Consider the following 72,089-nt stretch of genomic DNA (forward strand, 5'->3'; position numbering starts at 1 on the left):
GCCAATTCAATTTAGATCTCTGCCCTCCATCTATATCAGAATAACTTATCATAATGATTGTCTTTCATGTTCAAAACACTTCTATTTAGACCCAGTTATAAACTCCCTAGAGGTGCTTGGTTTCTAGTAATAGCAGGCTAGGTTATTCAGATAAACACTCTTGCTGAAAACAACAACAAAAAATACTGCTAAAATAAATTTAAATAAATACTACCTTAAAATAATCAAAGATCTGAACACAATAAAGACCTTCTGGGTGAATATCTATGTCAAAGTCTGCTACCCAAATGGTAAGAAGACTATTGGATAACCAAACCCCTAAGGACATCTGTAATACCGTAGGGACTACGAGGGTCCAAGTGAACATGTGGGGCCCACAGCAACTTAAAAGTCTGACAGGACACCTTCCCCAAATTAATACACATGCAGATAGATTAAGGATGTTTATGGAAATAAATGTGAACCTTGGAAATAACTATACAGAAACTATAAAAAGTTATCTACCATATCTGAAAAAGAACCAACTAAAAATTTTTAAATAGTAATTGAAATTAATAAGTCAATGATCATACTTGCAACATATTGACAACACATGGGAGAAATAACGAGCTGGTAGCCACCTACAAGATGACTTACACAGAATGTGGTACTGAGAGAAAAAAAAAACATTTTAATACACAAAAGCATGCAGGGTTTGTTGAAAAGACGGTGCAAAATTCTAACATTGACAAGCAGGGAAAAATAAAAAAGAGAATCGGATAAAGATTGAGAATTTTTCAGAATTGATGAAAGACACATCTTCACAGACTTAAGAGACCCAGTGGATTCCAAGTAGAATAAAATGAAACCCAGTCTAGACAATTCATAATGGAATTGCAGAGGAAATACAAAAGCAGCTAGAGAAAAAAAAGATTATCTTCAAAAGAATAGTGGTAATGAACTTTTAACAGTAAGTCAGAAAAGGGTAGACTGATATAACTTTAATTTGCTTAGAAAAATACATTACTGCTAACCTAGAATTCTATCTATAACAACAAAAAATACTATTCAAAAATGAATTGGTTCCTTTTCTAACTCTGTGGTCCCCTGTAAAATTCGAGGTTTGAAAAACCTCATGTTCATCGATTGCACGTTAAAGTGATAGGCTAGATAATAAGTTCATCAGACCCACATTTGAAAAGGTTATAGGACAAGGTCTTGTAAGTGGCACACAGAGTTGATGGAAAAGTCAGGGGTATGGCCCTGAGAGGTTGAAAGTGGCTGCCAAAGACCAATCGGGCCCACCGTATAATTTGCCCGCTAGGAATATAGTTTGTTGGGAAAAAAAAAAAATCTGCTTTTGGGCCTCCCCGGTGGCGCAGCGGTTGAGCGCTGGGTTGCGAAGCTGCCCGCAGCCTCTGCAGCGCCGGTTCGATCCCCGGCTGCTCCCGGCCACCCCAGGAGGGTCCCACATGGCGCGCAGACCTCTCCTGCCGCCCGCTGCTCCCCTCAGCAGTGTACTTCGGTCCTTCTGCCTGCTCTGCATCCTGCTCTGGCTCTGGTGAATTCTCTCGCCCTCCTGCGCTTCTGACTGTACCCAGTCCTTGTATAAATAAAAAACAAACAAACAAACAAATAAATAAATAAATCTTAAAAAAAAAAATCTGCTTTTACTCCTTGTCTACTGATGTGTCAAGAGCTATTTCCTTATCTTTACCTTACAGACAGGATTGATACTCAAAATATTTAACAATATTAAGGCACTGGCATGATCGATCAGGAAATTTCCAGTATCAGATCAGATGTTGGCTGTTACTCACCACCAGAATCTTGGGGGCACACTGGTGTAAATTGTCATCCCTTTAGAGGTTAGAATATGGAAAAGGCCAGGGGAGGGGCCCAATCTGTTAGTGAGATGGAGGCTTTCAAGGTAATGGCCAAGAACAAGTATTTTTTATTTTAATACATGTATTGGTAGTATTAATCAACCAGCGGAATAAGTGCCCTGCCACTAGGTTCCTTAGCAGCGCTCATCCTTCCTCTGTTCCCTGTTCATCTACCTCACCTTTCACCCTGGCAACTTTATTTTATTTTATTAAGAACTGGGGTACAGGCCAGAGGTGTGGGAGGATGAAAGGATTCACCAGAGACAGGATTCTCCCTGGCCGGCCAGGAATTGAACCCGCGCGGCAGAGGCTGCGGACATCTGGGACAGCTTCACAGTGCTGTGCTCAACCTGCTGGGCCACCTGGGAGGCCCCCACCCCTTGCAACTTTAAACCTTCCAACAAAACTGTATCCTTGTTTATATCCACCAGGAATATACATTTAACAAAAAATCCACAGGACAACTTTCTTTCTCAAAATCTGGTTGTTATTTCCCTGGAAACACTCAGACCAGGTTTGCATATTCTCTGTTGGCAAACTGTTCAGTACTTGATATAACGATTTCATTTTGTTGCACCTCGAATGGGATTTATAAAATGAAAATCTAGATTCGTGCAGAAAATGGTATTTCTTTGCTATATAGTCAAATTCAAAACAGTCTTCCCTCACATGACAAACTCCTGTGCTACATTTTATGTTTGCTTTAAAATTACTTATTTCATACTACATGTGTATAATAGGAAAATTAGACAATATAAATAAAATCATCTGTAACCTTCCTCTACCTCTTTCATTGATTTTCTCTCTGTATGTATGTGTGTCTGTTGTTATGTGTGTATATGTATATATGATCCAATTAATATTTATATAGAAACCTTTTCAGGACAAAGTTATATCTATATTCATTGACAAAGTCAGATGCACCAAAGTAAGGCTATATTTAGCAAAAACAATTTCCTCCTCTTAGAGACAATGTGTTTTGAATTTTAGTGAATGAATCAATCAGTATCAATGTGAAGTTGCTTTGACAACAAATGAAAATTCCTGTAGCAGCGAAACTCAATATGATTTGGGTTTTCATCTTCAAGCACATAACCACATCATGAGTTCAGAGCCCAAGACTTCATTTTTAAACCTGGGTACTTGAACTACATCTAAATTCAAATTCAGTAATGCCCTTAGATCAACTTGAGCCGACAAATTCTTTAGAAGAAAGTGGAATAAGGCAATTTGATGGAAATTATACTGTGCAGAGCCTTGTCACTCCAAATATTTCACTTTTACATTAAATTTTTTTTCAGTTAATTTAAAGGTAACTGCCATATGCCAGCTAACCAGGCTATTTGTCATTATTATTCATTTATTTATATGCAGTACTGTCATTACAAGGACATAATTCTTAAGGAAACATAATTGCTCTAAACCTATCAATTTGCTCATGTAAAAATTTGCAAAATCTTTTCTCTAGAAAGAAAGTTTAGTGTTGGTTGTTAGAGAATGTTTACCAGGGAAGTCTGCTTACCACACACACTTGCGTCTATGGTTCCCTCATGCCCACCAGGCTCCTTGCCCACAGTGTTAGGACCCTCAGGTTTGTGCAATGTTGTTCCAAGTACAGTGAAGCCTCAACAAAAATTTGCTGATTGAAGGTGGCTTCCAGAGAAAAAGAACAATTATGTCAAATATGCAGTGAGAGCCACTGCATCAGCGCATGGATTAAGTAAAAACAAATTTATCTATTAATACATCTTACAGTCACTCCCCTCACCCACTTCATTTGACAACTCTAGAAGCTCGAACAAGGGACTTTGGAATTCATTATGTCCAACTTTATTTTGTAGGTAATGAAACTGAGACCCAGAGAGGTCATTCCACGAGACAACTCTGGGACAAAGAAGTCTTCAGAACCCTGTTGGTCATGATTTGCCATGAGATGGTCTTATCACCCCATGGTGTGAAGAGCTGGATGTAAAACTCTCCGGTTTGTGGGACACTATATGGAGATCACTAGATGACAAACTCCTAATCTATACTAGTGTATTTACAAAGTCTAGTAATTCATCTCCTCTGTACAATCACCTTCATTTCTTTCACAGCTCACTCTACCTGTTCTAAAAATGTTTATTAAAGAGATATAAAGCTAATGCAGTTTTTTAAAGGAAAAATTATACATATAAAAACAAGAACAATCTTCATATTTATGCCTACAAGTAAACAAAAGTGAACATTCCCCTCCATCCCAAATTCCACATCAAACTCACATGAGCAAATTTAAAAAAATTGAAATCCTTAGATTATCCTATGAAGTGCACTGCACACTACAGTTGATCGATTCTTTCACAGTCAGTCAAACTTTGCCTCTAAGTGTTGGCAACTGCAAGCTTCATTCTTCTTGGAGGACAGCTCACTGGTTTTCCAACTTAATTTAGTCTGTGAATGGTTGGTCTGTGATTATGTGCTCTAAACGCTTTCATTCACTTCATGCAAAAATCTAGCTGATAACCTTAACATTTCCTTTAATAGGGAAAGTAACTGACATGCAATGATGAATCAGTAATAGAGCATGAAGATTACCCTACTTGACATTCTTCAATGATTCCCAAGAGCCTTCAAGATAAAGTCCAGATTTCTTAAACTAGCAATGATGAATCTTCAGATCTGAGCCTCATCTATCTTTTTAGTCCAATTCTCAATCCTCCCGCTTCTTACTCTCTGGCCCAAGCACCCTAAACTACTTTCAGTTCTCTGAAAAAAACGAACTCTCACTTCTCTTCACTTAGAATGTCCTACACATGCCCTCTTGTCATTTGTCTGCTTAGTTCCTACTCATACTGCAAAGATGCATACCTCTATTTGGGGTGTTACTGAGACCTTAAATAACGGAATAATATCCACTTTCAGAAAGACAGGCACATTTTCACTTTTTCATCATTAATCTTTTGGTAAAATAGTTTATACTGACCACATCCATTTCTTTATTATCCAATCATTTCATAATCCCTTACAAACCACTTCCCTTAGCATTATTCAACTGAAAATGCTTGTGTGAAAGCTACTAGCATCCTCATAATCACTTGATTATTGGCAATAATTTTTTTCTTCTATACCAAGCCTCCTCAAGTTCTCTACAGTCACTTAGACTACTAATCACCTTATTATTTTCTCCTTTTCTTTTCTTTCTGTGGCATAGTTTTTTTTTTAAGCTGTCTTACTCTAATTATTCCTTTCTGTGTGTCATTTACTGGCTCCAATTCTTCTAATTAAAGATATTCCTTTGAGGGCCTCCCCTGGTGGTGCAGTGGTTGAGCTCTGGGCTGCGAGGCTGCCCGCAGCCTCTGCAGTGCTGGTTCATTCCCCTGCCACCGGCGAGGGTCCCACAAAAAAAAATAAATAAATAAAAAAGATATTCCTTTGAGTTCATTAAATTCAAAACATTAGCATTAAGATGCCTCCCAATTCCTTAACTCATAAAAACTCAAATCATTTGTGTATCCTATTGATTACAATTTTTCAGGCTAAAAAGAAGTTACAGTCCAGTAAAAAAGAGCATTCTTTTTTGAGATAGCTTGGGTTCAGATCTCAAACCTCTCACTCATGGTTGAGCAGCACAACATGGAACATATTATTTAACACATTTGAACCTCATTTTGTCTTCTTTAAATTGGAGAAAATGATGACTATCTTTTAGCATTACTCCATGAACTGCAGTACCCAATGGGAATATACCAGTGCTGGGTACATAGTGGGCACATTCCATAAAAACTATTATTATTGCTATTTCCACACCCATTACCCTCAAGCTTGTACAGTATCTCATGGTCCCAATACATTTCCTCAAACACATCAACAGAAGGTAAATCAGTAGAGACTGAACATGTTTCTTTTCCAGCCCAATCATTCCCATTGTTTATTGACTCAAAGTCCCACTCCTCCCTATTTAAGAATCTTCAGATTCTAGCCCCATCTTTCCTCTCCAGCCTTCTCCCTCCTCACTGTTCTTCTAAATGTATGCCATCCTCCAAGCAAACTGGACTTTTTCTAGTTCTGAGATATACCACATACTCCTCATCTCAAGGTACAGTTCAAAGTCTGCCACTTTTATGAAACACGTTATCTCCCCAGTGGAATATTATATCCTCAGAGTATTTTATTGGTTCTCACTTTCAGGTACTCAGATTCTGTCTGGTAGTAAGTTATTTGTGCGTAACTGACCCTTCCTGCTTATTAGATTATAATGCCCTTGAAGAGAGAAACTAGGTTTCTATTTGTGCTTCTACTTACCACTTTGCTAAGTGATGAGGTATGTAAACATTTTAAAGACTAACTAGACTATTTTTTCTCAAGGAATTATTTCCACTTCCTCAATGTATTCTGCAGGTGTGGTGATAGAATGAGGAGGAAAACAGTATAAAAGTGTACTAATAGAGGCACTACTGCTACTTAGAATTCTCCCAACAGCAAGAAGTCAGGGTTAAAATAGTCATCCCAGAAAGTGACCAGGTAAGACTTTAATATCTGTGGATTAATCAACCTCTTGGGAAACTCTTTACCAATTTGCTAAGCTTGTCCATATTTCTTTTCATGTCCCCAGAGCTGTTTTCTTAGCCTTCCAGTCTCCTCTAATCTTAAGAGCAAACAAAAGATTTTAAGACTGCTATGGAAGCTACAAGAATGTATACATATATGTAATGTTATTTTATGTATTAACTCATACTTGAGAATCATTTTTTTTAAGATTTATTTATTTATTTATACAAGCACTGGGTATAGTCAGAAGCCCAGGAGGGTGAAAGAATTCACCAGAGCCAGAGCGGGGAACAGAACAGGCAGACTGACGAAATACACTGCTGAGGGGAGTAGCGGGCGTGACAGGAGAGGTCTGTCGCGCCATGTGGGACCCTTGCCTGTGGCTGGGGATCCAACCGGCGCTGCAGAGGCTGTGGGCAGCTTCGCAGCCCAGTGCTCAACCGCTGCGCCACCAGGGGAGGCCCGAAAATCTTTTTTTTTAAAGATTTATTTTATTTATTTCTGCATGCAAGAGCTGGTATGTAGGCCAGAGGTACAGGGGGTGAGAGGATTCACCAGGGACAGAGTGGGGAGCAGAACAGGCAGATCTACTGAAATAACACTGCTGAGGGGAGAAGCAGGAGAGACAGAAGAGGTCTGCTGCGCCCTAAGTAGGTTAGCTCTTCGTCCAGGGATCAAACTCATGTCATAGTGGCTAGTGATAACTTGATAGGGCTGAGATTTAACCCCTCCGCCACCCGGGAGGCCCCAAGAATCTTATTTCTTTAAAATGATATTTCTTTCAACCAAAATGCAAGACTAAATATTTATGGGTATAATTTTTAGGTAGCACCTAGTATAGGGCTTTAGATAGAGTACAAATTCAATATGCAGTAGCTGAAAGATGAATTTATAGTGTACAATTGCAGAGTTTACTGTTGGGTGAAAGTAGTGGGAAAAAAATGAAAAATGATACAAAGGGAGTGTGACACTGGGAGTTTAGTCCCTCATGAATAACAGCTAGGTAAATCCTTGGGTGCCTAGTGGTACCCAGGATTTAAGTATCACCAAGTGAGTTCCTTGAGAACAGACATCAAAGAAGGTACTGTGCCAAGTCTTAAGATACTTTCTCAAGTGCAATAGTGTCTAGTAATCAGAAATATGGGATTGCCATTATTCAAGCAAATTAAGTACAGTTCATGTTTGTAAACTTTTCAACAAACTCTTGTGACCCTCATAGTTCTATAGAGAAAAGAGAGTATGCAATTATTAGTTTTGATTTGTATATCATACAATCACACTGTTGGCACTAAAATCCAGTTCCAGACCCACCCTTTCTGCTGCTGAATATCACAGAAACACAGAGTAGCAGATATGGATCTTTAGAAATTCTTCAACCTAATTTTTTTGTAAAGTTGAGGCCCATGAAGAGGTCACATTAGCAGCAAAGTTCCTATTAAAACAAATTACCTGACCAAAATCCACATGTCCTCTTCTGAGCATCACATTAGACACACACATAATTAATTTTTTTGGCCTGTTTGAAAACCCACAGGTTTAAAACAACTCCAAGCCTTCTCTCAGGCATGTATAAATGTACAGAAGGCAAGTTTTGTTTGGCCCAGTGTTTTTTAAAAAATAAAAGTGGGAATGTAAGAGAGTGAAGGGTAGGTAAATGCTTTCGCACTTTAATTTGCAACCCTATGGCACAGGTTCTTATTTAGAGTTCAATTACCTTGACAGATATTTTGATGTAGTAGAAAAAGCACAGGATTTTTGAGGACATAGCATTTTGGAATCAAAATCTGACTGTCCCACTTAGTATACCGCCTTGACCGGGATACTTCTTTGAGAGTTTCCTCATTAATAAAATAGGGCTAATACAGATCTGATGTGAGGATTTGAGAAGAAAGTTTATCTGACACACAGCCGAAGATCGATAATTTTTTTTAAATGAGTGAACAGAAAGGTGATGGTGCACGTTTGGGTAGTCCCATGTCCCGTGGAGCTCCAGAATGAAGGCTCTTCGCCTCCCTGCGAGCAGAGACCTGAAACTCAGGCGGAGTCCGGCCTATATTTTCGTAGCCTTAACCGGTCTAGGGCCTGCAGAGAAAACCCTCGGCTAGATCCCTAGCCCATCGCTGTACCGTGGGCTTAGATTAGGGTCTTGCTTCTCCTCGATCGTCCTCCCGTTCCTCAGACACAATCAGAGGAAAACTGCTTCTCGGCCTCTGCCACACAGCTCCACTAACGGGGAGGCTTCCCTTGTCGTTAGTGTCCAGAGGGGATTAAGCATTTCGTTTTTAACCTCTTAACTTTCTGGTTCTCGTCCACCGTCAGCATCCTCTGCGAGGGGGGCGGCCTTCTGTCAGTCGGTTCCGGCCACTGTGGAATGCCCGTTGCCTAGGAAACTGGGGCGGGGCTTAGGAAACGCCAGCTCGGCGTGAGTTTTGCGCATGCGCCCGGAACGTGGCCTCCACTATCGCGAGAATCGCTTCCCGGAAGTTCCACGTCAGTCAGTCGGCCGGTCAGCGGGTCGGTGGGTGTCGGAGAACCTGCATCGCCCGCATCAAGTGAGGCGCCCCGGCTCGCGGCGACGCAGCCATGGTAGGTTTAGACTGTGCAGGAGGGAGCGGGGCCCCTTCGGCTGAGGCTAATTCTTGGGGTTCCTTGGCAGCGGAGCGGAGTCAGGAGCGGCTTGGGCCCCCGCTACGGCCGCCGCCTCTGGCCTTTCCGGGCCCAGGTCCGGTGTGAGTTCTGAGGGGGAGAGGGTGTGGGACCCAGGAGTCGGGGGTGGCTTGAGACAGCAACACCTGCAATGAGGAGTCCTTTACTCCTCCGGACTTAAGATATTTGCCAGAACTTCTAGGTCTAAGTCAGAATCCGTGGTACAGGAGGCCAAAAACATTGAACTGGGGAGAAGGCTTTGGTAAACCACCTCATTCTGCCCTTGAGCCTGATCTTGGGTCTGTTCTGGTATACTGTGTTCTGACTACAAACTGCAAGCTTACATAGAGAAGCCAATTACAAAGTGGAGTCAAATTTCCCAGCTTATGTTTCTAGAGGGAAAAGAAGGGTCGCGAGTTGTTTGTGAAACTGGTGTGCTTTCGTGCATTTGCAAATGTAGTGGTTGCTAGGAATGGCAGCTATGGCAGTGACTGCTAGGAATGGCAATATCTCCCACTCAAATCCCCAAAAATCTTTTGCACAAAGGTGTTATAATTATGAAGAAAAAAGTAATAGTGTTGAGAATATGCTTTCCATAAAAATGTAAGGAAGTTGGGTATTTTATATATTTAAACACTTCTCTGCCTTATTGTTATAAAGCACAGGTTCAAAGAGTTTGGAGCTTGAAGATCTTAGGGTTAGTAATTCCAACCCTTCAGACTGCAGTCCAAAAAAAAAAAAGCTAATTAACATTAAGTTTGTACAAGGCTAATTGCAGCAGAGTTAGAACTATGACAGAGGTTGGTTGGGGCCAACTCGTGAAAGTTTTGAATACTTTGAGAAGAATGCATAGAGAAATACATGGTGTTGCGTGATTTTAGTGGGTTCACTCAGACCAGCACTTCATCATCCATGAACTTCTTTGAGTTTGCAGGTTGAGATCCCTGGAACAGATCTCTAGTCTCTTAATTGCACCACCTCATATAACCAGCAACCTGCTCTTTGGGCTCTGCTGTGCTTTCAATAATGGACATTTTTGGAATGGACCCTTGGATCTGTCTGATTTAGTTTTCTTTTGCAATCCTTACATTCAAGAGTGCATTTTTATAATTAAATATTTCTTTTATTCTTTAACACGTTTCAATCTTTTGTGTAAGGTACAAAATGTGAATTTATTTATTCACTCATTTTATCATAGAGTGTTGACCATCTTTCATGTGCTTTGTAAAACATTTGGCTCCTAATCTCAAAAGAGATGAAAGAATGAGTTACTAATAATGTTGATGGGGTGGCTGTGATAAACCAGGCACTCTTCTAACTGCTTAACACTGAATTTAATTCTTATAATACTTGAGGTAAATAATAGTATTATCCCTCTTTTACATATATTAACCTCAGAAACATTAGGTAAACTTGCCCACTACTGCACATTTGAAATTTGAATCCCGTGATTCTCTAGACCTGAATTACCATCTGCCCTTAAAACAGCCCCCACCATATTCAAATATATAAGGTGCTATGGAGATAAAGACATGAATAAGCAATGGTCTTGCCCTAAATGAGCATTCACTCTAGAAGCAAGAAGAGACATGTACGCCAAGGTATCATGAATGGCTAAAATTAAATCTTAAGGGATCCCCTAGGAAAAGACACTTCTGGCTAGTGTAATCAGAAAGATCATTGGCAGTAGCATTTAAGCTGAATTCTAAATGTATCCAGCTTTTAGAAGATGGCAGAGACATTTAGAGTGGAGGGTACTATATAAGTGTATCTTATCCTTGTGTTCTAGAGTGCCTACTACAATGTGTCATTCAAAATAGTTACTGAACTGTTGTTAGAAACAGAGAGAGCTCTTGCCTGTGCTTCTTAAGCTGGGAATTGTGCATTGGGAGTGTGTAGAGGTGTTACTTGATTTCCTGGATCATAACTTATTTGGTAGTCAGTTGTTTATAACACTTTCGTGGTAAAATACATACAATTTGTAATTGTCCAATTTCCCCATGTACTGGAGGGAAAGTATGAGATATGCTGTCTTATGTGAACACCCCCATCATGGTTCTTGGCACATGATAAACACTTCATGTTTGTTGATTGTGAAGAGATAAGAGAAAGGAGTTCAAATCTGTGGTGATGCTGAGGCAAAATTCATAAGTGGATGAAGTGAAAGATTCCGCCTCTCCACAAAAGTAAGGAATGTGAAAATGATGGTTTGAAAGTAGAAATTTTGAGATGGAGAAGAAGTTGTAACAGTGAAATATGTTTGAGGTATTTATAGAGAAGAGCCAGATAACTGTGGTGATCTTTTAAAATAAAATAAGAGGTGTAGGTTATTGATGAAAATGAGGGAGGCAGGTATAGCTGTAAGAACAAGATTGGAAGTAGTCAGTGACACAAATTTGATAGAGATCCAAAAAGATGAATAAAATTCTTGTAAGCATTTGCTTTGTCACAGGAAATTATTTCTGCCAAAATTACCTATCTTTATTTTGTGTTGTAAAGTAACCTTAAATTTATATCCCATTCATGATCATCATTATAAAGTTTTGCCAGTAACTTAACTTGCCAAATAAACATTTAGACTGCATTTTTAAGCCCTGTTAAGAGTAAATATATTTTAAATCAGTATCCCTTGGTCTGCCAAGAGAGAATTAAACTACTGCCCTTATACATCATGTATATGATGAATTAGATTTTTGCCTAGAATATCTTTGGGAGAACTGAGTTATTCAAATTGTTTTCTTTTTGTTTTTTGATGAAAAATAGAGGTTGGAAGAGACTGTTTTAAACTACTACTATTTTCTGACTCTAGAGAGTATTTTAGTTTTGTTTAAAATTTGTCCCTCTAACTTAAATCCATTAAAATATACAAACATTCCTATATAACTCCAGAAACCTTTATGGACATGAATATAACCCATATTGATTATATATTACATTGTCTAATTTTTATTAGTATTATTGCCAGAATAAATTATTTCCTCCAAAGAATTCAATATTATTGTTTGGGGTTATTGAGACTTTATGGATAACACTTCTTCAGAATATTTTTTGATATAATACTGATAACATCAGCTCAAAATTGTGATTTAGTAGGTTTTTATATTGATTAACTAGGTAGTTTAATGTAAGTGTTCTCAAAGTGGTCCATGAACACTCCCATATTCTTAGGAGGTTCACAAATTAAAACGATTTTCCTAATAGCAAGATACTGTTGACATTTTCACTGTGTTGACATTTGTACTGATGGGAGAAAAGAAATGAAAGGTGATAATGTTTACACAGTGTCACCAAGTTGTAATGGTAATTCATTCTTTATTGTCACACAATATTTTGGAAAAGGCAATTTCACTTAAGAATGTCATTGATGAAGCAGTAAAAAATATTTTATTACCTCTTGACCCTTGAGTACACATCTTTTGAGTATTCTGTGTAATGAAATGAGAACTATGTAGTAGCACTTCTGCATTGTTTAAGTTGTGAGCTTTACTTGAAAAATGACAAACTGTAGTTATTCAGACTTACTTGGCAGACTTTTCTAAAAATTGAAAGAAGCTAGCTGTTTTCTGACAGTGTTTGTTGCTGCTAATAAAATAAAAACTTTGAAGTGAAAATTAGAATTTTAGAAAACTTATAACTGGATTGACAGATTTCTAATACTTCAGGACTTATCAATTGACCTAGTTAGTGATATTAATAAATGTGTTTTTTTAAACACTTTATAATAAAGTGTGTCAACATTTGGAAGATCCACATAGCTCAGTGAACCAACCCTTTGCAGATGACCAGTGCATGATGTTATAAAATGATGCATGGGTGAAGATACATTTAAAATACAGAATAGACCAGTGGATTTTAATAACAAAGTATAAAAAGTTCATTTATCTGGTTTCAGATTTCACATTGATTGCAGTTACCTTCAAGAAACTACTACTAGTCAATTTTTGGTGTTGTATCAAAGAAGTATAGTCCTAATTATTTGAAAAAATTGCTCAAATAGTCTCTTTTCAACTACATATCTTTGTTAGGTCAGTTATTTTTTCATATGCATCAACCAAAACAACATATCACAACATACTACATATTGAGGGCAAAACAAATATGAGAAACCCACTGTCTTTTATTAAATGATAATTTAAAGAGCTTTGCAGAAATGTAAAACGTTGCCACTCTTCTCATTGAATTTCTTTTGAAAATGTAGTTATTTTTCATTAAAAAAAGTATTATTTAAGTTAACATGTATTGGTTTATTTTTCTTATTTGAAAATGAATTAATAATTTTAAAGTTGTCTAAGGTTTAATTTTTAGCATAGTAAATATCAATAACCTACATAAACAAAATATCTCTAGGATCCTCAAAGTTTTTTAATAGTGAAATGGATCCGGAGACCAAAAGTTTGACATCTGCTCCTGTAAGTTTAAAAATGTTAAATACTTGTATTTTTCATAATATGTGAGTGAAAAAGTGAACTGTGTCTACAGCTTAGCAAAGTACAAACTGAATTGTTTCGTAGACCTATTAATATACTGTTTCTAGTTAACATTTTAAAGACGGTTTATTTGGTATAGCAGTTAAGTGTTTCTCGTTTTTTTAATCTTATTTCTCCTTAGCCTCTGCGACTTGATATCAAGAGAAAGCTAACTGCTCGATCTGATCGAGTGAAGAGTGTAGATTTGCATCCTACAGAGCCATGGATGTTGGCAAGTCTTTACAATGGCAGTGTGTGCGTTTGGAATCATGAGACACAGGTAAGAATTTTTAAAGACTTTATTAGAAATACTGTATTTGACTGTGTTTTAAATGAAAGAGAAAGGCTGTTTTCTCAAAACTCATATAAAGAATTTTCGGTAAAGTAGAACTAACATTTATGAGGTTACAGCTTGTGGGAAAAACTGTCCTGGTACCCTTAAATATAACATTTAAATGTTAAATTCTTATATAGGTTGTATTAGCTTTTTGAAATTAAGGAACCTGACACCAATATATAGGTCACTTGCTCTAGATAAGTATTTACTAACGTTTGACTTCCTGTTCCATGACTATTTTTAACAGTTTTTAATTTTACTTTTTTTTTCCCCCAAATGCTCAATATAATTAAATGCAGATAATTTTCAGTCGGCCATACAAAGTATAGGTTATATGAGAGAAATATTCCTCTCATAAGAAGATACATCTTACAATTTGATTTTAATGCTTATCTTATTCTCTTTCATCTGAGTAATTGTCTCATATTTTCCAGTCTTTCTTGACCATCCTTAATCTTTTTCTTTAAAAGTACAGAACATTCAGCTGATACTCTCCCATGTAGTAATGTTTCCACATATTTAGTGATTATCCACAACATCCAAGGATAAATTCTTAAAATCCAGAGTGAACTTATATTTGAGGCATTTAAGATGGCAAAAAATAGGGTGAAGAAACCAGAGTCAGAAGTAACCTAAAAGCATTCTTTGTCTTACATCACTATAATGAAACAGCAGTGACCACGAAGTAAGCTAGCACTATATCTGTGACATTTTGTACACATTAACACTTTGTTCTCTGCTGTATCCCAGTGCCTGTAACATTACCTTACACATAGTAAATGCTCAATAATTCTTTGTTGAACTATAATAAATAAGCATGCCATTTGGATTTCTGTCCTGTGCAATTGAAATTATTATCTTGTGATTTCCTTTTACATTGAGGCATATAATGTGCTTTTTTTTTTTTTTTTTTTTTTTCCTTTTCCTTCCAAATGTTTAAAACCTTAATTTTATGCTTAACAGATAGGTTGGTACCTCCCCTACCCCTCACTCATCACCCCCACCATGTTTTGTAATTGTTCCTGTGAATCCCCTCTATCAGCTCCATTTAACTGTCTCTCAACTCTGTCATATAATATATTTTAATGCCCAGGTATACACCCTTCTCTAGGCTTTACATTAACATAATACTGCTCTCTAAGGATCTTCTTACCTCATTTTCTCTTTTGTACCCTTCTGTGCTCTTCCACAGGGCAGGCTGTCTGCTTCCCCTTTCATAATTATCTCTCTAATTTCTTGTTTGATTTCCTTCTTTTCTTAAAGAATGAAGATTCTGTGAAGACAGGGATTATCTTATCTTGCTCCAGGTACACACATGATAGTCAGGCTCATTGTAGAGACCATAAATCTTTGAGTGTGGTTGGTCTATTGTGGTTCTCCCTGCTTTCCCCCCTCATTACCAATAGGAGATACTTTATATATGAGCAGAATACTTGAAGGAGCCCAGAAAGTTTTTGGAAGTAAATTTAAATGTACTTGAATTTCAAATAAGGAGCTACGATGTATAATCTTTGAGGTGCAGTATTTGAAAAATCAGTATGTTAGATTTGAAGTCAGCCTGTTAATGATTTGGACAAGTCTTATAACTATGTTGAGACTCAATTTGTATTTGTGATCTATCATGTAGCATACACGTGTTAGTCATTCTTTTCCTAAGATGTTACAGTGAAGGTAATGTTTCCCTTTGAGATTGTTTAGCTTATATAGTCTGAAGATTACCTCTCTTATCATTTGTATCAGCCACAGCACTTAGTGTGGACCCAAACCATAATTTTTTTCTGCAACTGCTGTATTTTGATTGCTCAGAGCCCCAGATTTATTGGCAATCTTACTGACTGCATATTCCGTCAGCTCTCATCTGTCTGTACCATTGTCAGCTGGCAGTACTTGTACAAGTTGGAGCTGATTCTCCATTTATTTAATCTTGTCTGAAGAGTCTTTGAAATATTCCTTGGGAAGCCAGAGTAGGCTCAACAGGTCTTATGAACCAGCCCCTGTTCTTTTTATTTAGTGCATATTTATTTCATTCACTCTTTAATCCATACAAGTGTGATACTTTCATTCCTTGGAAATAAAAAGAGAGACTGAAAATGATAGTGTGATTGTTAGAATTTTACAGAACATGGCATCAGAGTGGGAGGACAAAGAAATGCATTCACCCCTGCTCTTTTACTAGAAGAGTTTCCTAGTTTTCTACCTTTTTCCTGTGTATATAAATCACATTCTGAGCAACTTGAAGGGACATCTGAATTACTCTTCATTGTTCACTAAAAAAGAGAGAAAGAGCATTTGGATGACGGCATATTACTGCAAAAGGGTACAAGAAATAGTATCTTGTTTATGAGTTTATTTTATGAGTTGATGGGTTTAATTTTAAAAAGAAGAAACTAGAAGCTAATTTATTCAACAAATACTTTTTACACATTAATTGTTTACAATCACTGTTCAAGGCTCTAGGAATACAGTGGTGGATAAGATTCCTACACTCAGGGAGCTTAGCAGGAAAGAGTGACATAAAGCTAACAGCTGCAAAGGTGCTATGTTATGAATTGGGAGTATAAAGTTCTGCAGGTAGTTTTCAGGTAGAGGGAACAGGAACAAAGGTAATGCTGGGAGTAGCCAAAGAGAAGAGAAGTAGGGAATGACCAGAGCACAGAGGATATAGAATTTCCATCATACAGATATTTGCTTTCCTTTATCTTTTATAAATATTTTAATTTTGAGTCCATTAAAGATGATTTGTCTATTTTTTTCACTCATCTGTTAAGCTTTTGTATTTTAGCCTGCAAATATTTTAAATTAGCAGTGATCTAAATAATTGGATGTTTTAAATATGGCAAAATGGATTTTTCAGTTACTGTCTCATAACTCAACATGTATGTTCTTGTTAAATTTTAAAGACCCTGGTGAAAACATTTGAAGTTTGTGATCTTCCTGTTCGAGCTGCAAAGTTCGTCGCAAGAAAAAACTGGGTTGTGACAGGAGCGGTAAGCAATTATATGGTTTTCTAATTCTGTTGATATTTTCTGGATTGATCAGTGATTATGTAAATGAGTTGTAGAATTTTTACTTTTTATTTGTTAATTAATGCAGTATTTTGGTATGTACTTCATACCTTGTAAACTTTTTTTTGTGCTGTTTACTTCATAATGGTAGTGATGGTTATTGAATTTCCTTTTCTAGGATGACATGCAGATTAGAGTGTTCAATTACAATACCCTGGAGAGAGTTCATATGTTTGAAGCACACTCAGACTATATTCGCTGTATTGCTGTTCATCCAACTCAGCCTTTCATCCTAACTAGCAGTGGTGAGTGATGACCCCTTTTGGTTGTATATGCATCTCTTGAGTAACTCATTTTCATTCAGTGAGACATGTAATTCTTTTACAGCTGTTACAAGTTGAGTTCTAATTCCAAGCAGCCTTTAAAATATTTAAATCCATTAACTTGTATCTGTTGTTGCTGCTTGCTTTTTTAATTTTAAGGAAATATCAGCTTGACTTAGAATTTGTATAGCGGTTGCTCCAATTCCTGTCAGAGAACATCTGAAGGCCTAGATGCTTAAACATCTGTTGAACAGACTGCTACTTTACATGCTGATGAGCAAGGTTTTGGCAGATTGCCGTGTATCCTAGTCAAATCTTTATGTTCATAAGACTTGTTCTTTGGTATTTTGTATCAAATAGTGGACCTTTTGGAGGGCAGTTTTAACAAGTTGAATTGAATTGATAATAGCTCTTTGAAACATTTTTTAAGTTAAAAATTGAGAAGTAATTCAAAACTTTTTAAAACCAATCTTACATTATCAGAGCAAATGCTTAGTCCCTGAATAATCATTGCCATCATTATTCAGTCATACTTAGACTCTAATCAAATGTGTGTTTCTCTTTCATCATTCTGTAATGCCCACTGAGTCTTTTTTAAATTTTTTCATGAAATTTTTATATTTGCTAATAGTAATTTTGCTATTTTATCTCTATCCTATATTTAGTCTTAGCATAAATAAGGATATTTGAAAAACCTATTCAATTCTGTTTCCATTTCTGTAAATCATGGAATGTTGGTTTGTGTTAGATTTGCTGAATTAAAATGCACAAAGACTCTGCATCTTAGTTCTGAATGAAAGGAATAGAAATTGGAACTAACCTGAGACTTTCTTTTGGCCTAGATGACATGCTTATTAAGCTCTGGGACTGGGATAAAAAATGGTCTTGCTCACAAGTGTTTGAAGGACACACCCATTATGTCATGCAGATTGTGATCAACCCCAAAGATAACAATCAGTTTGCTAGTGCGTCTTTGGACAGGACGATCAAGGTAAGTGTCCACTGTATCAATTAAGATTATTGATGAAATATAGTTGTTTTAGATGTTTTACTATTGGCTGCCCTGAAAGTTATTCCTAACTTAGAAGTTTCTCTCAAAAACTCGTTTTAAATAAGTCAAAATAGGACTTCTCATTTTCATCAAGAAGTATATTTTAGAAAAATATTGTAGCAACCTGGTTTTCTTTCTTTTATTTTCTTTTATATATTTTTTACATCATTTTTCATTTTTGCACAATGTATGTATTTTCATCTTGGTTGTATTCCCCATACAATTCCCACCCCCCTTATTTTGACCCTAATCCCTCCTCCCCTCCCCCTCTTCCCCCCTGTAGTGTATCTCTGATTTATAGTTGCTTGTTGATTTTGATTATTACTTTAACCTGGTTTTCTTAATGAAGGAGTGTTTTCCATGTAGAAGAGCTATGTGATAATATTTTTGTATTTCTGCTAATGCAGAATAAGGGAAATGACAATATTTTCTCTAGGTTGCTATTTCCTTTCCTTTAATGATTCATTTTGACCTTTGCTGATTATTAATGTATTTTATATTTAAATTTCATATACCTCTTGTCAGTTCCCCACCTAAGGATAAGGTCCAGATACCTTTATATGGAATATACGAGTTTCTAAAACTAGCTTCAACAAACATTATGAGACATCTCATATAATCCTTACCATTTTCTAGAGATGCCACAAATATTCACGATTCTTACCTTATTCAAGCTATTTCCTCTGCCTGCAGTACTCTTTATTTTCCCCTGAAAAGTTACCCATCTTTCAAACACAATTACTTACTTAGAGATGTTCTCTTCAGACAGTCTTTACATCTCTAGACAGAGCCATCATCCCATTCCTTCCATTGGTTTTTGCCTGTATTATTAACCTTTCCATATTAAATAATAATTCATTTGTGTCCAGAAATCTTTAGCCCCTGAAATGTTGATGTTTGAGGCAGGAGTTTTGTCACCCCTTCCTCTAACAGATAGTAGCAAGTAGCGCAGTGCCTTGCCTATACATGTTGCAGCAAGTGCAGTCTTGTTCCTTTTGTCATCATAATATTTAAAAGATCTTTTTATGCATAGATTTAAAATTATATGTTACACTTATTTTTGCTTACACTTGTATGCTTACATCTATATTATGTTTTTATTTTCCTTTAACTTACATGAAATGTTATTTGTCTGATAATTTAATAATCATTAAATATTATATGTCTGAATATCTAAGAGCTGTCTTTGACTCTGCTAAGGTTTGTTGTCTACAGTTTACACATCTTTATGACTCTCCACATGGCTTCCTATGTAGTAGGTGCTCAGTAAATTTTTATTTATAAAAATAAAGCTCCATATCAGTGCTGTAGTAATGTTTGATTACTTTTCCATACTTTAAGTTTTTTAATTAAGTGGTAATTTTCTCCTTTTAATGCCATATCTACTTTCATAAGCATTATATTAAATCTCTTGTAAAAAATCACTCCCTGTCTTTAAAGAGGTATTTCTCAGAGTGTAGCCAGTATGTCATCTAGTGTGTCTGTTAGAAACTTAGATTCCGGGCTTCAGTGTAGAGCCACTGAATCATAATATCTATGGATAAAGCCTGGAAATTTACTTTTTCAGAAAAAGCCATAGTATTCTACCCCCTGGAAATTCAAGTAAACTGAGAAAGAATAAAAAGAAATTAGTGAAACAAGATGAATGTTCTCTTAGCGTCTCTGTCCTGGGCTATGGCATTTTATTTCATGTCAGAATTGCAGTGGAACTGTGTCCTAAAAGGCCAGGCCCCATATTGACTGCAGCTGCTCTCGCTCTCTGAAGGTGTGGCAACTGGGCTCTTCTTCACCAAACTTCACTCTGGAGGGACACGAGAAAGGTGTGAATTGCATTGATTACTACAGTGGTGGTGACAAACCATACCTCATTTCAGGCGCGGATGACCGTCTTGTTAAAATATGGGACTATCAGGTACAGTTTTCTCATAACCTTAATTGCCATATGTTAGACATGTTGCTCACTTTCTTACAGGACAGTGGAAACTTGGGTTTTTGAACTCTGTTCATAGCATAACCTGAGAACCTAAGTTTTCGCACTTAAAGTGTATTGTCAAAATTCTCCATAAAAATGGATACAAATGTCTATCAAGATTTTAATAATAAAGTGCCATGATGTTTATTTTTCATTTAATAGGAGAAATTAGAAGTTTTAGCATTTTGATGAGTTCTTATATACGCTAGTCTCCTTATTGGCAAATAACCATTTATATTTGAAAGCAAGCACTTCAGTGAGCGATGTCATGATATGGCCATAGTACAGTCATTTGGCCATGAAGACTTCTTGTACACCAACTTATGTATTTTGTTACTATGATTTTTGTCACCAAGATAAGAAATTTTTGTTAAATTATGTTAGATTTCAGTGTGTTTTTGTTTGTCACATCAAAATTTCCATACAGTTAAAATGAGGCCTAGAAAACTAGTATTACTTAGAAGCTTATTCAAATGGATGTTTAAATGCAGAATAAAATATTAAAGACATTATTCTAGGAGTTTGGGGGTAAAATATTTAGAGGAAAACCAGGTCTTCTTGGGCATGAGAAAGGGGTGTTAAACTTTCTGTAAGCGTGCTAGTTACATTTATATTTGCCTGTACTGTCAAAACTTAGAGATAATATGTACACAACAAGAAAGTTCTATTTCCGAAATTTCTGAATTACTATCTAGACTATCATAACAACTGTCATAACATCTGCATGGAAAAAGTAAGGATGGGTTTCTTCCTTTTCACTAATAAAAAGTGTTTTCTTCATCTTGATTACAGAACAAAACATGTGTACAGACTCTGGAGGGACATGCCCAGAATGTTTCTTGTGCCAGTTTTCACCCTGAGTTGCCAATCATCATCACAGGTTCAGAAGATGGTAAGTTAGAAATATTTACTCCTGTGCTTAAAATTAGTGAGTGGATAATTAAGCCACATAGTGCCCTGAATTGGAATTGTAGGTTCCCAAGGATTTTGATACTTAGAATGCATTTTGATGTGTGGAATACATAAGCTATAAAAGAGTAAAAGGACAATATCATCATCATCATCATCATCATTTCACAGTACTTTGGTATTAAAGTGAGAAGGCTTATTCTCACAGGATTAGATTAAAAGGATGAAAAGAACTCACATGTGCAGAGCAACTCGTACATGGTAAGAACTGTAACATAGGAAGTCCTGTCATTGTTTCACTCTTAAAATCACATTTCTTAATAGTAATTTTCTTATAGTTTCTATTTATGTTGCTATATAAAATCACAAACCTATAGGTAAAAAATTTATTTCGGTTTGAAATAAAGATTTCCGTGTGTCTGGTTCACCTGACATAGTTCATTTTTGGATGTTCAAATCAAAAGGGAATGTTCACTTTGTTCTTTTTAGGAACTGTGCGTATTTGGCATTCAAGCACCTATCGTCTTGAGAGCACACTGAATTATGGAATGGAGAGGGTGTGGTGTGTGGCCAGTCTGAGAGGGTCCAATAATGTTGCTTTGGGCTATGATGAAGGGAGCATCATTGTTAAGGTAATTTCTAATTATATTCTCTCAATATATGGACATATAGCGAATAGTTTTCTTTGTATTTTAGTATGATTGTCTTCCAAGTTACCAGTTTTATTAAACTGGCACTTCTTTCATTAAGCACTGGAGATTAAGTGCTGGCAATTTGAAGTGGGAGAAGGAATCCTCTATTAAAATGAAAATAGAGGGCCTTCCCGGTGGCGCAGCAGTTGAGCGCTGGGTTGCGAAGCTGCCCGCAGCCTCTGCAGCACCGGTTCGATCCCCGGCCACCGGGTGAGGGTCCCACATGGCGCACAAACCTCTCCTGCCACTCACTTCTCCCCTCAGCAGTGTACTTCATCAGTCTGCCTGCTCTGCTCTCCACTCTGGCTCTGGTGAATTCTCTCACCCTCCCACGCTTCTGACTGTACCCAGTGCTTGTATAAATGAATAAATCTTTGGGAAAAAATGAAAATAGAAAATGTTTATATTATTCTTGTTTTACTAGTTTTCCTTTTCATTGCTAAGATCCATTTGTCATTCTTCAGCTTGGTCGGGAGGAACCTGCCATGTCCATGGATGCCAATGGAAAGATCATTTGGGCCAAGCACTCAGAAGTCCAGCAGGCCAATCTGAAAGCAATGGGAGATGCTGAAATTAAAGATGGGGAAAGATTGCCACTGGCAGTAAAGGATATGGGCAGCTGTGAAATATACCCTCAGACTATTCAACACAATCCTAATGGGCGGTAAGCTATCACCAAAGTCTTTCTCTAGGCCTTTGTATATGTGAGAGCAGGATTTGCATATCCATAGCCTGCACCATTCCTGCCCTATGTTGGATGTTCCTCATGAGCTTTTTGCCTTGCCTCACAGACCTCCTCAACATTGCTGGGGGCAGCCATACCAGTAAATTGAGTTGAAATGCCCAGGAAGAATTTTGCATGGTTAAATAGTTTCACACTTATTTCTAAAATACTGGGTTTGTGTCCTTGTATTCCCTTGAGGGTAAAAATTATGTCTTTGCCTAGACTTTGTAATTGTTATCTAAATATTTGCTGACTCGTTGCTCTTGACAAGAAAAGCTGACTCTGAGGTATGTGTCTTTTCAAAAAGCTTTGGGATTGGTGAGAATACTGTGATTTGCAATTTGAACCATCGGTTGATTTTCATTCTGAAGATTTAGAAAGCACCAACCATTGTCTGAGAAGAGTTTCTCACATGTTGAGTTTAAACCTATAGAACTATAAAAGTTTTTTTACAGTAGATCTGGACATCTTCTAATGTTGTCCTGAGTATTGAAAAAGACTAAGTATATAAACCAAGTCTGCTGCCTTGTGAGTAAATAGTATCTATAATTATTTGTAATACAATTTTCTCAGGGAGATTAAGAATACATATACTTTTTCCGTAGTGTCATAAAACATTTTTTGCTATAAGTTTTGCATTTTGCCTTTGGCAGTCAGGATTCTAAATTATAACTTTAAAAAGAGTTTTATCTGTATCTATTGAGAAAATTTTATTTGACTCCATGGCATTTTATTATTGCTCATTTAACCTAGCTCTCAACAACTAGAGTAAGGTATTTTTATTCATTTAAATGGTCAGCTTTAAAATGAAGATAGTTATGAAACAAGATAGTACCTTCTTGGGGTGTAAATATAATGATGAAAGTGCTAGACATCTTGGTGCTCAACAAGTGCTAGAGGGGTTATTGGCATTCCCCCTGCTGTGTGTGTCTAGCTGGTCTCTTCTTCCTGCCTGCTGTTTATAAGAGGTGGCCGTTCCAATAATATTTTCAACAATAGCCTCATCCGTATCATTTGCTTTCCGTGTATTTGTTGGGTAGAGTATTTATGCCTACCTCTGTAGTCAAAGAAGTGTGTAACTTTAAAAAAAATTAGATTCAAGCCTAACAGCCTATTGAAATAACAATTTTTATTAGAAATATTTTACCATCAAGATGAATCAGTGTTTCTTAACTTCTACATCATTGGTCCTCTATTCTTCTTTCTCTGACTTTTGTAATTTCTAGGTTTGTTGTGGTGTGCGGTGATGGCGAGTATATCATCTACACAGCAATGGCTTTGAGAAACAAGAGCTTTGGGTCTGCCCAGGAGTTTGCATGGGCCCATGATTCTTCAGAGTAAGTTTTGGCATGGTATCATCTCGCCCTGATGGTAGATGGAAGTTCCATGTGTGGCATATTTAATATTTTCTCAAGTTTCAGTATAGACTGTACTTCTCTATGTTGAAGAACAGCTTTCACCAGAACTGCCCATTGGAAGCTTAGAGTCAGAGGCTCCAGTGCAGCCTATTCTCCCTTTGCCCTTTCAACATTAGGTTTGAGCTGGCTCACTCAGGCTGCTCAAATAGTCCCATTAAACTAGGAACCCAATACCCATTTCTTTGTTGGAGCCATTGGAAGGGCCTGGTACTTGTGGACTCAAGCATAGTTGGCCCCCAAACCAAGTCCTTGGCAGGCCCACCTTAAGACCTTATTTCCTGAGATGCTGTTACTTCTTTATGAGTTGTTTGCAAGAGATTCTGTAGCCTGGTGTCATCTTCATGGGAACTTCATTGAACCTATAAAAATTCATTTTCTGAGATATTATCCACCCCCCTCCCCATTCTAAACAAAACAAATTCTGTCAGAAATCAAAATGTTAATAAAATGTCATCATTAAAAGCAGGAAAAATCATTTAACTTTGATTTATACTAGATAGTCACTGACTGATTTCTTTTAGACTCCTGTTGGGTATATCTAGTAGACATTAGGGCTTTGGTTTTTTTCAGCTCACACACTGAATTACATCTTTATACAGTTTTTCTTAGTTTGGTTTTCCCCATACTTTGTGTTGTTCCCTGCCCCCAGCAGTGAGTAACTTAGGGCTCAACCCCACATTTATTTTGTAGTGAGTAATATTGTGTAATAAAATCATGACTTTTTAGCATTTTAGCCAAGGTTCACTGAGAGGTAAGGAATGGTTTTGATCTTTTCACAGATTTCCAAAATACAGTTCCATATACTAAAAGCTATTTTGTTATTGCCTTAGCAATAGTATAGTTCTTGAATTGCCTTACCTCTCTCAACATACCTCTCCCTCTGTTTTGCTACTTCCCTCTTTTTGGCTTAATCCAGTGATGCTCCTGTTCAGGATCTTGCCTGTCTTGAGCAAAGCACTTATCACTTCTCAAATATTCTCAAATATCCAGTGATAGCAGCAGCGCTGCTTCAGGTGGAGACCAGAATATACACAAATTTTTATTGCCAAATGTGGTTCACTAGTGAGCCACCGTTTTTCTTTATTTTTAAATCATGTTTGTGAGACAGTTGATATATACATTTATATATAATTTATTTTACAAAATAAAATGCACTTTTAAATGTACCTCTTAATGAATTTGGAAAAAATGTTTATAATATGCAGCCACCAGCACACTCAAGATATAGAACATTTCTATCAACTAAAAAAGTGCTCTTATTTCCTTTAACAGTCAGTACTCACCCCTGCCCCCTCTCCCTGGCCCAATGCAAACTCTGACGTACCTTTTGTCAACATGTGATTTAGAGTTGTCTCCTTTAGGGTTTCATATAATGGAATTGTATATAGCATGTGCTCTTACCTGGCTGCTTTTGCCCTGCATGTTCTTGAGATTCATTCATTTTGTTGCAAGAATCAATAATTGCTTTCTTTTTTTACAGGGTGATATTCCAGTGTATGAATCTACCACAGTTGGTTTAGTCACCTTTTGATAGACATTTGGGGTCTTTTTAGTTTCTAAAACCGTTTGTGAAAGCCCTGGTAATTTGTGTGATGGACAGTTGGAAACCCATTCATTATTTGTCCAGCTCTAAGGAGTTAATGATCTCTTAGGGAAAATGCATACTAGTTAAATCTTCAAATACTAATTTTATAGTTTAGCATAATTTAGTACTAAAATATATATATGAAGATGTTTGTTGAGATGGAATTATGGTTTAGTAAATAATATGCTGTGTTTGTCTTCCTTCTCCCTCCAGATATGCAATTAGAGAGAGCAACAGTGTTGTAAAGATATTTAAGAACTTTAAGGAAAAGAAATCATTTAAACCAGATTTTGGAGCTGAAAGTGAGTGTTGTTTATATATGATACATTTTTAGAAGTGTTGTAATGGTTCACAAATCTCTAACAAAAATCTCTTTTGTTCTTTGTAGGTATCTATGGAGGCTTCTTACTGGGAGTCAGATCTGTAAATGGCTTGGCTTTTTATGATTGGGACAATACAGAACTCATACGCAGAATTGAAATTCAGCCTAAACATGTGAGTTCCGCCATTGTTGTTTTTGTATGCACATCTTTATGAGGAGCTCAGAGTCCCTGTGGCCCAGAAGCATCCTTTGTACCTGCTGATCCTGATCCATGGGTTGGGGTTAGTGCCATTTACCTCAGGAATGCTTAAAAAGATAGAATTATAGGGCCTCCCTGGTGGCGCAGCGGTTGAGTGCTGGGTTGCGAAGCTGCACACAGCCTCTGCAGCGCCGATTCGATCTGCAGCTGCTGGGCAAGGGTCCCACATGACACGGCAGACCTCTCCTGTCTTCCTCACTGCTCCCCTCAGCAGTGTATTTCGTCAGTCTGCCTTTTCTGCTCTCCGCTCTGTCTCTGGTGAATTCTCTCACCCTCCCATGCTTCTGACTGTACCCAGTGCTTGTATAAATAAATAAATAAATATTTGAAAGAAAAAAAAAAAAGAATCATAGTAGTTGAATAAAGCAATAGGTATTGGATATTTTGAGAAGTATATAAAGTTATACAAATGACAAGTGCTATTTATTTACAAATGACTTTAGGCAGAGTTTTTAAAACGCATGCTTTGAAGACAGAGTCAAGAAGCTCTTGACTTGGAAAGGCCTGAGGAAACCTTATCATACTCTACCTAATAATGACTTTAAACTCTAGGTGATATTCTCCAGTGACAAGGTTTTCTGCCTTTAGAATGGCCAGCTTATTTGAGAGCATTTATTGTTAGGAAATTGTCTTTGGAGACAGATCCTCCTCCCTAAGTTCCTGGTTCTGTTTTCTAGAGTATGTATTCTCAGTGGGATCACAGTACCCCCAGGGGGACAAAAAGGGGTTTCTATGATGCAAAAGCTTACTGTTTTAATCTATAAAACATATTCATATGTATACATTCACCATCTATGTGTATACCATGTGTGTGCATTATATATGTGTGTATGAAATATGTAGTATCTGTGGTATTAAAATTTCCTTGGGGAAGGTGATTAGGAAAAAATGAAGGTTTGGTAGAGAGGCATAATGAAAACAGAAGGTGAGAGAAACTTTTCTGGAGCACTAGGGAATCGGCTGCTGTTCTGAATTATAGCAAGCCATTGTTTGCTGACAGCTCTTCCTTCTGTCTCCTTAGGTCAGGTCTTTCCATTTCTAGGCTAACTAGAGCAACACTGCCCTATCCACCCTCCTGAGTAATGTACATATTCACTACAGAACATTGTCAAGTACACACTTATCATCTCTATGTAAAAAGATAAATCTTATGAGAAATAAAGTGTATGCAGTTTGTCATATCCACTCAGAAATCCAAAGTCATTTGTCTCTTCTTTGTCATGTTGCAGATTTTCTGGTCTGACTCTGGAGAACTAGTCTGTATTGCCACCGAGGAGTCATTTTTTATCCTTAAGTATCTGTCGGAAAAAGTCTTGGCTGCACAGGAAACACATGAGGGAGTTACTGAAGATGGGATTGAAGATGCATTTGAGGTAATTACATCAACACAACTTTAGCTTTGTATTTAAGTGATTTATATTCTTATAATAGTACTTCACTGATTTTAACATTTTATAATAAATTAGGTTTGGGGAAACTAAGCATTTAAAGGGTTATGTTGAAAATTGACAACTAAAAACTTGGCTCAGAGATCAGGGTTTGAAATTTGATGTCTTTCGCTAAGAAAATTAGAAGGTGTCTGCCAGAGTTCTCAAATGGCAAAGAAATCCCGGAAGATTTTACGAAGTGTTTCTTATTCCAGTTTTATGTGTATTTTAGAGTTCTTAGATCAGCACTTTTTTAGATCACAGCTTTGATGGAACAATGACATTTCATGTTACAAATAACTTATCCAAGAAGCTGTTCTTAAATGAAGGAGAGCAGAAATTCCAAAGAAAGGTTTTTCTTTGTTGAACTTTATTTTGCATTTGCATTGAGTTGGATTCCATTAATTCTACTTTTTTTTCATCCCCAATTCAGTTTTTTCTTATTGATAGGCTTTCTAATGCTGAATAAGATAATAAATTAAATTAAGTTTATTTTCTTTCTGCAGGTTCTTGGTGAAATTCAGGAAATTGTGAAAACAGGGCTGTGGGTAGGTGATTGCTTCATTTACACAAGTTCTGTGAACAGATTAAATTATTATGTCGGCGGAGAAATAGTCACCATTGCCCACTTGGACAGGTAGGTGGCAGAGTATCATTAGGCTTTTGTCTTAAGCATTCCAAAAGGTATATACTTTTTAAACAAAACTTATTGCTGCCTTGTAGCAATGATAGGCCTGATTTTTCAGTATGTTTGTAATTGCTAACCAAATCACATCTATCAAATGAGATACTGTGTTTGTGTGTCTTCTCATTAGGGATGGTTTCTGAATTAGCTTGCTTCTCTTATAGGACAATGTATCTCCTGGGCTATATTCCTAAAGACAATAGGCTTTACCTGGGAGATAAAGAACTGAACATCGTTAGCTACTCCCTGCTGGTTTCAGTGCTAGAATACCAGACAGCAGTCATGCGGAGGGATTTTAGCATGGCAGATAAGGTCCTTCCTACCATTCCAAAAGAACAGAGGACAAGAGTTGCACACTTTTTGGAAAAACAGGTAAGATGGTTTTTGTTTATTTTCTTTGTTTGTGTTTGTTAAAACCAGCACTTTAAAAGAATGTTAATATGAATCTGAAAAACTTCTTAATTGCCACTGATTTCCTTATGACCATAGAATTTTCCTTCTTGCTCAACGCCCTTAGTATAGGAAGTGATTATCAGTTTTCAATTTTGTAGACTTCCATTTTATCAATATTTTCATTTCTGAACTACATTTTTCTGTCTTAGCTGATTTTTTTGTATGGTAAAACATAACATAAAATTTATCATTAATATGCCATTTTCTTACCATAATGATAATACATATACACAAAACATTTTGCAAAGCTTAAGAAAAAACAGCCCTACTTTCCCTGCCTCATTTCTGCTTCCTCCAGGTAATTTTAATTTTTTTAGTTAATTCTCTTGGTATTTATTGCCACACCTCTAAATAACATGTATTGTTGTCTCTCAGCTTTAAGCATTTCTTGTGAGTTCCACTATATAGGATATGAGGGCTCATCTTTCGTTCACCCTTCTTTACCCCACTTCTACTGCATACTTATCTATTTCCTATCCTTCTGATACAGTTATATCACAATAATGACTTGATCAATATTCAGTGTGTACATAATCATGTCTGAGTAAACACAGAGCTAAGTCATGTGTATATCTTTTCCTGTAATTGCTTTCCATGGTTAATGTGTCTTTTTTTTTTTTTCCTTCCTTTTTTAAGTTCTGGTTAATTTCTCTACTCCTTTGTTGTACTCCAGATTTCCTTGATACTACTTTCAGAAGGTTTCAGTCTGCTTCAATTTGAATCGGTTTTTTTGCTCTTGTGACAGCTATCAGTTCCTTCACCACCATGTTGGGACTTCTTTTGCCTCTCTCTCAAGTTAGATCCATTGTTGCTTATATATCCCCTCTCTTCTAAACTGGTTTACGTCCTCATTTTGCTGGAACATGTCCTTCAGAAGTTTTCAGACAAAAGGCAGTAAATTTTTTGTGATCTTGATTATCTTTGGGCTATAGTTCTGGCCTAAAACATTTAACCACTTTAGTGATGTGAAATTCTAGATTGGAGGTATTTTCTCAGAATTTTAATAGCATTGTTACATTGCCTTCTAACTTGTAGTTGTAGTTCTTGTTGAAGTCTAAAGTTTCTGTTCCTGATTCTTGGTACTTGATCTGTTTTCTCCTTGGAAACTCTTTGGATCTTGTCCCCATTGTTGTGGGACATTATGATGGATGGCCCTTCAGCAGGGCCAGTTGTCATTCATTCTTCTGGATATTAGATGAGCTCTTTTAAATTCATTTTAGAAATATTTTTGAATGAATTTCTGATGGTTTCCTTCCTCTGTTTTCTGTAGCCTCAATCTGTGCAACTGTTTATTCAGTTATTGGACTTCCTGCACTGGTTTTCTCATTTTGTTATTCTTAGACTTTTAAAAATCTTTTTCTTATTTATGAATGAAAGTTTCTCTGTGATATGAATATCCTAAGGATATGAATGATAGTTTTTTGCTGCTTTAAAATTTTCTTTGTGGTATGCTTCCTTAAAGTTTCTGAGCATGTGGGCACTGAGATTATAGTTTGTTTCCTTGTTTAAAAAAAAAATAATTTCTGTTACTGGTTCATTTTGATCTCAGTCTTTCCTGTTAGAGATTTTCCTGACGTGTCTGATGGTCCTTGGGCACTCATTTAAGAGTGGAGAGCTAAGAAACAAAGCAAACGGTTTAAGTTTGTGGGTGGACTTGTTAGGGATGGACTTCACAATGTGATGAAGCTGGGCCATTGGTCAGTATCTTCATCTAATAGACTTAATGTTTCTTCATTTATTCAACTAATAAATTTAGTAAACAATTAACACTGAACCAGGCACTGTTCTAGCTGGCATATAGACCTCATCAATATTGTAGTATTTTTAAGTTTTACCTTTTGGGCTGGTTAGAGTTTGCAAATAAACTCCCTAATCACCATTGCTCTAGGGGCTGAGTAGAAAATGACTTGAAAATAATGTCTCAGTATTTAGTATTTCACTTAATCTCCATACCCATTCTCATAATCTCCTGTTTTCTTTTGACACAACAGTCCTCCTCATGGGTGTGCAGGATTCCCTCAGACTAGATGCCCCAGTTACTCTCTCCAAAGACTAAACCTGTCTTTGAGTGTGGAGAGAGGAGTAGTAATTTGGGGTTTCCCATGCTTCTTATATAGACTCGCAGGCCTTTTTGTTTATTTGTCATAAGACTACCCTTCACAGGACACCTTTGGGTGCCTCAGTGTGAATCAGATTGTTTCTATACTCTTCACTCCTGATTTAAGGTTACTATTCCTTAGTGTTTTATCTGAATATTTATACTCCTCCACCAGCTTTCCAGCTCCCAGTATCTTGTTAACTCTGCCTTTCTGTGCCCTTGAAGTTTATGCCTTCAAAAAAGGAACCCGTTGAGTGTCTTTTCAGTGGGGATTTGGAGGCAGATGAGGTGTATTTAGTTTATCTCATTTCATCTGTTTTTCCCTTCCCTATAAGTAAGGAATTCCATACATCTTCCATCTTTACTCTTGGTTTTATATTGTCTACATCTGTTCTAGGGAAGAAAAGGAATAACAGATTTTCAGAATGCCTTGTTTACCTGTACTCACAGAATAATGGGGTAGAAGGAGCTGGTATATGTGAAACTTTAAACACAATGATATAGCTATCCTGGAGATCCAGCCTGACAGAACTCCTGGGAGAGCTGTCCAGCTTCACCCAGACCACCCTGTAACCAGGCATATTCCCTCAGTAATGAAGGCTGATGGCTTGCCCACAGGGCAGACCCCATCCATCAGTACTGCTAATTTAGTATTACAATTGTTGGTTTAAAAGCCTATTTATGATGATTAAGTGGGGTATGGGAAGGCAAATTTAGACCTCCTGCCCTCTGGAACACTTGTTGATAAGTAAACTGGATATGAGGCCGACAGTAAAGGCACAAAGACACCCAGCTAGTGTCAAGACCTGAAAGCATTGTCTGCTAAATGACCTACAATGATAGGGAATCAGAAAGTTTTACATTTGAGTTTGGTGGGTTTTTTTTTTTTTGAAGGCCTGGACTAGATAGTCTCTAACACCTAGCTTAGTGAATAGGTTGCATAGACAACACTAACTATGCTTGTCGTTTTGAAATGAATCTTAATCAACTTTCCAAAATCCTTTTCCTTTTTGACATTTCTGTTTACTTTTACTTTTTTTTTTTTTAAGATTTATTTGTTTACACAAGAACCGGGGTACAGGCCAGATGTGCATGAGGATTAGAGGATTCACCAGAGACAGAGCAGGGAACAGAACAGGCAGACTGAATGAAATACACTGCTGAGGGGAGCAGTGGGTGAGACAGGAGAGTTCTGCTGCGCCATGTGGGTTTCTCTCCCGCCGGCAGGATTGAACCCGCGCTGCAGAGGCTGCGGACAGCTTCAACCGCCTGCGCCACCAGGGAGCCCTACTTTTACATTTCTAATTTTCTTATTTTCCTTGAGCTTATCTAGCACTGGTCAACTTCCAATGCTTTGGGGAAAAACAGGCGTTGTGTGATTGAACTGTCCATCAGGTTCATTCTTACCAAGTTAATGAGTTCTTAATTATATTGTCTTCTCACTAAAGAGTATTTTTTGGTTTTGTTATATAAGTTAGAAAATATGATGGGTACTTAAAATAATTAGCTCTCATACTATTTTAATCTAACTAGAAAATTGCCAATTTCCTTTTCACAGATTCTCAAACTTAAGAATATAAAGAACAATATTGGGAATCTTTATTTTTAATTTTTTATTGGGGTAATGTTCATTGACATTGTCATTTGTATTTTGGGAACATCAAATCTCCTTACAGAGTATTTTGTTATCCATTACTTTTGGTCCATTCAAGTAGAGGGGTATCTATGTTAGCAGGGTATTTCTAGTTTGAAAGGGAAGTGAATGATTTGCTGTGTGTGTGTATGTGTGCTCTCTATTTATACTCTGTATGTATATACACACTATATATATATATATATACACACAGTACATACAGACTACGCACACATTTTAAATACATAACTACACACACTTATAAATATATATTTATCTTTTTTAGGGCTTCAAGCATCAAGCTCTCACAGTATCCACAGATCCTGAGCATCGCTTTGAACTTGCTCTTCAGCTTAGAGAACTAAAAATTGCATACCAGTTAGCAGTGGAAGCAGAGGTATGTACTAATTCAGTTTTTATAACTGATGAAAAGGTCATGGATACTTCTACATGTTTAACATAGTTATTAAAATTTTCTGAAATGCAAATTTCTTGAGACTCATTTTGGTGAGGTAATTTCTCTTTGGTCTTTATAAAAATCATGTTAATCCTTTCATAAATTAAATGGATTATGTTGGAGATATTCATAGCATTCTAATTTGCTTACGAAAAGGTGTTTTCATGTCTTACATGAGACCTGTACTGGGAGAGAAGAGTAAGATAGTAGATAAACTAGTCTGGGGATTCTAAGCAACTGCAAACATAGCAGTAATTTGCTAATATCCCAACCTAGTGGGAAAGATTGATATCAAAGGTCTCTGGCATTTTAAAAGACATTATATGACAATTTCACAGGTCTTTGTATATTTAGGCCTTCCAGTTGTGATTTATGTCTAGTTATTTACTGGTAAATTCATTTCAGATGTGCAAAATAAATTAACTATGTAAGATCATCCAAATGTGCAACATTTTAATTTGTGAGACACTACATGTAACAGATATTTATTATTGTTAAATATTTAAGAACAAATACAGTTTTCTACTTTTTCAAAAAGACATTAAATCACTTGTTAAAATTGCAGTGTAATTGCCTTAGAATTACAGTTGGAGTTTTACTTTTAATTCCACCGTGTAATTATAAAACAAAAGTACAACAGATTGGTAATGATTATTCATGCATCATTAAGATTGATTTATGTCTGAATTAATTTTGTATATGAATAATTTCCATTTCTTCATTGATATTCATTATGTTATTCCATTCTTATTTTGGAATAACATATCGATATATATATATATATATATATATAGCTACATCTATATATATCTCTATAGCTTCCACTGTCAGCATGGTAATACTCATGTTAACAGAATAGTGTTGATGTTAGAAATTCAAATGTTTATTTCAAAAGTATTTTAACTTGGAAATTCTCTTACAGTCAGAACAAAAGTGGAAACAACTTGCTGAGCTTGCCATTAGTAAATGTCAGTTTGGCCTAGCCCAGGAGTGCCTGCACCATGCACAGGATTACGGGGGTCTGTTGCTTTTGGCCACTGCTTCTGGAAATGCTAGTATGGTGAACAAGCTGGCAGAGGGTGCAGAGAGAGATGGCAAGAATAATGTGGCTTTCATGAGCTACTTCTTACAGGGCAGGTAAGTATTAACTCAAGCTCTAAAAGATGTCGGCATCGTAACTAAAAGCACTTCTCATTGACTTTGAGAGTGGATTTTGGAAAAGAATGTAAAGAATGACCTCTGGAGAGAGAATTGCTGCATGGCTGTTGCTCTTGCCAGTGGGGCGGTCAGAGGACAGTGCTGTTTAGATAGTGTGGCCCTCGCCTTCAGCAGGGAATGCTCTCAGTACATTTGTCTAGATAATTGAGCTAAATGAGCTATTCAAGATGGCTCCACTAGGAGAAATGTTAAACCCCTTTCTCAGCCTTGCCACTAATGGCTGAGGTGTTTTATTTTATGGCTGGAAGCTATCATTTTTTAGTATTAATGTGTTATTGTAGAATATTGTTGGACTTTTGATGCTGATGATGCTATGTAACACGCATGTATCACTGCCTTTCTAAAATCCAAATAATTCTTTACCCTGTAATACATTATTCACCTTATCAAATTTACACAAAAATTTGAAATTAAAAAATAGGCACTTGGATATCTTCCTACTGGACACCACTGGATCATCCAGTACAGCCAGTGTCAAGGGACACCCTCCTTGATGCTCCCAATTGGAAAAGCGGGTTTCAGCCCCCCATCTCCTGAGGTCTTTAGATATGCTTATCTTTGCTGTCTTCTCTTGCCTTAAAAAGCCCCTTTAGAGTCTTCTTAGTTCTTAAAACAAGTTGAGATTGAAGGTGGTCACAAAAGCCATCTTATCTATCACATTGATTATGAAACACACCAGTGATGATGAGTCAATGACTCAGGTATAAAAAGAGGTGTATATGTGGGAGCCGGGAAGGAATTGCAGACTTTGCAATACTAAGTCCATATTTCTTTCTTTCATGTGTTAAGTGCTCTTTGCATAGCGTTTATTCTTAGTAACAGTACCTTCCTTTTTCTTCTTTAGGCTTGATGCTTGCCTGGAGCTCTTGATTAGAACAGGCCGACTGCCAGAAGCTGCCTTTCTGGCCCGGACTTACTTACCCAGTCAGGTTTCAAGGTACAGACTTTTAATATTAGGAAAAAGTGTTGCAGATTAAAACAGAGCACACTCACTCAGCCTCCCTTTTGTTCCATGATATCTGTAATAGGGTGGTAAAACTCTGGAGAGAAAACCTTTCAAAAGTCAATCAGAAAGCAGCAGAATCCCTTGCTGATCCAACAGAGTATGAAAACCTTTTCCCTGGATTAAAAGAAGCCTTTGTTGTGGAAGAATGGGTGAAGGAAACGCATGCTGATCTGTGGCCAGCCAAACAATACCCACTTGTCACGGTGAGTGGCTGGGGTACTGGGCCTCATTTGCTATGACTGCAGGGTGGAAGTGCATTCGTGACTTTGGTTTTTGAACTGCACTACATCTATTATTGTTGGGTTGAGACTTGGACCAAGTTCATAAAGGAATTATAACTTCAGAATATTTCATCTTTCTGCTTTATTTTCTGATAGCCCAATGAAGAACGAAATGTTATGGAAGAGGCAAAAGGCTTTCAGCCTTCAAGATCTGCAGATCAACAGGTCAGTAAAAAACTACATGAAATAATCTGGTTGAGATTTGTTTGTAAGTACCATTTCTAGTTTCCTAGTCCTGATCAATCTTCCTTTGAGGAAAACTGCAAATTCCTTTGCTTTTCTATCTATCTATTCTTGGCTTTTAGGAACCTGATGGGAAACCTGCTTCTCCTACTCCTGTTATTGTGGACTCTCACCCAGCCAACAAAGAAGAAAAGGTACAGGCATCATCCCCAAGCTTCCCACTGGAACCCCTGCACCATCCCTTCCACCTGCCTTCCCCTTGAAGGCCTCTGCGTTTTAAGTGATGTCATCAGTTCCAGACCAGGGGCTATAGAATGGGACAATGTCTTGTTTGACTGTTAAGTTTTAGTTCTCCTTGGATCATGAATCAGCGATCACACAGGTCTATATAACTCTCCCTTTTGCTTTTCTTTGCAGAGTTTACTTGAACTGGAAGTTGACTTGGATAATTTGGAATTAGAAGATATTGACACAACAGATATCAACCTTGATGAAGATATTTTGGATGATTGAATGCAATGCTTCCCATTTACCCAACAAAACAGATCATTATTATGGACAGGTATTGATCCCCTAACCACAGTGCTTTGGACTCTGAGAAACTCCTTAGATTTTTATATGTAAGCACTGTGGACCACTGGGAACACAGTGCCCTCTTCACATAAGGAGGAGTTTATGTGCAGCATCTAAATCACTATGTTTCTTTGTCAACTAAAACAGACATGGACTTTGATTTTTTTTTCATACTGTCATTAGACTGTATCTCATAAAATCTTTTGAATTAAAGAAGATACTTCAAACTTTCCTTTCTGATAATGGAAATATGCTTCTAGTTTTAAAACACGTTAAGACAAAATTGCAGTGGACTCAGAGATCAGCCACAACATTCTCTTTTCTTTGCATAACTAAATCATATTTTCAAATACCATTAGTCACATTTTTCCTTTTCTATTTTTTTCAAGATTGATTTATTTTTATACAGGAGCTGGGGTACAGGCCAGAGGTGCAGGAGGGTGAGAGGCTTCACCAGAGACAGAGTGGGGAGCAGAACAGTAGACGACCTAAATACACTGCTGAGGGGAGCAGCGGCACAACAGGAGAGGTCTGCTGCACCATGTGGGACTCCCCCTGGCCAGCCGGGAATCGAACCCACTCGCAGAGGCTGTGGACAGCTTCACAGAGCTGCGCTCAACCTGCTGCACCACTGGGGAGGCCCTCAATCACATTTTTCTTAGAACTGACTATCCTTACTATAATTTTCTAAACCCTTTTTCTTTTACCTCATTGCTTATTCCCCCCAGTCTGTGTAATTTGGATTCTGGCCCTGATTTTGTCTACAAGCTACCTGTTACTAGATTCACTTCTGAATCTCCAACCCCTCTGACCTCACTACTCTGGGCTCTGTTCACATGACCTTTGGCCTGTCTGTTAATCCAAAAGGCATAATACTTTTATTTTCACACTGCACTTATATGATCAGAGGAATTCCTAACTAGGCACTCAAATCTACCTGTAGCCTAGGAAAGTGAATGAAGTAGTAACAAGTAACCAGTTTTCCTTTGTGTTTTTGTTAAGACATTATTTGGAATTAGAAAATAGAAGTTCAAAGGGAATGCCAAAGCAGTACCTATTAATTGTGACATTTCTAAACATTCAGCTCAGCATTAACAGAGAAAACTATTTCATAATTAGTAAAATGTAATTTATTTAAAAAAAATTTTCAGGAAGATGCAGAGCGGCTAACGAATGCTTCTTGATAAGTTTGCAGTGTTAATTCTATATATGCTCCCTTCTGTGCTTCTGTTTTTGCAAAGACCTGTTTAAATTAAAAAAAAAAAAAAAAAAAGTTTTAAAGCAATGGAATATATACTATTTATAAAGTTTTCAGTTTTGAGACAATAATTTTCTATACTAGAAAAGTTCCAGTTAAGGTCTTCCTAGTTTCATAATTTTTCTGATTATAAAACAATAAGCATGCTATGTCAACTGGAAACTATCCAAAACAGTGCAAGCAACACTAATTTTAAACACCAGACTTATCCTACTATCTGTCTCTTGGACTATTATCAGAAAAAAAAAAAAACCTGACATTGCAACTCCTGCTAAATCAAGGTGAAAACCATTAGGTTCAAGATAAGCATCTGGAGGATAAAATTTAGCAAACTAATTCTTCACTTTAAATAATGTTTCCTCCAGAAGTATTTGGCCCTATCAGGATTATCACAGAAAATCAAAATTAATTCTGTAGTTTCTCTTTCCTTAGGTTTCATCACTGGCAGTTTTACCCTGAGAAGCCTTATAACTGCTGTACAGTATGCATGAACTAATATTGGGATAGAGGCAGAGTCACAAAACCATGTCTATTATGAGCACTAGAAGAGGCGAAAATTATATAGTGATCCTCCCTGAAAAAATGTCAACTCTCAACATTTTTAGAGAAATCTGTTAGTCCACAGTTTAGAGTTACGTAATTCCAAAACAACAATAACAGTGACGCTTGTGCTACAAGCTCCATCCTCTCCCCTCTGGACATCTGGGCAGCGATCACACTGGGACAGGAAGCTGCACTGGGGACGTGTGCTTCCTAGTCCTGCACCCGGCCCTGTGGTGACCTGACCACCTGAGATGCCGGTACTCCAAAAAGCAATGGGCTGCTGCCCACTATGTGAACTTCTTGGGCTTCAGCTGCAGCCCCTCTGCCCCATCCCTTCTGTTTCAGTCATCCAGGCTGAAGAAATACAGGGGGTCTATCCCTGTTTCCAAGACCCCACGTGTTCCATACTCACAGATCTGTTAACATTAAATATGACCACTTCAGAATTCTTCCCAATTCAGTTACCACACAAAAGCCAATGAAAAAAGTCCTTTACCTTAATTAATTGTAATCCCTCTGCAGCCTGCTCCTTGGCCGCCTGGGCTGACTGGCCATCTGGATGGAGGATGTGATACAGCTGCACCAAGCTGGTGGCATCTTCAACTCTGGAGTAGAAAGGGGCTTAGTGTTACCAAGGGCTTTTCTTCATTTCCTTCACAGTCCTATAAAAGTGGGCCAACTTCAAACTAGATTACGTTTCAAACTTTCCTTGCGCTAGGAAAAAAAATTTTAAGGCTTCAGTTATATACTAAAATTTTGGGGGAAATTTGCTAGTCTAGGCTTCATACCAACTCCAAGATAGAACAGGAATCACTACAGGCAGTGCCAATTTATGGATGTGAATATATTCAAAATATGACTATTTTTGGAAAGAAAGCATCACTTCTTAAACAGTATCCTTAATGGTTTGTGATTTCCTGGCTGGCCCATTTCAATAGCAGATAATAAAGTCTTCCAACCCAGAAGCAGGAATGTGTCTTCAGCCCATGTAAGCCAGAGGCTAGTGGCCATGGGGATGACCATGGGGGTTGTAGCCACTTGCCTAGGAGTACATCAGCAGTGACATCTGGCGAGGAGTTTTTATTGAGAATCTGAATCAGGCTAAATGCCTCTACAGGTGGCAGCCTGGGAGTCCAAGAAAAGGCCCTCAGGTCACCTGTCTATTCACAGGAAACCCTTAGTTAAAAATTAACATCCTACTGAAATGATGCACATCAGACAGAAGGAAAGTCTGGTCTACTTCAGCAGTCTTAACTTTAGTGTCACACAACTTTATGATGAAGCCAGAACAAGAATTCAAGTTTGTAGTTAACTTTTCAGAAACATAAACAATTTTCTTTAACATTAAAACTTCCTGGGCCTCTCCTGGTGGTGCAGGTGGTTGAGCGCCGCGCTGTGAAGCTGTCCGCAGTCTCTGCAGCGCCAGTTCGATCCCGGTCAGCCAGCAAGGGTCCCACATGGTGGGGCAGACCTCTCCTGTCTCACCCGCTGCTCCCCTCAGCAGTGTATTTCATCAGTCTGCCTGTTCTGTTCCCCACTCTGTCTCTGGTGAATCCTCTCACCCTCCTCACATCTGGCCTTTACCCCGGTTCTTGTATGAATAAATAGATTTTTAAAAACAAAAAACTTCCCTAGACTTCCCCAAACCAAACAATCACTGTCTTCTCACAGAGTCAAGACCCTACTATTTGACACCTCGCAGCTGAAGGAATATATAAAAATAACCCGAAGTGCTGGTGCTTCTGCTGTGTACACTTTAGCTACTGGCTTTCAGTTGGGGGTAGAGGTGAGGGTATCCTAATCCATTGCTTCTCTAGCCATCACTCTTCAACCTTCCTTATTTTCTTAATAGCTGACTTAGAGGGTAAAGAGTGGGGTGGTGCTGGGAATAGGAAAGAATTTCTCGGCCATTGTGACTTTAGGGAAATTCTCTGATGCTGTGGTTCTACCCCAAGGACCATCCACCATAAAGGCCATATTTGGGGATAACTGAGAAACCAGATCTACTCATGCAGTAAAATTTTCCCAGGGAGAGGGGGCGGATTTAAAATACTCGTTACAAATCTATCGTGATTGTCATAATCTAAGAAATGTGAACAAATGTGACAAATGAAAGTGCATCCCTTTATAGCTTAGGCATGTTATCAGCTTAACTAGGTTTCTATATATTGGTTATGTTTAGGGCTTCATTACTTTCATGTTAAAGTATAATGTTTGCATCTCACAGAACAAGTTAGCTTCATACCTAGTGTGTACCTAAAAATTAAAAGCAAATTAATTTCCTTATTCAAAAAGACTTTAAAAGAATTTCAATTCAAGGGTCTCCCTGGTGACTCAAGGGGTTAAGATGAAACCTATGAAGCTGTCCACAGCCTCTGCAGCACAAGTTCGGTCCCCGGCCAGGGAGCTACCCACATGGTACAGCAGACCTCTCCTGACTCACCCACTGCTCCCCTCAGCAGTGTATTTCAGTCAATCTGCCTGTTCCCTGTTCTGTCTCTGGTGAATTCTCTCACCCCCTACACCTCTAGCCTATACCCCAGTTCTTGTATGCACAAAAATAAATGTTTTTAAAAATTTTCAATTCAAAACAAACAGTGGGACTTGAATCTGAAACAAACATACAAAATCCCAATTCTGGCCTGGGCTCTGCTCACTGAGTACTTGCACCCTCTACCTTCTAAACTGGGTTTTGCAGCAAGCTGTCCTGTTCAGAATTCCTACAGAACCTGTTTTACTTCTGCAGAGCAGGAAAAGTTAGTTAAGTACTCAAATTTCTCTCCCAAAAGGCACATAAACTGCTTCAGATACAAACCTTACATATGATAATTATTACAATAATATCACATATTTGTACATCTTGATAAAGTAATTCTCAAAGTCATATGTTTCTGTTCTGATTTTCACCCCAAAAAATGTTTTTATAATAGTTTCAGAATGATTACCTTTGAGAAACTCAATGGAAAATACCTTCACAGGTGATAAAACTGTTAATTCACCTAAAAGTAAGTCATCCTTGAGCATCCTTATAGCCACCAGCAAGCCCCTGCTTATGTGAGATAAGGTATATCTCTACCTACTGAACTGGATTATACTACCTATGCTGGTGAAGTCAGAGACCTGGAAATCAGCTACCACTGGGAGTGCTATTTCTGATGTCCTGTTTCCAAATTTGTGCCATATTTCTTAGATAATGCCTATGGAAGCTTCTCGTTGCAAATGTTTTATCTTTGTGTAAATGGCTCAGACTACATGGAGGGTACTCTGAGTCAAAACTCCTTGCAGTCTGAAGGTGGCAACAATCACTGAACTCTCTTCTTGTAATTCAGACTTTCAGTAAAGCAAGGGCTTTTCATGGAAAAAGGTTCTGTCCTTGTCATTTGGTCTTTCAAACCCAAGCCATAGAAAGATGCTCAAATTTATCCCAAGTTATAAAGTACAATTATTATTTCAACTTACAAGCCTGGAAGCACAGCAATTTGCATGGTAAAATATAAAAGACATTCTTTGAAAAAAATCGTAACTTTTTCCATTGACTTAAAAATCTTACAAAAGCAAGGGATCTCAAAGGAAAGACTATTTTCATAAACTAAATGACTTTTACTGAAAAACTTTAGAAGCAGTCTTACCAGACAACAGATACCCACCAGACCTTAAGTCTATTTTACATTTTCTATTTGATCCCCTTTGAGTATCTTGGTTCACTGATAGCCAGGATCATCAGTGACATCAGGGGAAATTGGATATCCAGGATATACAGTAGAGATCCAAAGTCACTTTTAATCTTTTCAAAAGAATACAGCCCTCTTTACAGAACACAACAACAACTGAGAAAACTGGGCTATGTTGGAAGAACAAACCCATAAACAAATGGAGGTAAGAGCTATTCATCACTGGACAATACACTTATCATTGGGAAAATACCAGTTACATACAGATTTACTGTGACATTAATAATTACTCTTTTACTTAACCAAGATCATACTTACAAATCTCTCTGAATCTGGTCAATAAGTAAACCATCAATCTTCTTCTTATTTACAAAATACCAAGCCATTCCACCAAAGTGTCTTGTTGAACGTAAAAGGTCGTACTTTCCATGTTTATCTATATCTTCGTAGGTTTGATGATGAATCTATCCACATAAAATACAATTTTTCAGAAACCAGAAAATAAGTGAGCAACATTACTGAACACATTTACTAGCATGAGTGCTGCCCAGAACCAGGTCTATTTATACTGTCTCCACTATCATCAATCGATAAAATTTACACCAACCCTTGTAGAAGTGTGAGTAGAACCAATCTGCCAAATATAGCCGTATCAATTACTTTTCAGTAGTCAAGCGCTATTTATGAAGTGTAGGTTACATGTATATAGACCTCTGGAAGTAATGGACTACCATTTTTTTATCTCGGGGAAAAAAAAATATCAAGAACATTCTTTCACTCCTCTCTTCCTGGCCTCTAGCCCATCAACTACCCCAGTGTAGACTGATATTCTTAAATGAAGACTTTAATCAGGGTATATTCTTGTGTTCAAAAGGCTCTTAAAAGTTCTGCTGAGTTAAGTCTATATTCCTCAGCCCAGTGATTGGGCCCCTCTACCTTACTAACTCAACCTTAAGCCACTTCCCCATATATGCAAGCAAACCCTACGAATGGCCATTTCTCAAGCGTACTTTGTTGTTTGTTCCCTGTTGTTGGTATTGCTCCCTCTGAAACACCCTTCTGCCCCAATGTTTCCTGTCCTCCTAGAACCCTCTTCAAGACTCCTCTGAAGCCTTTCCTGACAGTATTCTGTAACCTCCTTTTTAGTACCTAACATCTTAGACCTAAAATAATTGGTTATATACTTACCTAGCACCCTTCTCCACAATCATTTCTGGACTATAAGCTTTGACATAGCACACTCTATTCTAGTTTATGTCATCACCTATACTCCCTACAATAACTTGTACACAAAGGCACTACATTATTGCTTACTAAACTGAACTGTAGGACATACACAACATTTTGGCAAATTTCTGTAAATAACTTGTTTCTGTATGATAAATTAGAGAATAGGCTTTGCTGTGAAGTTTGGATCCTGACTTACTACCTGTGCAACTTTCAGCAAGCTACTTAAATTTTCTAAGTTCTCTCAACCATAATTAACTCAAGGGTTTCTGTAAGGATAAAGTATCTGAGATACATCAGGTACTCAAGAGATGTTTAAGTATATCTCTTCTCTTCTCCTTGTTATCAAAGCTTATAACTCACTGTGCTAGATTAAAAATCTTACTCATAACCATACTTAAGCCCACACTTACAAACTACAAAAATATACTTACTTTGATATAGTCAGCAGAATCTGGCTCAAACTGGGCAACACAGAGATTGAGGACATCAGCATGCCGGTCCTGGCTATACATGTTCTAAAACACCACAGGAGAGTTGGAATTAGATGAAATAAACAGGAAAGCTCAACACTTGTCCTTGATGCCATGACAGGCCTATTCATCCATGAACAGGTCGTGGCTGTGCCCATCATGGTACACACAAAGACCATCAGTTTTGAAATTGTCATACCTGGATTCAAATCTCAGCCAATTACTAGACAGATCACTAATGGAGTTATTAGAAATGTTTATGTTTATATCAAAGTCAAATGTCCAGCAGCAAAAAAATCAACTAGTTCAACAAAGAAGCCACCAACACTGACTCTATGAAACCAAAGTCACCTTACCTTCAGATTTTCTTCCTTGAAAATTATTGGTGTTAAAACTCTGCGACCTTCTTTTGGGAAATAAATTTGTATCATCCGGTCTCGTTCTTCCCAAGAGGCTTTGCGTAGTGTGCCACTTGGTTCTCTGACAACAATAAAACGCTCCTGATATAGAAAACAAAATCTAGGATGAGTTTGTGAAGATTTATTTTGAGTTGCACTGTCCCACTAAGCACCATTATAAGAGTAATTTGCAATCAACATAAAATGCAACTAAAATCATAAAATTCAATCATGTATGATTTTAATAATTTTAAACAACAAAGATTTGGCAAGATTTGATAATTCCTTCACTACAGCTGTGCCTCTTAATCAAAAATCTACAATGAAAGTATTCACAGTGTCAACTACAGTTCAACACAAAAAATGGTTCAACTGAAAAGCCTGATCTGAGAGTTATCTAAATCCATTTTGAAGGAAAGAAGTGCTACATGACCTTTACAAATTCATTTCTCTACCCCAAACTCTCACCCAAACGGATTTCACTACTCTAAGATCTATGGTTAAAGTCCCTGGGATAAAAGTAACAATCTTAAGAATGTGGCGTCTTAATTCTGAACCTCTAGGATTTCTCAAGAAACATAAATATGTCAAAGACTGACTGGTCCACATGCCTCTGACATCTTCTATCAAACCCCAGACCATGGGATTGCATCCTCCTCTGAAATCTAAACACTGTACAATTTAACTAGCTACTTATCAAGATTTTTGACACTTTCCAGATACTGATTTCTTCCATTTAAAGAAGTTGAAAAGCACAGTCTTTGTATCACCTAGAGAGACATAGAGCTCTGAATGAAGCAGATACTTGATATACATCTAATTAATGTTAAAATTAACCAAATAGTGGTGATTCCTAAGTTTTTAGAGGTTAAAAGTCTCTGAGTGTGGTTTGAGGATAACATAATTAAAACTTTAATCAGACACTCCAGATAAGAAAAAAAGTAGCAGATGCTAAAATAACACAATTATTCCTCAAAAGAATATTGGTAATTTTAATTCTAAGTTCCTTTTTCCCTTTTAGGTTATGTAATAGAAAGCACCCACATCAGCCTTCAAAGCCACTGAAAACATGTATTAAAGCACTCCAAAGCAAGAATTCTAATTAATACAAAACTCTGTGACTCGTGTTCATTATATCAAGTATACACAAATGGCCGATGTACAGACATGGGCACTGTACAAATCATGTCTTCTAACCACAATCATATATGATATAGAGATTAATATGGGGCAATCCTCCCAGCCCTAGCATTAGGTTGCATTCTACTGCATTTTTGTGGGTCTAGTTGTGAATTAATCTTTACTTGAAAAGGCTCAAACAGAAAAAAATGTATTTTTAAAGTGCAAGTGTTCTTTTGGAACTGGCAATCAAGGGAAGAGGGGCTAGAGACCAAAAACTACAACAGAACAAGCAATATGTCTGAAAACTATCTAGGGAAACCTTACACTCTTACTGCAAATTCAAGAATGTGAATATCCTTTGGAAAGTCTGGGTTTTTTTGGCCTCATCAAAAATTTACGGAAAAGAAAACTTCCATCCTTTCAAAAGCTTCAACTAAAGAATTAGTGTATGAGCCTCCCTGGTGGTGCAAGGGTTAAGACACAGCCTGTGAAGCTGTACACAGCCTCTGCAGCAGTTGGATCCCTGGCCTGCCAGGGAACAACCCACATGGCACAGCAGACCTCTCCTGTCTCACCCGCGGCTCCCCTCAGCAGTGTATTTTGGTCAATCTGCCTGTTCTATTCCCTGCTCTGTCTCTGGTGAATACTCTCTCTCACACACACAACCCCTCCTCCCCCACATACACACCTCTGGCCTGTACCCCAGCTCTTGCATGCATAATAAATAAATCTTTAAAAAAAAAAAATTAGTGTAACTTAGGCAGAGAATCTCCCTTTTCCCACTGCCTTCATGTTTTCTGCCTTTTTGTAATTTGAAGGTAGGTTTCTGTCTATAAACCCTTGTTTTGTCTCAGCACCTTTCTTTGCAATCAATTTGAATATACTGTGTCCATAATCTGCAAGGAAGTTGTGGGGCTGGTTTGTATTTCTCTTCTTCCTTTTGCTCTATCTTGCAGAAGGTCTCACCCAGTCATAGGAACTCTGGTTTGAAAGCATCGGAGATAGCTGAGTCACATAATGTTGACCCTTATCCTCAAGCCCATATCCACACTACTTCAAATAAAGATCATTTTGCTATTTATTAGACACATACTCACCCGGTGTGGTATGCTATATGATATATCTGTAAACACGTATTTGGTTGTTTCTGTTCCTTCCAAAATCTTATCTTCAGCTAATACATCATTTATGGGTGCTCGCTCTTCCAGAACTGGTGGCATTTTTAATTGTACTTTAGCTGCTTCAACTGCCTGTCTTGTAGCCTGATGAAATAAAATATTTAAGTCACAAGGTTACAAATCAAAATATCATCTGACAAAAGCAGAAATTAATAAAAAATTCTAAGGATTACAAAGAGTTTTGCTGTTGTCATGAATCTCAGGCTGTGGACTCTGCTTCTGTGGTATGCCTGAAAGGATCAACTACAAGCTCAACCATTGTCAAAACACAAAGGAATGCTCTGAGTAGAACCAGGCCACAAAAGCTTGAAATAGAATAAACTATTGCATTTACTGGATGCTTACTATGTGCCAGATATTGTTCAAATACTCTGAATGTACTTGGCTCATTTAATGTCCACAAATACCTAATGAGTAGGTGGTTTCATCTCATTTTATGAAAAAACAGGCACATAATTGTTATGTATGCTACATCCTCAATGTTGATAGGTTCTTGGGAACTGTGACTTCAAGTGAAATGTTTAAGAAAAGCATGTCCTAAAATAACGTTGTTTTGTTCAATGTAGGCTGGGATTTTTTATCTTCTCATCAACTTCATAGTGAAATGATGTTGAACAAAAGATATTATTCAAAGACCTGCTATAAATTACCAGGAAGTTGTAGTACTGGGATTTGAACCCAGGCAATTCAATGCCAGAACCTAGGCTCCTGCTCTTAACCACTGACCACAGGGCTCCATGCCATACTGCTAACATTGGTTACCTCTGAGAGATGAAAGGGGGACTTGCCCCCTTCATATGATATACTATTGGAAATTTGAACTTTTCACAATGACTTCTACTTTGAAGTAGAAAGAGCAAAATGCTTCATATGTTCATATATCAAAGTGTCTTCCACAAAGCACTCACTAGTGACTGTAGTCATAGGAACAGAAGCTATCGATATCTAGAGGGGCCTCTGGAAATATCATTTAGCCCTTTAAAGAAAGGTATTCTACTGATATCTCTGCATTTACATACCTCTTCCAGTTGTGCCTGGGTCATCAGCTTATAGGTTGGCGGCTTCAGTTCTTGTATAGCTGGCTTAAAAACTTTCTGTAGATTCAAGCCTGTCATCTTGATTAGTATGTTTTGGATTTCCTCATCCATAAAGGTAGGTTTCTTGATCTCTAAGCTACCAGATTCTGTTAAAATGAATTTTAGTAAATAAGATGACAAAAATAACAAGCCAATAAGGCCCGTAAATAGAAAAGTAAGTTAACAATAGAAATTATCAGCACAGTGTCCACCTCAATATGCCTAAGTCTAATACTATGAGATTCACTGATTCCTTCATTTAAAGTTTGCTAAGTATTCACTATAATGATGACACAGTTTCTACCCAAAGGGCACTCAAAGTCTGTTGGAGGAAGCAACAGGAGAAAAGTAATTTATGTAATAATATTAATAACAATGGTTGCTACCATTTGCATACCTACATGCCAAATATGACAAACATTTTTAGGAATACTTACAACCCAGAAAATAAGTATAGACATCCTAATTTTATAAATGACACTGGATCCTGCCTAAAGACAGCTAGTTATTAAGTGACGAAGTGAGGATTTAAATTAAAGTTTTCTGGTTGCAGAGCCTACATCAATTCCAATCTACCATGACACTCCTCGGTGTAAGTGCTACATACAAGGGAGGTGTTCAGGGGAGAGGGAGGCTGGGGTAATGACAGAGGAAGGAACTATACATAGAGCAAAGAAGAGCATGGTAGGGTCAAAGAAGGATTCCCAGGGGCCAGAAGAGGCCACAGAAAAAAATGGAAATTCTAGGTTAAGGGGTTGCACAGGAAAGAGAAGCCTGGATCTCTGGACCTAATGCTGAAGAGACACGTGGTGTCATGGAAGAACCTTCGACAGGAGAGAAGCAGATCTCAGCTCGTCTTATGCAGTTTGTGTATCCCTTTGCCTAACCTCTATTTCTACTGCCATCAGGAAAAAAAATCCTTGCTATTCACCTCTTCCTTTGTAAGACAATGATTCTATTAACGAAAGCATCAAAACAATAAAATACTTAGTAATAAATTTAACCAATGAATTGAATGATATCCATATTGAAAATTTTAAGACAATGATGAAAAAATTTGAAGAAAATACAAATAAGTGTCCATAGAGAACTGTTAAAATGCCATCCTAACCAATGGCATTTTTCACAGAAATTTATACCACAAAAGACCCTGAAGAGGGCCTCCCCGGTGGCGCAGCGGTTGAGTGCTGGGTTGCGAAGCTGCCCGCAGCCTCTGCAGCACCAGTTCGATCCCCGGCTGCTCCCCGGCCACAGGCGGAGGGTCCCGCATGGCGCGTGGACCTCTCCTGCCGCCCACTGCTCCCCTCAGCGGTGTACCTCGGTCCTTCTGCCTGCTCTGTGCCCTGCTCTGGCTCGGTGAATTCTCTCGCCCTCCCGCGCTTCTGACTGTGCCCAGTGCTTGTATAAATAAATAAATAAATCTTTAAAAAAAAAAAAAAAAAAAAAAGACCCTGAAGAGCCAAAGCAATCCTGAAAAAGAAAATGGAAGAAATCAGACATTCTGATTCCAAGCTCTATTACAAAGATATACTAATCAAACAGTATGATACTGGCATAAACACAGACACATAAACCAATGCAAACGGAATTGTGAGCCCAGAAATAAACCCATGCATGTAAGGCCAACTAATATTTGACAAAGGAGCTAAGAATACTCAATGAAGAAGACAGTCTCTTCAACAACTGGTGTTGAAAAAAGCTGGACATTCACATGTAATGGAATAAAATAAAACCATAAGTTACACCATCCACAAAATTTAACTAGAAATGCATTGAAAACTCAAAAGACCAGAAGTCATAAAAGTCCTAGAAGAAAACAGAAAAAAATTCCTCGACATGAGTCTTAGCAAAAATCTTTTGTATGGTTGACACCTAAAGCATTAGCACCAAAATAAAAAGTATCTAAAAAGTAGAATTACCTCAAACTTAAAAACTTCTGCACAGCAAATGAAACAAAATTAAAGCACAAAATGAAGTCAACCCACAAAATAGTAAAAAAAAAAAAAAAAAAAAAAAATTGCAATCCACATATATGACAAAGGGCTAATGTTCAAAATAAAGAACTCATACAACTCAATAACAACAGCAACAAAAAGAAACCCCAAATAATCCAAGACAGGTAGTTTCCCACTCTCTAGATGGGGCCTGGCACTGTTTTTCTTCTTAGAAGGAACATCTTAAAGCTTTCAAAGAACACCCCCCGACCTTCAATAATCCAATTTAAAGGACTTTAATGGACATTTTCCCAAGGAAGGTACATGAATGGCCAACAGGTACACAAAAAGATGCTCAACACTACTAATCATTGGAGAATTGCAAACTAAAGCCACAATGAGGTATCACCTCACACTGTTCAAAAGAGAAGAAATAACAAGCACTGGCGATGATGTGGAGAAAAGGGGGAACCTTGTGCACTTTTGGTGGGATTATAAATTAATAAGCCACTATGGAAATAAGAACTAAAAATTGAAAACTGAATTACCATGTAATTTAGCAATTCCATTTCTGGGAATATAGTTGACGGAAACAAAATTATGTTAAAGAGATGTCTGTATCACTGTGTTCATAGCAGCATTATTTACAATAGCCAAGACATGTTAACAACCGAAGCGTTCATCAACAGCTGAAGATGGATAGAGAAGTGTGGAGGGATGTGTGTGTGTGTGTGTGTGTGTGTGTGTGTGCATATGTGTGTGTGAGAGAGATGGACTATTATTTGGCCTTTAAAAGAAGGGAAAGGAGAAGCGGGATCCTGCCATTTGCAACATGGATGGCCCCTGCTGACATTACGTTAAATCAATTAAGTAGACAGAGAAAGACAAATACTCTGTGATCTTACTTATATGTGGAAACTTAAAACATTTTTTTTTTAAAAAAGAAAAACAAAGAGATAAGATCTGTGAGTTCCAGAAGCAGAGAGTGGGAAAAGGAGAAATGGATTAAGGAAAACAGAACTGGAGACCAAAAGGAAAAAATTGACAGTCCTAAGATAAATAAGTACTAGAGATGTAATAACATGATGACCAGTTAACACTCCTCTATGGAATATAGGAAAGTTAAGGGAGTAAAACCTAAACATTTTCATCACAAGAGGAAAACCTTATATTCCTTTTTGTGTATATATGAGAGGATGGTTGTTAACTCTTACTGTGGCAATAACTTCATAATATACATAAGCAAAATCACCATGCTGTACAGCTTACACTTATACACTGCTGAGATATAGATTATATCTCAATAAAACTGATAAAAGTATTTTTAATTGGGCCTCCCTGGTGGTGCAAAGGGTTAAAATGCAACCTATGAAGCTAGCCACAGCCACTGCAGCACGAGTTAGATCCCTGGCCAGGGAGCTACCCACGTGGTGCAGCAGACCTCTCCTGACTTGTCCACTGCTCCCCTCAGCAGTGTATTTCAGTGAATCTGCCTATTCTGTTTCCCACTCTGTCTCTGATGAATCCTCTCACCTCCCATATCCCTGGCCTGTATCCCAGCTCTTGTATGAATAAATAAATCTTTTTAAAAAATTATTTTTAATTTTAATTGAGGTGACATCTTGGAAGTAGGGTTAATGAGGCTTCGTTATGGCTTTGGATCTAGGTTTGAAAGAACCAATGCTGATTTTCAAGTTTCTTTCTGGCTTGAGTAGTTGAGTGGGGAGTAGCCCCCCTTATACCAACACAGAGAAGATTAATTTTAGCAGCACTATGATGGTAATTTCCCCATCAGGAATTACCACCATAGTGTATCCATCACCAACTCACTCATATTCCACCATCATAGTCCACTCACTTCGTTCTTTGTTCTTATTTTTAAAAATGTAATCAAGATCATCCTCATGTTTAAAACTTACCAGTGACTTGCAAAATATTTTATAAAAGGCTAAGGTGGCCTGCTTACATCTCTATGTGCCCAACTATACAATGAGCTCTCCCAGGCTTGAACCCCATCTTATACTCTGGCACCAACGGTCCCTTATGGTACCAGGCACATATTTACTGGACACACAGCACTTCTCCCTCCTCAGACAATGTCATCCACTTCACTCTCCCAGCTTCCCCACCCTGTCTTTACCCTGACCTTTCACAACTTGTATCTAACTGCACACTGGATACCGCCACTGATATCTCAAAGGCACCTCAAATTTGATGTCCAAAGCAGACATTTAGTTGCCTCCCTTTCCATCTCCTCACCTCATCTACTCCGGGCTTTGCTTCTTCCACCTCCCCTCTCTGCTTCCTGATTTAAAAAGTGTGGCTACAATTAATCTTCTCTGTGTTGGTATAAGTGGGGCTACTCCCCACTCAACTACTCAAGCCAGAAAGAAATTTGAAAATCAACATTGGTTCTTTCAAACCTAGATCCAAAGCCATAACCAAGCCTCATTAACCCTATTTCCAAGATGGGTTCACACTACATGTGTTCAATCGCACTTCTGGACTTTTGCTTATGCTGTTTCCTCTGCTTAAAATACTTGTTTTTTCCCTCACAAGGTTAACCAGGTCTCAGCTTTACCTATCTTCCATGAAACTTTTCTTGCCCTTTCAACCTAGTATTGAGTCCTAGGGCAAGTTAGGGTTAATTAGGCAGCTTCAGAGACCGTACAGGCAGGGACTTTGGGAGAGTTAAAGAGGCTTCTGAGATAAGGGCAGAGGGCAATAAATTTTTCTTTAAAGATTTATTTATTTATGTACGCAAAAACTGGGTACAGACCAGAGGTGGGGAGGGGGTAAGATTCACCTGAGACAGAGTGGGGAACAGAACTGGCAGACTGACTGAAATACTCTGGTGAGGGGAGCAGCAACTGGAATGACAGGAGAGGTCTGCTGTGCCATGTGGATAGCTCCCTGGCAGGTGGTCGAACTCGTGCTGCAGTGGCTGCAGAGAGCTTCATAGTGCTGCGACTTACCCTTGCACCACCAAGGAGGCCTCTAGGGCAGCAAATTTTAAGGCTAATTGGGACATTAAATTTTAGGAGACTTTGGACAGGGGTAGGTGAAAGGAGTAACTCTAAGAGCTGGGGAAATGGGCATATCTTCTCAGAGGAGTGTAGCCACTAGGAGAAAGAACTAATCACAAAATAGGATGGTGAGATTTTAGAAAAGAGAAAAAGGGTTTAAATATCCCTGAGACGGGCCCATAATGGTTTCTTTGCCCCTCCCAGATACAGCACACCTGGGAGTCCTTGCTTGCTTTCTTTAAGCTATTCTTTACTTTCTTGAATAAAGTTTGCTTCCCTCTGCTTACTTATTTAAAAAACCTGCGACTCCCCTTTTACGGTGTCCTGGGACAAGAACCTGTGGTGGTTCAAGGGCTAAATTAACAGCGCACACTGGCTTCAGTAGGACGCTACTTTTATTGGCATTTCCCTACCCTATATCACAATGAACTGCTACTTCCCCCACTGAACCATGAGATCCTTCAAGGAAAAATCTTGCGTCAAGTCTTAAGTTCGCTGTATCCCCTAAACCTCGTGCGGCGCTTCGCAAAGAGCAGAGTTCAGGCAGGCACTGTTGGTTCACCAACGGAACAAACAAACAAACGGAGGTGAGGACAGGCCCTGCTGAGACGGAAGAGAGCCCGTTGGGTCTTGGGGCGCGCTGCAGGAGGAGCTGGGGCTAGCGGTGCTCAGTATCCCAGGAGAACGCCGCAATGGACACCTGCAGGTCACTTACCGGCCTCGGAGGCGAGCTGACGGCGTGACATTCCCGCCCCACAGGGCCCGGGCAGCGGATGAAGGAGGGCGCCGTGCTGGAGCCGAGCTCGGGCCCGCAAAGGGAACCTTTCCGTGCCTCGAGAACCTGCCAAAAGTCTCCGCAACGACCCAGTGACTCTGACGGGCGCCATGATTACCTGAGGGCACATGCGCGGGAAGCAGAGGGGAGGAATTCCGGTCTCGCGCAGCTCGCAAGGCATCCTGGGAAATGTAGTCTAAGGCGGAACCAGGAAGCGACAATTTCGGGCAATTTTGTAGAGTGTTTCTTGTGAATTGTTTGCTCACACACATCAGGTTTTCATCTGCTTTTCTATGCCAAAGATAAAACTTATACCATCTTCCCTGTGTGCTCTTTTTTCTGGACTTTCCTTCATTTCCATGGTTCTAAGTAGCAAATTTGCATTTTCTGCTTAAATCTTTACTCCCACGCACGCCCAGGTTTAAAATCTAAGGGTCTCATGGACTTCTTAGGTCAAACTTCTCACAGACAGTCTCTCTCCCCAATATAACCTGGATTTCAAACCCTGATTTCCACCACCACTATTCCTCCATCCACTCATATACCTTATTTTGTCTCCAAAACGTACTCCTTTCCTTCATAGCCTTTTCTCTGTTTGTAATTATTTTGCTCATTTATCTACTTAACTTTTCTCAACCCATGAAGACGATGGCTGTATATTTTTTATCACCTAGGTGGTGCATAACTATGCATAGCAAACATTTGTTGAATAAATGACTAAATGCTTTTGTTGTCTTTCTAGCTATCCGGGATGTGCTGGTCCTATCTTTCCCTGGACTACAGATTGGTGCCTATGCTACGAATTTGTCACCAGTTTTGGTTAAAGATGTGTGTTAGGTAAACACTTTCTTGGATTAGCTCAACAAGGTAGAATCATCTTCTGACCTCACCTGTTTTCCCTGGGCTGCCCAGTCAGAGGTCTACCTATGAACTGTTTGGGTGGGAAAGGAGAAAGGCCTACATTTGGTGCTGCATTAAGGCCTGTGCTTCTCAATATCTCCTCTCATGCCTAGGTGGTAAGTGATAACAGGTGTCAGGCAGTGGCAGTGGGATGCATGCAAGTGAAACAGTGTTATAGCAGTGCTATACAGGTCAAAGGACAGTGCCAACATAGGGGACAGGTCACTGTCTATGGGTTCTTACCCCTGTGCTCAATTGCAAGACCACTCAGGCTTAGGGAACAACAACAATAGGGTTTACTTAACGTAGTCCCAAAACAAAGGCCACTCATGCAAGATGGTGCTGTTCTGCCAATGAGAGCCTAGAGATGCTGGCATATTAGCAAGCAGTGGGCCAGGATTCAACTCACACAGCCAGCTGGAGGTGCTCACAAGTGGAGTGGCTAAGGTAACACTGCAACAGACCACAACAAAAGTCTGTAGGCCAGGCTGGATAGCATCAGATGCTAGACTAGACAACAATAGAAAATAACAGCACCAGGAGGCAGTGCTGGGTGATCAGAAGCAGTGGACAACTCCCAAAAGTGATCTGGACACAGAGTGCCAGTTACCTGTCACCAGTATTGGGTAGCTCTATCCAGTACTGCCAATCATTACCAGTTTATTGGGAGTCGGTGTGAGACACATCAGTGTTAACAGCTCTTTGTGAGATGTTGGTCTACACCAACAATAAACAGCTTTGAGACACCAGACCCAAGCCATTGATGTTCCTTGCATGCCATGTTAGAGGCAGGGCTGGAGGCAGATAGAGTGGCTGAGACTCTGCAACAGTCTACAGAGGCCAACTGCATAATTCTTCTTTCTTCAGTGGTCAGATGCTGGATGCTTGTCTTCTTCAGAGGTTGGCTGCTGATGCTGCTCCTTTCTTCAGAGGCCAGGAAAAGACTGTTCTGAGGCTGGCTCCTGCCCTGCCTTATTATTTCCCTTCAAGTTCCCCAAGCTATAAGCCTGATTGGATCACTTTCAATTCTAAGTGACTGATTGGACCATTTAGTACCAATCAGCTCATTCTTTTCTTTTTCAGCAGGGTTGGGTGTAATAATGCAACAGGGGAACAGGGGGGTGGGAGGGATAGACTTTGCAACAGTGCTGGGACACAAGTCCAGGTGCTGCTGCAGGATGGGCTCTGCTGGGAACCCACCATGTTAGCTCAGTATTCCATGGGGTTCTACTGCTTGCTGCTCCAGGGAGCCACAGTGCTGGCCCAGTGGGACACAATTCTCCCTGCAGACCTGCACCAGGTGCCACAGGGTTTAGGGTTTGCAACTGCAGCCCTAGAGAGGCTGCATTCCCTGGGGTGGTGCTGCAGGAGAGGGGAGCCAGGGCTCCAGAGTTCAGCTGGGGGAGGGGCTGCCTACAGGCAGTGAGCATGATTGGGTGGTGACAGGGAAACCTCCTCAACTTCTCTACTGCTGCTACTGCTGCTGCCAGCTGCCTGGGCCAGTCTGCCCTCCAGCTGTACTTGCTGTGAGCCAGCAACACCAACAAAGCCATCACATACCCCCACTTATGCATTGGGCAAAAGCCAGTTTTGCCCCAAGCTTGTGCCATAGGGATTCCGTTTCACTTTGACCCTATATAGCACTGTGCAAGTAATACTATTTCACAAGTGTCTCCTCTCCCGTGCCCTTTCTCTGAGAGTTGATCACCTACTTCTTTCTCATAGCCACTGCTGAGAGAATAGGTTCCAGTGCCTATATTTTTCCTATTAACATCCCCTCGACAGAATGATTGAACATTGAGTAGACATCTGATGCAGGTCAGAATTGGCTGTTGTATTAGATTCCTGTAGCTGTTATGACAAATTTGATGACTTAAGACTTATTCTGTCAGTTCTGGATGCTGATTGTCTGAAATCAACATCACTGGCCAAAATCAAAGCATGAGCAGAGCTGTCCTCCCTTCAGAGGCTCTAGGGAAGAATTTGTTTCTTATCCCTTCCAGCTCCTAGTGACTGCAAGCATTCCTGGCCTATGGCTGCCTCATTCCAATCTCTTTCTCCATCTGCCTATCACTTTCTCTTCCGTGTCTAATCTCTCACTCTGATAAGGATACACATGATTGCATTTAGGGTCCAACCAGATAAGCTCCCCAACTTAAAATGCACAACTTAAATTACTTCTGCAAAGACTCTATCTCCATATAAGGCAACATTCACAGGTTCCAGGGGTTAGGAGGTAGATATCTTGGGGGAGAGGACACTTTTCAGACTACTCCTGTTGTCCAGGCAACAAATGATTTTCTCTCAATATTTCAAACTGAGAAACATAATTGATGGTAGAAGTTTGAAGAGATTTACTATTTAGAGTTAGGTTTGGCACAGTCTTTTTCAACAATAATGAGTGAGAAATCTAGCCAGTCTACAGAGAAAGGCAGGAAGATGGAGCAGAAGCAGAGGTGGCAGACCACATGAGATAGAGACAGATGGAGAAAGTGATCTCTTTCATTAACCTCCTCAGGCTACACTGAATTTTACTGCCATGGAGTAACTAAAATTCCTGCTACCTTGGGTAGATACCCATATCTTTCAGTGTTTCATTCCATCCTCTACAAAATGGGTACAGTAATAGTACTGATATTACAGACTCAGAGGATAAAGTACTTTCCGGATGGTGTTTCATAAAGGGGGAGCAAAAAGATCATATGGCAGCAAGTCAGTTGCTTTTTGAATATCTTCAGAAGAGCTTTGGAGAGTTATATATATTTATCAGTTAAGATTCTCTGGTTGCAAGTGACAAATCTTTCCTGATTAAAACAACAGAGATGGAAGTGATGAAAGGATATTGACTATCTTGGGAACTCCCTGGTGGTGCAGGGGGTTGAGCGCAGAGCTATGAGGCTGTACGTGGTCTTTGCAGGGCGTGTTCGATCCCCAGCCAGCAGGGGAGCATCCCACATGGCATGGCAGACCTCTCCTGTCTTGCCCACAACTCCCCTCAGTAGTGTATTTCGGTACATCTGCCTGTTCTACTCCCAGCTCTCTCTGGTGAATCTTCTCACCCCACCCCACCACCATGACTCTGGCCTGTACCCCACTTCTTAAAATAAATAAATAAAAAATAAATAAATAAATAAATAAGAAGGATATTGACTATCTCACAGTTAAAGGAAAAGCTGAACAGTCAAGCCTTAGGAAGAACTTGAATTATGGAAGCTAAAGAGGAACTAAAGAGAAATTTCTTCGACAAGAGGCTGTCAGAATAACTTGGTTCTAACTACATGCTTCCATCAAATTCAAGTTCCTGGTGAGAGAAGCTGATTGGTTGGATGGGGCCTTATGTATCCATAGGGAATGGGTTAGCTCCCTCTGATGGGCAGCCCCACTACACCTTGCACCCAGTGGTGGGATTCATCAGAGCACATCTAGGAGAGGGATCGACAGCTTGGTGGGGCAGGAATGAGTCCTATTACTTACAAAATAAAGGTATAGTAACATTTCAACTACCCAACTCTCAGTGGCTTTACAGGGTCTGAACTTTTTCATCATTCTCCTACAGGACTCAGATTTTGCCTTGGAGTTTTAGAAGTTTTCAACATGAGAGCGGGGGAATGAAAATCAGGAAAAGAGATGGAGTTAGTGAGGGAATTGAGAGAGAAAGGTAACAGTCCAGACAATCCAGGAACTTTGCTTTTTTCAACAACTCCCTTGCAACATCTATATAGTCCTCCATTCCTATCTTTGAATTCTTCTCAGTCAAATCTGTCCCATTATCATTCTCATCCAGAGTACTTTTTCCCTGCCCCTATTCAGACTCCAAACCCCCAACATGTTCCTACAAACACAAATTCCCTTCATGTGCTGCAAAGGGACCAGTATCAAGGGAAAAAGTTAAGTGAGAAGGGACAAGTGATGATGGGAGATTCCCAAGGAAGTTGCAGGGAATGCAAGCTTAAATAGGGATATCAGCCATTCAGAGGCCAGAGCTTTATAAAAGTTTAAGGTGGGTAGAGTGTAGGTAGATTTTGAGGAGGGAATCAGAAAGCAACCCGCCTCTCTGCCTCTCTTTCCTTTGAGCAACAGAAAGCAAAGCCATTGGCTGAGAAGCAGTAGGGTTGTATTTGGAATTACAGGAATGAGAAGTTTGAAGTAGCGGCTAAGGCCTGTGCACTTGGTTGAGAAGCTAGAACTTAGCACCAACACCGTCTGCAGCAGTGCTGGAGAGGAGGAACCAAGATCTGAAAGCAAGGAAATGATTTCTGATATCTCTAGAAGAAAATGGAAAAAACTTAAAAACATGACAGGAAGCTGGTGCAAGGCTGAATGAGCAGAAACCCTCAAGCAATGGCAAGGATGTTGAAAGATGTGACAAGGATGTGACAAAGCACACCCACCTTCCTTCTTTGGTCCTTTTGGTCCTCAGGGAAATTGGTGAGGCAGACAATGCTGGCATGGATATTCCCAGTTTCCGGGTGCATAAACTGAAGCTCTGAAATTAAGGATCTTGCCCAAGACCACTCTGTTACTCAGGAGAGAAACAGGATAAACTCGGGGTCCCTGGCAGCTGTTGTCATACAAATGTTCTGTTTCACATGTGTTTCATGGACTGAGAAAAATCACCGAGACGTCCAGAGATAATATAGGCTGTCGTCTGAGCCCGGGATATGGCCCCACAGCAGGCGGGGAGACTGTCATCCACCACGAGACGGTGAGTCAGTTCCTCCAACCCTGGAGTTATCAGTTTATCTCCAATTTTCTGCATGACATTCTGTCTCTTTCTTCTGAAAGCACCCACTGAACTACAATTCTACCCCAAACTGAACCCTAGAAACAGAATACGGTTGCCAGAGGCCAAGGCCACATCTGTCTGTGATGACAGACAGACATTTTGTCCTATAGCACAAGGACATAAATGTCAAAGGCACTCAGGCCAATCCTTCCTGCCCCCCCACCCCAGATGCCCTCGCAGTGACGCAGACCCAGAGCAGTCATCCCCCTCCCAATAGCCGATGCTTGGCTCCCCCGTGCCTGAGAGCTGGCTGCTGTCAGGTTTGGTATGGGAACATTTTGTCTGAGGGACATGCTGGCCTGGGTTGAAAGTAATTCCCATCAGCTCAGAACTGGGTGGTCTGTCGCAAGGTTATTTTGCAGTTCGATCTGGACTCAGGAAGTCCTTCAGACTGAGAGCTGATATTTTCAAAGGTTAGTGAACCTGCCAGAAATTTCTTTCATGAGAAAATGTGATGCCGCTGACTTCCCTGACTCGAATACCCACAGGGTCCTAAGTATGACTTCACCAGACTCAGGACTGTAGTGTCCTGATGACGCTGGGACCTGGCCTGGGAGGAGCTGGCAGCAGGACACAGGTCACTGCACATGGGAAGCCAGAATGGAATGGGTAGAATGTGTGTCCTTAGGATGCCCTAAGTGTATGTGTGCATGTGTGCACACACAGTATTGTGTGTTTGGCTGTATATGTCAAGCATGTGTGGATGCAAATGCTTGTGTCTTGGAGGAGTATGTGTGTGCATACATTTGTTTGTCTAGGTAGCCACTTGGAGTACATGCTAGTGTATATGTGTATGGAATCCCCAAAACCCCTTTTTCTCAGGGATATTGTTTTGGTGCCCAGAGCCTCTGCTTGTCAGTTAGGTGTAGGGTCATGCAGGGGGCCTCTCACTAAGAGCAAAGCCCCAGTACGAGGAACATTCTGGGAAACCAGTATCTACTGAAAATAGCAGGCACATATAAAAATAGAGATAATATGCTTTGACTAGCAGGAACAATGGAGCCCCCCAGGCAATTGCCCCTGGTCACTCCACCTTAGCTTACATCCCCAATGACTGCTTCTGCCATGCATGTACACTCCCTATGTACTTGATTCTACTTGATTGTACTTGATTCTAATAAATACAACGCTTCCTTAGGGAGGGAGCTGCACATTCCATCCCTATGTAGCCCTCTAAGCTTCTCATTGCTCCACGTGGACTTTGAGTGATCGCTCATCCTGGGCAGCTCCCAAGGTTGCTGCACCAGAGGTGACACATGTGTGTTCAGGTTTGTGCTTACACATGCATGTTACATCAAACATGTGTATGTGTGGGTGTGTGGTCTAGTGTGTACACATGCACTTGGCCATACATGTATTTCTTCCTGGGAATGCAGCAGTTTAATAGGAAGAGCTTTGGAATCAGACAGACATGATTCAAATTCTAACTCCACAATTTATTACCTATATGTATTCTCACTAGTCACACCCTGATTTCATCCTCTTTGAATGGGGCTTGGGGGTTCGAGGACCCCAAGGGGCTCTCAGTTCTTGTCTTGGCAAAGAAAAAATTCAACATTGAGACCACAGGTAGGCAGAAAAGCAAGAATTTTATTGATAGAAAAGAGAAGGACAGGACAGCTCTCTGAGCAGACAGGGGTCCCAAATGGCTGTTCCCTGAGGGGGCAAGAAGCAGTTGTTTATCTGGGTATAGTGGGCAGGCGTGGGGATTCGCCTGTTGGGTGTCTCAGCATTGTGTCTCTTGCTAATTGGTTGAGGCCCATGGGGTCTCCTAGGTTACTGAGGCCCACTGAGTCTCCCAGGCTACCTGGTCTCTTTTCCAAAATGAGCTTTGGTCCATTGCTTTGGCACTGTGTTACTGTGCTGGTGTTCTGAGCATTCCATTTTCTACTGGGCTGGGGGCACCCTGACTTCAGCTGATTGTTTCTCATTCAGTTTGATAGATGGCTTTGGTGCACCTGGAATTGGGTCACCTGAGCTTGGGGCACCCTCATGGCTTCAACGCATTATTCCTCATTCAGTTTGAAAAATGGTGTTGGGGCCCTTGGATTTGGGGATCCCCCATCCTAACTACCTGTACACATTTCCTAACTTTCTCCTTTTTCTTTATGAAGGGATGATAATATCTTTCATGGGGGACTTACTCAGGGTTAACACATCAAGAGATAGCACTCCCGCACTTAGTGCCTCTGAAGTGGTGGACAGAATTCTCCCATCAGCATCATCATCATTCTTGTCTCATCTCATTTTGCTCCCCAGTTAACCAGAACGATTCCCTGGACCTCCTGTCACTTTGGTTGCATCAATAAATTACAGTTTCCCCATCAGCTAAATGGCACCAGTTAACCACCTTAAGAAGTTCTCTTTCCCTGCTGATGCGTCTTGTGAGGATGAAAGCAATCGGATGGCTATTGATTGTGTTCTGCACAGGTAGCCCCGGGATCAACTTAGTGGAAAATATAAAACAGGACACATATACCTGATCTCAATAATTTCCCAGTGGAGTTGATTTGCTGCGTGATTTTGTTGTTGTTGTTGCTAGTGTTTTTGTAAATAAACAGGCTTACTCAATACATTTGGCATACAATAAACTGCACATATTTAAAGCCAATTATTTAATAAGTTTTAACTTATATGCACATCACCACCACCATCACCCTAAAAGTTTCCCTTCCTCCACTATTCTCACACAAATCCTTCCCCCCAGGCAACTACTGCTTTCTTTCTCTACAGATTAGTTTGCACGTTCTAGAATTTTATATGAAAGGGCATTATAAGCGTATGTTATTTTTTTGTGTGTGCTGGTTTCTTTCACTCAGCATAATTATTTTCAGATTCACCCATATTGGCATGTATAGCCATAGTTTGTTTCTTTTTAACAATTTGGTCCTTAATAATATTCCACTGCATGGATATACCACAATTTGTTATCCACTTACCACTTGAGAGACTTTTGCTTTGTTTCCAGTCTTTGGCTACTACAAATAAAACTTCTGTGAACATATGTGTACAGTCATTGAACATATGTTTTCAGTTAAGAAAATAGCAGTGGGATGCCTGAAATATGATAGGTGTATACTTAACTTTTCAAGAAATTTCCAAGTAGTTTTCAAAAGCAATTGTACCATTTTACAGCACCATCAACAGGGTATGAGAGTTTTTATGTGGTCAGTTTTTTAATCTTATCTCATTCTAATAGGTTTTTTATTTGCATCGGCAAATGATTCCAGTGATGTTGATGCCAAATGATGCCAAGGACTAATGATATTGAGCTGTTCATGAGCTTATTTGTCATTCACATATCTTCTTTGGTAAGAAGTCTTTCCAAATCTTCTGCTGATTTTTAGAGTTGGGTAATTTGTTTTCTTATAATTGGTTTGGGAATTCTTACATATTCTGGATACAAGTCTCATATTAAGAATATGTTTGCAAATATTTTCTCCCAGTTTTTGTATCTCACCTTTGTATTCTCTTAATTTTAAAAGGAAATTTTCAATTTTGATGAAATTCAATTTATTTATGTACTTTTATGGGTTTTGATTTGCTTAACCAAACGTCACAAAGGTTTTTTTTCTTCCCAATGTCTTCCTATATTTTCTTCTAGAAAGCTCATAGTTTTACATTTCACATTTAAGTCTATGGTTCATTTTGAGTTAAAATTTTCATATAGGGCCTCCCCGGTGGTGCAGCGGTGGAGCACTGGGTTGCGAAGCTGCCCGCGGCCTCTACGGCGCCGGCCGGTTCAATCCCTGGCTGCTCCCCGGCCACCTGAGGAGGGTCCCACATGGCGCGCAGACCTCTCCTGCCGCCCGCTGCTCCCCTCAGCAGTGTACTTCGGTCCTTCTGCCTGCTCTGCTCTCTGCTCTGGCTCTGGTGAATTCTCTCACCCTCCCGCGCTTCTGACTGTACCCAGTGCTTGTATAAACAAAACAAACAAACAAACAAAAATAAAATTTAAAAAAATTTTCATATAGTGTGAAGTACGGATTAAAGTATATTTTTGCATATATATACTGATTGTTCCAGAATCATTTATTAAAAAGACTATCTTTTCTGCACTGAATTACCTTTGTACCTTTTCCAAAAAATAGTTGTCTTTCTGAATACTCTTCTCAATTCCATTGATCTAGTTTTACATCTTTATACTAAAACTATACTGTTTTTATTACTGTGACTTTGAAATAAGTCATGAAATGAGGTGGTGTTAATTTTCCAATTTCTTCCTCTCTTTTTAAAGTCGTTTTGGTTATTTTCTGTCATTTGCATTTTCATATAAATTTTAGCATCAGGTTGTCAATTTCTAAAAAATTCTACAGGAATTTTTATTGAAATTATACATGATCTCAGATAAAATTTATTCTATTTCTCCAAATATGGGCTATTTGGGTTACATTTTTATTGTTTATTGCTTTGAGTGGGCTTTGGTAGTTTGTGTCTTTCAAGGAATTTATCCACTTCATTTAAGTGATTAATTTACCTGCATAACAGTGTTCATAACAGTAACTACTTTTCAATAAATGTATATTCCGTAAAGACATCACTTCTCTTATTCCCGATGTTCGTAATTTGTACATCCTCTTTCCTTACTGATGAGTCTAGCTAGAGGTGTTCCAATTTTATTGATCTTCTCAAAGAATGAGTTTTTGCTTTCATTTTTCTCTGTTGCTCCTCAGTCATGTCCAGTCTACTAATGAGTTCATCAAAGTCTACATTTCTGTTACACTGTTGTTGTTTTTTTTTTAATCTCTTGTATTCCTTTTTATTCTTTCTTAGAATTTCCATCTCTTTGGTTACATTGCCTGTCCTTGCATGCTATCTATTTATTCATTAGAGTCCCCAGCATATTAATCATAGTTGCTTTAAATTTCTCTTCTAGCAGTTCCCACATCCCTACCATATCTATGTATAGCTTTGATGCTTGCACCATCTCTTCAAATTCTGGTTTTTGCCTCTTAGTATACCTGGTATACTAAGACAAACTACTATACTAGACAAACATGATGTACTGAGTAAAAGGAATTGCGGTAAATAGGCCTTTCAGCAATGTGGTGGTGAGGTGTGGAGGGAGAGGAAGTGTGGTCCCTCTCTTTAGAGAGCCTGTACATCTGGACTGTGAAGCTCACATGCACTTCTGTTTCCAAGCCAACCCCTTGGGTGGCACAGGATGGCCAGTGAGGATTAGAGTTGGATGTTTTCCTTCTACCAGGTCAATTAGGCTCTGATAAAATCCCAGTGGATCAGGCTCCAGTAAAACAGCTTTTCTTGGGGGCAGGAATTCTCTAGTTTATTTCAAAATGGTTTCTATCTCCCTTCCCCTCAGGAAGCAAAGGAGATTTTTCTCCAACATTCATGATGAAAACCTAGTTAAACTCCTGAAGGTAAAATTCATAAGGCTGGCTAGCGGGGAGGGGTGTCCTTAAAACTGGGTCTCTCTGGAGTTTTGTCCACACTGAGCCTCTGGTGATATGTCAATTACAGTACAGATTTTCCTGTGACTACTGCTTGCTGTGGAGGTTTCAGTTCCTGTAAATTGTGATTCTCTGTATCCACCTCTGTCTCACCAAATTGGTGGGGCGGGGGGGCGGTGTAGGAGCTTGCCTAGTGACCTCACTTCTCTCAATAATCTGAGAAGCTGTTGGCTTTCAGTTTACTCAATTTTTTACTTGTTAGGTTAGAGTGATGACATCTAAGATCCTTCTAAGATACTGCAGTGGGGACCTATTTGGGTTTTGTTCAAACTATTCAGCTCTCCTTTCCCTCTTTTTCTGCTTTCTTCCAAATTAGTTGGGTATACTTTTTATGATCCATTTTATGTCATTTGTTGGCTTATTATATTTTTATTTTAGTGATCATTTTAGGATTTAGAGTATACAACACAGCATACCATTTCAGCAAAATCATACCATTTCATTTCACACTATATAGAAACCTTCACTGGTGTGCTTAATGTTTTCCCCTTGAGTCTTTATGATATATTATCAAACATTTCACCTACGTATATATTATGGACCCTACAATGGAATGTTGCTATTTTTGCTTTACCAGCCAATTACCCTTTTTATTTTTGTAGACTTTAGTTTTTAGAGCAATTTTACATTTACAGAAACATTAAGAAGAAAGTACAGACTTTTCATATGCCTGTTCTCCCCCCGACTTACACGCAGTTTCCCCTATTATAAATATTTTGCACTTGTTACCATTAATGAACCAATCTTGATACATTTTTAAAAAATAAATGTAGCTTAGGGCCTCCCCGGTGGCGCAGCGGTTGAGCGCTCGGTTGCGAAGCTGCCCGTGGCCTCTGCGGCACCGGTTCGATCCCCGGCTGCTCCCCAGCCACCAGAGGAGGGTCCCACATGGCGCGCAGACCTCTCCTGCCGCCCGCTGCTCCCCTCAGCAGTGTACTTCGGTCCTTCTGCCTGCTCTGCTCCCTGCTCTGGCTCTGGTGAATTCTCTCACCCTCCCGCACTTCTGACTGTATCCAGTGCATGTATAAACAAACAAACAAACAAACAAACAAATAAATAAATAACATGCCTCTATAAAAAAAAATAATAAATGTAGTTTACATTTGGACTCACTCTGTGTAACAGTTAACAAAATAGGTCCATTAGGTCTAACTGAGATCTACCTGAGTCCTTCATGTCTTCAGGAAGGTGACAAAGGGGAATTAATGGCAAGACCAAGGATTAGGATATTAAGCAAATTCCAGGTCAAATCTTGACCATGTGCCCACTGGCAAATGTAATTTGGCTACCTGGAAAATGGAAGTGACATTGCCTGTGTGAAGCATCAGATGGTGCAGACGAAGTATGTGTCGGTTCACAGCAGGCACTCGGTAAGTGGTAGATTTATTTTAATTATTTGATGGGAAATGAGCACTTTGAAAAAGTTGACTGCATGATCTAGGCTTCTGCAAATGAAAGGACTTGGGAACTGTCACTTTAGGGGTGTCACTGTCATCCTGCAGGGTGGAAACACAGCAATCAGGTACCTGAACCACCAGGTATTGCTCACACTGGCCTCGGCAAGATGAGAAGGGAAATAAGTCAGCACAGAGTGTCAACGATATGTGAGAGCAATACAACTTTCAAATGATGTTCTTTTTATTACTGTCTCTCTGTCTCTTTTACATTTCCTTTGCCTGCCCGCCCCCTGGAAAAAGCCTGATATCTCTATAACCTTTTCACCCTTGGGTATGCTCAATATTGTGGGTGCTCATGATTTTCTGGACAAGATGACAGAATATTCTGGTTATCTATGCAGTGTTACCACCAACTCCCCAAATCTGCAATGTGGGCAGAGCTTAGTGGGCACAGCTCATCTCTGCTCTGCCTTGCACTGGCTGGCAGCCACATGGTGGCTCTAAGACATGGGCTGGGGTCACCCACAGACTCACTCTTCACATGTCTTCCAGCTGCTGCTGGCTGTTGCCCAGGACCATAGTAGGAGCTGCCAGCCAGGACACCTACACATGGCCTCTCCAAGTGACCTGGATTCCAAGGGTGAGCATCCCAGGAAAGACTAAAGCCATCGCACCTTTTCTAGCCAAGTCTTTGGAATCCCACAGCATCATTTCTACCTAATTTAGTCCTTCAATGCAAGAAGAGGTGAATTAGATTCTACCTCTTAAAGAAAGAAGTGTCAAAGAACATGCACACACATTCACAAACCACCACCTGGACTACTGTGTGTGGGGAGACCCTCCAACCTGGCTGAGGGTTTGCAGGCCAGGTGGGGCGAGCATTATAGCCTCTCAGCTCTGGTATCAGATGGTTTGGGGGCCCAAGCAGTGTGTAGAAAATCAAGCCCTGAGAGTGGGTGGTCAGCAGGAAAGGCCTCCCTGCAGGTAGAGACCTCACTGTGGCAGGAGGGGAGGCTGCCGAGGGACAGCATGAAGGAAGGCTGTGAGGTGGGCATGTGGCTACCCACACACAGCAGCTAGGAAGTGGCAGAGTCATTGATAGATGGGGGGGGGGATGGGGTTATGCTCTTCTACCACAGCAGAGGCTGCTCTAATAGCACAATGGTGCTAACACAAGAGCTCCTCCCGGGTAGCCAGAGGCCCAGGGCCAGCTCTCTCTCATACTAGCAGGTGACTGTGTATGTATTACCCCACTTCTCTGAGACTCAGTTTCTCATCTGCGCAATGAGGTTGATGATCCCTGCCCCTGGGGTCACAGAGAGCTTAGTGACAACTGGTAAAGCGATGAGCAGCCTGGCACAGAGCAACTACTCAGTGAGTGCGCTAGTGTGACCTTTGCGAGGCACTTTAACATTTTAATTATGGCCTTTTCATTTACTTCCCAAAATGACGTTTTGGGAGAAGAAGAGCATGATGGTCATCCAGGGTGCAAGTGAGGAGCAGGGGCAGCAAGATACAGGTGGATGTGGGCATTTCCCCGAGGCAGAAGTGGGGAGTTGGAAGCAGCTGTCTTGGTCCAGGGAGGAGCCAAGTCCTTCCAGGATCACTTGTCTGAGTCGGTCCCTTTTTCCTGCTGGGAGGAGTTGTTGGGAGGATTAAACAAGGTGATTCGGCCACTTAATGTGCCAAAGTCCCTAGCCCTGTTTCAGGACCTTAGGAGGTACTGGGGATTCCTGTCCAGTTCCTGGTGCTCCTGGTGGGGAGAGGACGCGTGTTCTCCTGCAGGGGCACTAGGTGGCGCTGTGGGACCACTGTCGCGCCCAGACCCTAGGTGTTTGGTCCTCAGGAGTTGATCAGCCTGAGGAAGCTGGTCCCAGCCCACAGGGCCTCCCGAAGCTGAGGCAACCCCTGTCTTGTTGGGCATCTCTCCAAAGGACACAGGGGGTCCTCCTTTTTCATGCAGGCTCTGGGTTCCTTCTCCACCGGTCCACAGACAAGGAGAACCTTGAGCTTCCTTCCTGCCTGCCTGCCTGCCTGCCACAGAGCAAGGGAGTCTCCCAGGATGGAGGGGACAGCAGGACCAAACAGGGACACTTGTTCTTGGAGAGGGTAACCTTGCTGCAAAGACCCTGTCTACCTCCTAAGAACAAAAAGCCCACAAGCCCCTCTTTCTAACTCTGCAAGCTAAGTGATAAATTTGTGCAACCCTGTCTTTGGGGAAACTTGCTTTACTAAAAGGGTTTGTTTTGGAGACTCAGAGGGCCAATTCTGTGCCAATTCCTGTGCGGCGCTTGGTTACCTTGCCTGTCCTCACAGGCCTCTGAGTGGCTCTTCCAGTGCGGGGGAGAAGAGTGTCAGAAACATCAGATCTGGAAGCAGACTCAGCATCCCCACACCCCATGGCTTAGAATCGGAGGCCCCATGGTAACTTCCCTGAGGCTCACCTGCAAAGTGGAGAGAGGAATCCTGCTTTGTAGGGTTGCAGTGAGGAATGAATGAGTGAAAGCGCTTGCAGAAGTGTTTTGTCTGTTAGAAAGTCTAGGCACCTATGAAGTGGGATATCACAAGATAACAAGCTTGGACAACCTTGGGACACATACAAAATGGTGCTACAGGCGGCAAGGGCCAAGTGGGGAGGGGAAGGCAGGAAGGTGGAAGGGAGAGACGTGGCCTTGAACTAGGTCTAGGATTAAGGGTGGAATTCACAGGAGCACAGGGACTGGACGGTTTCGGGTGAGTGGGGATGAGTCCACATAGCTGGAAGGAGGGGACAGAGCCAGATGGGAGACCTGGTGCCTGGTACCCTAGCCATTAGTTGCCTCTACGAAGTCTTCACCTTAACCCAGGAAGGTGAAACCTTTGCAAAGACCCCTCTGACCACAGTGACACAGGAGCAGTGGGAAGGCAGCCCCGTGGCTGCTCTAACAGCATCGTGCATGGCACCTTGTTCTGCACTGGGATTCGGGAAGCAGTCCTCCTCCTCGAACGTTCCAGACCATGAAATAGGCTTCAGAGTTGATGCTCACTCATCCTTTCTGTCTCAGGAGGGGAGGACTGGCCAGGCCACCACAGGCAGTGCTGTTCACACACACGTTCCCTTTGCACTGACACCAGGAATTGTGTTTCCAAAGCATTATCTTCCACTTTTCAGTCAGGCAAAGAGTCCAGCTGAGGCCTGTCTGAGTTGTCTAAGGAGAGAAGCTGTTTGTGGAGCCCAGGGCAGCACCACACCATACACACAACACACACTTGGGGTGAAATGCGTGGAGGACGGGGCCATCGCCGCTCGGGTGGGGGGGTGGTTAGGGAAGTCATGCCAGCCACAGGGCTTGCCTTGGCCATGCCTTGTGGCATGCCCTGGCCACTGGCTTGAAGGACAAGGTAATGCTGCCCCCCGGCCCCCTGCTCAGCATGGACGTGCTTTTCCGCTGTCTCCCTCCACAGCCACCTTATCGCCCAGCCGTGAAATTGTCAGCCAGGAGATCGTGTTTGACCAGAGGTCTGGGGCAGGAGACTCTTCTGTTGGGGAGTAAAGAAGCCACTTGGAATATCTTTCCTTTCTCTTCCCACAGCTGCTATTCTTTCTGAAACACCAACCTCATGGCTCCCATCACTGTGGGTGGCTCTGGATGAAACAGTCACTAAATATGCTGAACCACAGCAACAGAGAAACCACAGGAAGGGGAGAAGGACAAGACACCGGGAGGGAGTGGACTGGCCAAAAACGTATGTGGGGATCCTGTTTGGATGAATGTAGGAATCGGTTCATTTCCACATGCCCTGAGCCTGCCTCCTTCATGAGCGAGGCAGAGGACGATGGCAGGAGCTGGGGCAAAGGGAGGCTTGTTCTGTTGGCTTCGAGCTTAGCAGATATACGTTCTCAGGTGTTCCCATGTCCCATCATTTTCCCCTCCTGTGATGGCCTGACAAGACTTTTGAGCCAAAAAAAATAAAAGAGACCGAAAAACCAGCCCCCTCTATGTACGCTGGCCAGCTCCCAAAGTGCTTTGTGCTCAGTTTTTCCATCTGTCCTATGGGGACAAGAGGAGAGAAGGGCATTTCCCAGGGTTGCTGTGGAGATTGATGGACAGATGGAAAAGAATATGGAAAAGAACAGTGCACAATTTAGTGAAGGTGGTATTTTTCCCCCAATGAAAAAAAGAAGCGGTATTTTTTCACTACATGCAAATAAAACTTCAGTCCCCAGAGCCAAGGGAGTCCAAGAAATAAAGCCAAAAGCAAACCTGGACGGCTGTGGCTGGAATTCTTGGTGATGAGACCTTTGAAGTGAGGGCTCTCCCTCCTTCCAAGGGCTCTAGCAGCTCCCCCAGTCGCTTGATGAAAGGGAAGACATGCTCTGTTGTGGTTTGACACATGCCCCAGATGTCACATTGCAACTCTGTTTGGCAATTAGTTCTCGGAGGTGGCAGCTGTGTGCAGTGGGAAGTGCCTAGGCTGGAAATTGAGGTGTACCATGCCAGTGCCAGCTATGCTCCCAGACAAAGTATCCGTGCCTCTGCTGCTTCGTAGACAAAATAGGGGTGATACCAGCATAAGCCTCGTCCTTTGGATTGCCAAACGAAAATATATGATGCCAGGATTGATGTGAATTTCTGATAATTAACAAATAATCTTTTAGTGTAAGTCTAGCCCATGCAATACTTGGGATATACTTATACCAAAAAATTATTTGATGTTGATCTGAAATTCAGATTTAACCGTATGTTTTCTATTATATCTGGCAACCCTACACCCTCAAGAGACTCCCCAAGGCATCATTTGGGTGAAAGTGCTTCACAGAAGGTGGACAATAACTTTAGCAACCAAACCATCTTTCATTTGGAGGCCCCAAGTGCTCCCCTCCCCTGCCAAGCTTCCACCGATACTTCTACTTCAGTGAAATCTTTTCAACTCTGAAGGGTCCAGTGGCTCTTCCCAACCCCACTCTCTTCTGGTTCTCACATGGCCCTGCCATGACCCACTTTCAGAGTGCCACAGAGGCTCCCAGAGGCTGCTGAAGTCATTTCCTGCTCTGGGTCCTGCCCACCATGGCTAGGCAAGGCTTGGGTTTATGGTGACTTTAGCCCTCAAGTGTGTGATACAGCGGGAGACTCCCAGGTCCATCCAACAATGGAGATGGTGCTAACCCTACCTCACCTTTAATGCAGGACATGAGGAGATAATGCCGGTAAAAGCCCTAACAGTGAGTTAGGCACGGAGCAGGCAGCAGGATGTGTGCCTGCGAGTCACCACTACCACCTGTTTCCCCTGCCCTCTACCAGGCTGGCATTACCCAGGTGTTCTGTCTCTCCTTCGCCAATGACCTCCCCATTTGTTTCCACACTCTCGAAATTCCAGCTCACTGGCCCTGCCTGCTTCTGCCTCCCCAATGGCCCGTGTCTGGCCTCCCCAAGCCTCACTGGACATGTTCTCTTAGGATGGGACTTTGCTTCCTTTCGCATTCCCCAAATACAGCTGAGAATGGATGAACTTACGTGTAGGGCAGGCTCTTTGCTCTCTCCCTATTGGACCCCAGCTGGTTTTCAGGAAAAATGCACTTGGAGATCAGGGTGGGTAGAGAATGAAGAGAAGGAGGACTCTGGGGCCTTGTGCTTTGGTTCTCTCAGTCCAAGAAGCAGTTGGGGCTGGGCATCCCCCTGGAAAGGTCAGGGTTAAAAGGCAGGAGCCCTAATCCCCTCCCTTACCCCACTGGGCTCAGTTCTTCTCTTGTGAGGAGAGACCAACACACCTATGGGCCAGACCACAAATCACTCATTTTATTCATTCATCAAACACACAGTCTCCTGGTAGGATTGGGGAGCACAGAAGTTAAGAAACATCACTGCTTTGATGGGACCCTGAGGTGGACGGGGAGGGTGGGGGAGAGAGAGAGAGAGAGAGAGAGAGAGAGAGAGAGAGAGAAAGAATGAATTAGGCAGATACAATGCAGGTAGGGAGAGCTAGCACAGAGGGGGCTCAGTTGACTCAGGAGACTGTGGGTGCAGGATCCCAATGGTACACAAAGTGGGGTGTGGCAAATGATATAAAATTTGAATGATGACAAAAGTCAAAAAGTTGACCATTTCAAATATTGAAAAAATGTGAAACAACAGGAATGTTCTCACTCCACCAGTAGGAGCTAATTTAGTACCACTACTCTAAAAACACTGCAGATGGCTATTCCCTAGGACCCCCTGAGAAATCCTACTCCTAGGTCTAGACCTGAAGGAACATGTGCACATGTGAGCCATGGAGAGAGTGGCCTGAGAGCCTCTCAGCCAGGGCTTGCCAGGGCCCCAGACTAAAACAGCCTCAGGGGCCATCAGCACCTGAATGTAGACAAGTGGAGGGCATCATCATATAATGGAATACTACACAGCAGTGAAAATGCACAAGGGGCAACTATGTGCAGAGCAGGGACCAAAATCACCAGCACGATGTTGAACAACAGAAATCAGACACAAAAAGGTATATCCTAGGTTGCCAACCTCTAGAACAAGCAAAACAAAACAATGTGGATTTGGGGATGCACTCATGGGTGCAGCCACTCTCAAAAATCAAAGCCTAAGTCATAATGGCGGATACCTCCATTAGGTTCTCCACTAGGGTGATTTTGTTCTCCCCCACAAGGGGATATTGAATGCCTGGAGAAGTGTTTGTCATGATTGGGAGTGAGGTGTGTTGCAAAATATCCTACAATGTTCACATTCCCATCAAAGAAATATCCCACCCAAATATAGAG

At 40.0% G+C, this 72,089-nt stretch overlaps 2 protein-coding genes across 2 annotated transcripts; one reads left to right on the forward strand and one right to left on the reverse strand.

Annotated features, from left to right (window-relative positions):
- The first annotated feature begins 8,867 nt into the window (after positions 1-8,867).
- COPB2 (COPI coat complex subunit beta 2) lies at positions 8,868-36,328 on the forward strand. The gene is made up of 22 exons (XM_037525891.1): positions 8,868-8,978; positions 13,647-13,784; positions 16,742-16,828; positions 17,025-17,151; positions 18,012-18,160; positions 19,986-20,132; positions 20,985-21,084; positions 21,591-21,733; positions 22,258-22,457; positions 23,744-23,854; positions 25,734-25,822; positions 25,909-26,015; positions 27,331-27,474; positions 28,035-28,165; positions 28,378-28,585; positions 32,684-32,794; positions 33,777-33,991; positions 34,917-35,009; positions 35,101-35,281; positions 35,456-35,524; positions 35,665-35,736; positions 35,960-36,328. Exons 1-22 carry the CDS (start codon positions 8,976-8,978, stop codon positions 36,053-36,055), a joined length of 2,721 nt encoding a protein of 906 aa, XP_037381788.1. The 5' UTR covers positions 8,868-8,975; the 3' UTR covers positions 36,056-36,328.
- Positions 36,329-37,230: 902 nt separating this feature from the next.
- MRPS22 (mitochondrial ribosomal protein S22) lies at positions 37,231-52,931 on the reverse strand. Its single transcript, XM_037525892.1, has 8 exons — positions 52,737-52,931; positions 47,005-47,168; positions 45,905-46,069; positions 43,644-43,787; positions 43,249-43,332; positions 41,906-42,051; positions 38,413-38,521; positions 37,231-37,358 (listed from the first exon to the last, which is right to left on the reverse strand). Exons 1-8 carry the CDS (start codon positions 52,924-52,926, stop codon positions 37,263-37,265), a joined length of 1,098 nt encoding a protein of 365 aa, XP_037381789.1. The 5' UTR covers positions 52,927-52,931; the 3' UTR covers positions 37,231-37,262.
- Between the last annotated feature and the right edge of the window lie 19,158 nt (positions 52,932-72,089).

The sequence above is a fragment of the Talpa occidentalis genome, unplaced genomic scaffold, assembly GCF_014898055.3.
Source record: "Talpa occidentalis isolate TD23 unplaced genomic scaffold, MPIMG_talOcc4v2.1 talOcc4.4, whole genome shotgun sequence".
Classification (NCBI taxonomy): Eukaryota; Metazoa; Chordata; class Mammalia; order Eulipotyphla; family Talpidae; genus Talpa; species Talpa occidentalis.

Bases quoted from the DNA above. Each gene is read 5' to 3' on its own strand.
- COPB2 (XM_037525891.1), top strand. The intron at 18,161-19,985 runs GTAAGTGTCCAC...CGCTCTCTGAAG, and splicing joins CTTTGGACAGGACGATCAAG to GTGTGGCAACTGGGCTCTTC. The intron at 20,133-20,984 runs GTACAGTTTTCT...TCTTGATTACAG, and splicing joins TTAAAATATGGGACTATCAG to AACAAAACATGTGTACAGAC.
- MRPS22 (XM_037525892.1), bottom strand. From the start codon at position 52,926: ATGTGCCCTCAGGTAATCATGGCGCCCGTCAGAGTCACTGGGTCGTTG. The intron at 47,169-52,736 runs GTAAGTGACCTG...TCATTTTAACAG, and splicing joins TCAGCTCGCCTCCGAGGCCG to AATCTGGTAGCTTAGAGATC. The intron at 42,052-43,248 runs GTAAGTATATTT...TTATGTGGATAG, and splicing joins ATTCTGCTGACTATATCAAA to ATTCATCATCAAACCTACGA.